This window comes from Lissotriton vulgaris, chromosome 9 (genome assembly GCF_964263255.1).
Source record: "Lissotriton vulgaris chromosome 9, aLisVul1.2, whole genome shotgun sequence".
In the NCBI taxonomy this organism is placed as follows: Eukaryota; Metazoa; Chordata; class Amphibia; order Caudata; family Salamandridae; genus Lissotriton; species Lissotriton vulgaris.
This window is the reverse complement of record NC_141697.1, coordinates 1,101,661,602-1,101,733,690: the sequence shown is the minus strand read 5'-3', so window position 1 is coordinate 1,101,733,690 and position 72,089 is coordinate 1,101,661,602.

Below are 72,089 nucleotides of genomic sequence, written 5' to 3'. Positions count from 1 at the left end.
AATCCTGCCGCCTTTCATTTTTTAAGTAGTGCGCCACGTGTTGCTTCCTCCCCATGCAGTGCAAATATAATCGATTGGTCAATGTTGTATTTAGCACGCTCTCCATCTTTTTTAAAAACGTTAAACTCAATTTGCCCCCTGTTCTAGCTCATTATACAGATGTCTCAACCATGGGACGTATTGGTTGCCACAAGCTGTTTATTCCTGCCCATGCACTATCCCAGGTGGTGGTCAACAACTCGACACACCAGATCCACTAACTGCTCTCCATATGCTATCAGCAGAAAATTGCAATGGACCTAATGGAGTTATCAGGTTTTACTTTGACATTTCATGATAGAAAAGCATTCTGAGATAAGCATTTGTGTATTTAATGTGTTTGCAGACAGATAACTGTGCTGTTGTCATGTTTTGGTAGAATTAGTTGGCATTCTAGTATCGTCAAAACGAAAAAAAGCATGTCCTCATGATTTTATCGGCCAAATATGTCATGTGAAATTGAACAATGTGTGAGTTACAATTTTTCTTGCTTCTATAAATATTTTTATAAAATGTAAATCTCCATTGTGATAGTCTTATAGACTTTTTTTCTGAAACCCATATGTTTCTCATTTAAATGCTCGTTACACATTTTCAGCCTGCACTTGAGATACAAAATGAAAATGTTGTTTTGAATTTTTTTATTTGAAGACATGTCTTTCAATTTTCCTTGATGTTTATTTCTCAATTTCTAGATCATAAAAGTCCAAAAAGGGTTCTATCAGATCAAGGCTAGGAGTTTGAAAATGAAGTAAGAGACCAATGTCGTCCTAAAATTTGTATAATGCAATGCTATTTCCTATTTTGCTTGCCAAATATAATTATACCTATTTTTTTTAGGATAATTGAGAGTTATCCAAGCTTTTACAAATAAAACGTTCTGTAAGTGCAACCTACCACCCACAGACAAATGATTTAGATGAACATACTAATATATAAGCTGTACACCTTCAGAGAAGGAGAGTTAGTACTTCTGACAAATTGCAAGCGAACAACAAGAAAAGGAGGCATTTTGGAGCATAAGTTTACTGGAAGGTACCGTATTGCCGATATGCAAAAAAAGCTTGTAAAAATAGTCAATAATGCTAGCAAACTGCCTTTGCGTACAATTTATAATCTCGGCATGTTGAATGAAAGCGAAATATTTAACATTACCATTTTTATATCTCTAAAAGGTTTTCCTACAGATATTGAAGTGTCCCGAATATGACCAATGGCAGTTAGTGATAGAATCTAACCAAAGATAACAGGACAGCTACAATTGTGGTGTTTTTTGCATGCTGGTAATGATACTTCCAAAAAGATACATTACTTTATGTTCTTACTTTTTCTCTTAAAGGGTTCCAAATTGGGGACGAATATTAGGCTGCGCAGTAGAGGTTGACGGTGTTGCTCCACTGGTACCTGGGCCATCTCATGAAGCAGGAAGAACCTCTCTCAACCTCCTTAACTCTTCCCTTGCAAAGTTGACCGCATGCTCGGTCTGCAAGTGCTTCCACATACTTGCTGTTCCACACCAGTACTTTTATTGGGGTCTCCTCTTGAAAGCAGTCTTGCATATGCGGCAAATAACTTTTTGTGCATTCACCTTTTTTAAGACTTGTGGAAATTAATTTCAAAACATTCAATATTGTCATAACGCACAAAGCCATACAAGAATGAACACTAACTTAAGTGCATTACAGAAAGGTAGCAAGCATAAAATTAGATAATTGGGTATTAGGATGACATACAGAACTCACATATAAAATGGTTTCCCAGCCTTCTTACTTTTTCTCTAGAAGGCTTGATAAGATCTTTCCAAGAGAATTTGAAAGGAGAAAGTAGAAGATCAAGAACAGAGGTAGGACGTTATAGTGCATAAATGGATAAAATGGGTGGACCAAAATCTGCATGTACAATGGCCAGTGGAACCGTTTTGAGGGCGGGTACACCCAAGGTCAAGTGAAGAGTTTTGATTGATAAGGCATAGCAAAGGAGGTGGCAACAACAGGGAAGAAGGTCCGTGGGTGTTGGAGGCTGGGTTTGTAAATCTGCTCCATCTATAACTTTCTCTCTCTCACAGTTTTAATGTTGTTTTTTCTATCTTTCTCTCTGTCACTCTCTCTCACATTGTTTCTCTTTTTCTTTTAAAGATATGGACCCTGCTGTCCACTCTGATGTGTAGAACCAAAGCTAAGTTAAAGTTGTGAACTCTGTTGGTCACAGTGTTTACACAAAGTAAGCAGAGCGGCCTAGATATACAATACCTCCGATTAAATACATTAGAAATTAAAGAGCTTATTTACAAACCACTTGCGCCACTTTTGCGTCACTTTCAACATGAGAAAAGTAACACAAAAGTGGCGCAAGAGTTTTGTAAATAAGCCCTTAAGAATATTGTCCTGCATAATGACTTGATCTCTCACCTAATTCTGTATCATCTCTGAATCATTTTAAAGATCTGTTGATCTGTAATGTAAATATGAAGGAGTAGGAACTTCTATAGAGACACTGCTTTAACGCAAGCCTATAAGACAAGTGAAATGTATCAGGCACACTGCACACGTTAAAAAAAAGGAAATATCGTCAAGCGTTACTTTGACTTGTAATGTTTCACCTCATTTAGTCACATTGGTCTAATTTTAAACACTAATTTTCTTTTTTGTTTTGTAGATTACCTACCATACTTCTATTGGAGTCCATATCACATGTTGTTTATTATAATGTTGTTTATTATATTGTTGTATTAAAGTTATAGTTCTAGTTATTTATTGGATTGTTATCTTTTTGTTATGTTTCCAGTTATTTATTGTTTTAATAAAAGTTAATTAAAAAAAGCCTTTTTTTGTGGGGGTAGCAGTCCACAATAGAAATGATATTTATAATTTGAAGTATAATTCTGAGGCTAACTCTTTACCAGAACTTTACCAGAGTCTATTGCTACAACTAACTGTTCCTATGGAAAACTTTTAAACTACAACACCATTAGCAACTTGTGGGCAGATTAGGATTGCGGTTTTTCCGCATCCTCCGGGCCGGAGGAAGTGTCCGCTGGCCCGGATAACCAATAAGAATCATGCTTTTAAAAAACAGAAACATGTACTCTAGTTTTCAGTGTAGAATGTTGTCAAACAACCAATCATTTCTTTTCTGTTTTTCAACACAGCATCTTATCCACCATTTTAGAAAAATCTTACTTTTCAAACTGCCATTTCATTTACAGAGACCATCTGAGTGCATCGAGAACTCCTTTCAAGATGCTTAGAGTGTGAATTGTGGGACACAACTATATTTTCTTGAGCCAAAGAGACTATAGAATGGGGTCCATTTACCACAACAATCTGCGTTTCAATATGCATGGCATCTATAGGAGAGATGCTGTACATTTTACAGATAATGAACTTTATTGTCTGCATCATGAACTTTATTCTCTGCATCGGTACTTACTTGTAGGTACTAAAATCTCTCAATAAACACAAGGGCTCTTTTTAGAGCCACCCAAGATCTAAACACATGAGCTTGATGTATATCTCAAAAATACGTCCTTTTTTTTCGGCGGCAAAATGCGCGGATCCTATGCACATCCTGTGACTTTAAAAAAATATATATATATTTTCCTACTGTTATTGCCCTATGGGTCCCTATGGGACCCCCTGAGCCGGCCTAGGGGGTTGGGGTGTGTCTACCCTGCCCCTGTTCACGTTTTGCACACATATTTCACAGACTGCTGCACCCTCGCTTCTACCGAGGCACAAAATGGCTGCCAACAGTTCCTGGTTTCGAATGTTTACAACCGCTTGACAACCAATTAGAATTGAGCGTGTGATCAGGACGGTGCACTTATACTACGATGCCAATCCTCGCACAATCCGCGGAAACACCCATAGATATATAAATGACTTTAACCCTAATTTTCTCCGAAACTACTGTACAGATTGACACCATATAGCAAAAGGCACAAGTCGGAACTGAGAACTACCTCTCTGCCATATTTGGTGCAATTCTGTTCAGCTGTTCAGGCTGTAGCCGTGTCTAAAGGTTCTGTGGGAAATTGCATGGGGAAAACATGTTTTGGGACCCTCCTCATTTCTCAGCCCCCTCTTGACCAATCACCCCCAAACTTTCGGGGAAGGGGCGGAACTGAGCTGGACAATCAATCGACGCAAAAGTTATTGCCAATAGAATGTTGCGGATTTCCTATGGATAGTAGGTCCTAGCTATAACTATCTACTGGTGACCGCCAGTAGATAATATATATATATATATATATATATATATATATATATATATATATATATATATATATATATATATATGTGAGAACACTCGATTTCCTCACTCTAGCTCTGCGTATGCGGACACAGCCTCCACGCCAACCACAGGAAGGAAGAGACGAACCACCGAATTGGCAGGCAAATAGTGTTTTTATTTTCTTGCAGTTCGCTCAGCCATACATCAGCGACGCGTTTCGGACACGGATGCCCTTGCTCACGCTGCTATGCAAAGAATAAAACAATCACAAGCCGTTTTTAAATGCATGTCACCTGTGTAGGTTACCACCCCCTGGTGGTAACTTCCTGTACCACGTGAAAGACATAAGTGTAGAAAGACTATCGCTGCTAGGGAGTTATGTATATATATATATTCAATCAAAACAGGTAGCCTTAACAGAAGCTCTGCCACACGAAGATTTTCAATGAGCACAATTATTTGAAACATTGGTTTCAAATTGCAAGGTTGAAGAAGCAGCCCCACTGTGGGTTAAAGGACAGTGTACTACAAAGCCCAGGATGCAGTGCGCCTGAGACACGCCCATAGAGGCAGGTGAGAGCTATTTGAGTAGACACTACCAGAAACTGTTTGATTGACCTTCACGAACATTGCTTCTGAGGAAAGGGTCATCCCTGAAACGTGTCAGGCTTTTATGTTCGAACGAGACTCTGAAATCTGCTGGGAAGCGAGCAGTGAAATGGATTCAAATAAACGTGCTCATTGAAAAACTTCGTGTGGCAGTGCTTCTGTTAAGGCTACCTGTTTTGATTGAATATTTTCGTCTGTTGCCCAGCCGGGAAGCAAGTCCCACCTTGAATGAGGGTCCATGCAGGCTTTTGGTAGGAGCTTGCAGTCATGGAACGAAGGCAGGCGCAGCACCAACGTAGGTGGTGCTGCCTTGGACACGAATTCACTGCTGCAAGTGAGCTTCCAGTCAGGTTCCAGTGCCCTCCTCGCTCCACTGGGAGAACATTGGTTTCAAATTGCAAGGTTGAAGAAGCAGCCCCACTGTGGGTTAAAGGACAGTGTACTACAAAGCCCAGGATGCAGTGCGCCTGAGACACGCCCATAGAGGCAGGTGAGAGCTATTTGAGTAGACACTACCAGAAACTGTTTGATTGACCTTCATGAACATTGCCTCTGAGGAAAGGGTCATCCCTGAAACGCGTCAGGCTTTTATGTTCGAAGGAGACTCTGAAATCTTCTGGGAAGCGAGCAGTGAAATGGATTCAAATAAACGTGCTCATTGAAAAACTTCGTGTGGCAGTGCTTCTGTTAAGGCTACCTGTTTTGATATATATATATATATATATATATATATATATATATATATATATATATATATATATATATATATATATATATATATATATATATATATATATATATATATATATATATATATATATATATATATATATATATATATATATATATATATCTCCTTTCATAAACCTCTCCAGTAAAAAGAAATTAGAGGCCACATCGGGGAAACTTGAAAGACCTTTTAATGGACAGAATTGGGCATGATGTATTTCGGCTGAAAAGCCTTCTTCGGATGCCGCTGCTGACAGGGTGCTGCTCCACCCCCACCTTTGAATATCCTGTGTCTCTCCCATTGGGGGGAGTCAGCTTGGCCCCAAGTCACGTGGTTACATGACTACTGCAGACAGATGGAAACTGCAGTTCCCAGAAGTCACCATTCCCAGGTGAGTGTGTTTGTGGGGAAAGCAGAGAGGCCAAAGTCCGAATGGGCATAGTTGTTGCAGGCAAAGGCGCGGAGTCTCCAAGTGGTTAGTTCCTGTTTGGATGTATGTCCTGAGGCTTCCTTGAGTCCCCTTGACGTCCCAGCCCCATGTACCTGTGCCCGCCGGGCCGTAAGACAAGATTACAATGAACTTATATATATATAAATCATAACTCGTCCTTCATCAAATAAAAAACTTAACTGCCCTCCTCATAGTCCTCAGTCAAGGTTTATTCACATAAATGATTTAAAGTAAAAGCGTCAAGCTCCAGATGGTTGGACTTGGTTCTCAATTCTGGCTTCAACACTAATGTAATGCCTCCACCTACCAGTGGCACATGCTTCTTGCTGTTATTAAATCGAGAATAGAAATGGCTTGATTACTTATAAGTAATCTTTATTACTCCTTGTCCATGTTTTCCTTACACAGCCCTTACAACTGGAGGAGTGTTCCAATGCTGAGACAAGCTATACTTCTATTAATAATGATTAACACTATATAACTATAGGCGAACATCAATATTAATCTCTCACCATTACATTACCCATAAAACCAAGCACTTCCTTTCTAGACAACCTCAGTATACCAACCTCTGAAATAGCTTCATTAGCTTCAATGGTGGTGGAGTAAAGGAGTAAGACTGTGATGTGAAATTCTTGAGTTACGGTTAATGAAGATTACTGGTTAAGTAATCGAGCCATTATTGCCCATATTACCCATTACAGTCCGTGTAGCTTGAGGTATGCCAACCTTCAACCTAACCTACGTACCTAAGTAGGAATCAAGTCTAGAATTAAGTACTTCTGTTTGTTAAATATTTTATGTTTTTTTGTTATCATTGTTTAAGGCACAAGCAAGTACACCTTTCAAAAAGTTATAGGAAGGGTCAGGTACAACATCCAATTTGTTAAGTTTGAGAAAAGTATCCAGAGAAAGCCACGTAGAGTATCTACAAATTTCTACTGGAGAAATTATTCTGGTGTCTGCCCATGATGCTGCCACTCTGCTGGTTGATCTTCCTTGGATACCAAAGGGGACATTCTGACCTACATATTAATAGGCAGAAATGATAACACATTTTATCCATATGCTATTTGTTTAATGAATTGCACCCTCCGGAATAGTCCCCAAATTCATTAGCAATCAACAAGAATACCTAAAAGATTCTGTCCTCTTGATGTAGATCTCAAAAGGGCCGATTACAATGCCTTAGGAAACAGCTCTTACCCTCGGTCAGAGCCGTTCCTACCGCATCATAATCTCCTGTTTGGATTAATTTTCAGCTGACTCATTTTGATGGAGTCAGCCCGACATGAATCCAAACAGTATTTCTGAATGGCTTATGATGGGCTTGGAAAGCCTTTGCCATCCTTCGGAAAGGGACCTCTAATCCCAAGAGCGGCTCTTGCCACCCGAGGGATTACGATGCAGATTCCCACAGCCTTTCTGTGCCAGCATTTCCGACACCGAAAGGCTGTGGGAATCCGAATTTGGGGGCCCCCATGCAGGGCCCCCATGGGTGCCCCCCTGTTGATCCCTGCACCCGGTGGCGAGCATCCTTGAGGTACCTGCTGTTGGGTGCAGGGATGAACTGCACATTTGCTCATTACAATGGGAGCATTCTCATGCGTTCAGAATGCATGCTCCCATTGTAAAGAATAGGATGGCTACAGAACAGTGTTTGGTCACATCCTACTTGCTGGTTTGGGACTGCCGGCAGGAGGTCGGTCGGTCCCAGTTCCAGATCAATGTCGGACAAACTCAGGTCTGTCCGACATCAAAATTGGCCCCTAAGTCTCTCTAAATATTTAACTCATGCTAAGATCTGAGGTTGTTGAAAAAATACTGGTAGAACAATTTCTTGTTTCAATGAAAATGTGATTTAGCCTTAGAAATACAGCCTGATCCATAGAGTTACTTGAGCAGGATTTTATTTTTAAAAAAGGGTCATATATAACTAAAGTTCTTTTTTTCTCAATCTCCCAGATAAAGTTATTGGCAATAAAAATGGAGCCTCGTAAGTTAGGACTGTTAAAGGAATCAAAAGGTGAATTTGTTGGAGCCTTCAAGACTGATGGTAAATTCCATGATGAAACTGGTATATGATATACTGGTTGTCTTTATGTGAAGCATCTCAAGAGACATGAAACACATTCATCAGTAGACATGAAAGAATTAGTGTGATGCCTGAAAGATTCTATAGCTTCCCACTTGTTTTGTAATGCTGATACATATAGTTCAGTCAAAGATAGATCACCAGAAACTCAAAAAACTGACAAGGAAGACAACATACTGGATGTAAACTACTTGAGCCGCACTAAGAGGAAAAATTCCTTAAATACCTAGAAAAGAAGACCCTTGAGACAGAAGGTCTCCCTGCTTGTTGAGAGTGTTGATATTGACTGGAAGAGGAAAATGAGGTACATCTACAAAATTGTAACAAGTGGGGTTCAAGGTCTCATTAGCAAGATGGGAGCAAATAGAGCAACCTGAGTCTTCTCCCTCTGATATTTCCTGAGCGCCCTGTGGTGGAGAGGAACTGGAGGAGGTGAATCAAGAGCCAAAGTCTCCACTCATGGGTGCCTCAAACAGAAGCCTTTAAGCATTGTATTGCCTCTTTTTTCAAAAAGGTCTGTACAAGTCACGCACAAAATCATTGTTATGTTTTTTAAAACATTCAGATTTCATTGCAGATCCACTGAGAAGCAAAGTGACGATTCAGCCAATCTGACACTACATTTTCCTCCCCTTTCAGGTAAGATGTCTTCAGAGACACTAGCTGAACTGCTGCCAATATCACTAAATCTTGAGATGCTTGAGCTACACTGATAAGTCTTGTTCCATCTTACATTTTATATAGGATCTGGTAAACTGATTGCCTGTTTGAACTAACTCGGTTTTAATGGTAGACTCTGGCTGCTAATTCCCCTCTCATGCCAACTTGCCATAAATTGTCTGTGTTCCCAAGACCCCACCCAAGCCTATAACACTGCCATATAGAGTTCTTTCCATTGTATCTGGTGATACCAACAAAGGGCCCCTACTTAAATAATGCTTCATCAATCACCAAGTCAACTTTCCCCTTATGTCCTCTGACAGAGAGATTATAGATGCCATGTCCTGGCTAGCTGGATTCCAGAAGACTCATAAATGCAGAACTAATGGACTTAGAGGCAGCCTGGCTCATGGAACTTTGCTACAGCAGAACAGTTTGTACTTTACTCATTAGAACTGCTCTGCTGTAGCCAAGTCCATGCTTAATTTATGATGCTAAAGAGTCACAATCACTTTCTCCAGTAGGAGGACCTGCTTTTGAAGTTATCTATACAACTGTGTGAGTTAATGAGATGTGCATTTGAAGGGGATTGCTTAGCTCATCTCAAATAGCTAATTTTAGTGGATTTGGATTTAAACAACAACACCTGCTACAATGGTATTATTAAGGGGAATGCTTCTGCTTTCATTTCAGTTTTGCTTCGCTGTTTATTAATCAAGAACCATATCTTAGACTAATACATATTTTGCATTCAGTGAAAACTAATAACAAGTAGTAATATGAAGATGCAAAGATGGTAATATGCAGCTTTTTAGAGTAGTTGAGCATGGTGTGTGTGATGCCCATCCCCTACCTTACCAATGCTGTTTAACGGTCCATAAGTGTTGCATGCAATCCTATCTTTAATGTGTAGTAGCTAGAAAAAAAGGTGATTAAAGAGAAGAAAGACTCAGGTTTTCAAAATCTATCTAGAGAGAAATAATTCAGTGAATACGACTTGAGAGTGTAACCAGTGTTTTCTTCTGTAATGTCACTGTATCATGCATCAGAGTGCAAGTAAGGAAATTAATTAGGCTTTACAATACCAATGACAAAGAATTTGATAAGTGACAATACTAATGAGAAAGAAATCGACAATTGAGCTATTGTGATAAATAACTTTTTTAGGACACATATATTTTTACTGTCATGACACATTTATATAAAAATCACACCTTTGAAGTTTCTTTTTTTCTTCTTTGCAGGTTTATTGAATGCTTAAGTTACAATACAAACATTTCGCAAGCGAGCCATCAACTTTGCTTCATGGGAATCAATGCAAGCAATTTAGAGTGCACAATGTGCCAACGGATATATGAGGCAAATATGTGGCTTTCATCTCTTTTAACACAAAAAAAGAAGCCCTCCCCTCCCTACTCCCTCCCCCTGGCACTATAACAATATGACACAAAGGAACAAAGCGTCCCCCCCCACCTAGGGCTACACATTTATAGAGGTACATTGATGTGAGTCTGATAACATCAGGCATCATCAGAGTATGAGTGCAAATACAGGGTACATTACAAGTAAGTATGACTCAGGAGGTATAATGTCAGTGGGCCCAAAAGTCTTTGGGTCTGGATGATTCAGGCAGTTCTTCTGCACACACCTTTGAAGTTAATGTTGAAATCACACTTTGCAGGAAATCCCATTTTGCTCACTTAATGTCTGATTTATTGTATTGTTTTTTTCTCTTTTTGGAAGGGTGGCAGATGGCATTACATCAGTCACACTTATGTACGTAAAACTGCCATATTTAAATGTCACTGCTGGCCCAGTGGTGGTCTTTGTAGCTTTAGAGGAACTGGTGGTTCCCCTGATAGTACCAAATGTATGGTGGATTGCTGCCCTCAGTCTTCACGGACAACCTATACACTTTCAGCTCTTCAATAGGGGGTCATTAGTCATCCCTAAATAGGGAGGACTGTGCGATATCCCTACTCCATCAGGCAGCATTATGCCAGGCCATCAGACTAGCTTATTATCCACAGAGCCAATGAAGGCACAGCTGACAGAAAGTGTATGGTTCACCTGACTCTAAAAAGAGTGGGAGAACTGACAGTTTAACCAGCAGGGCACTCCATCACAAATGTGATGGAGTATCCTCTCTTCCAAACTCTAAACTAGGCCCTAGCTATCTTTGCCTCTATGTCATGGTACGCTTAAGTAGGCCATATATATGAGAAAAGGGTTCAAATGTTAAAAGAGGGGTGACATTTTGTACTTTTGTAAATATCCTGAATATAGCAATAGGGAAGTATCTCTTCAAAAAATGTAAAAGTGGACCACATTCTATTGACTCAGCTGGCAGTCCCTCATTGGTGCATTTGTGTGACTTGTTAAATTTTAATTCAACCATTCCAGAGATATAAGTAAAACTGTCAGTGTCCAAAGCGCATGCAGCAGAGCTAAAGGCTCTGTAAAAGACCACAATCATCAGTAAAATATGCACAGTACATTGAGTTAATGAAAAGTCAGGTGTATATCATAAGGAAGTGAATTATTAGTTGGGGTGGATGATAGTCCACCACGAGTAACAAAGTCACAAGCCCAAATGTTTTGTGACAAAACCTGAGCTCAACCCATGATAGTTATGGCAAAAAGCAGCCAGGCTAAACTTTGTGAAAAAGTGTAAAGCATTTAGAAGTACCAAAACAGTTTAAACATCAATACAAATCCTACTCCAAGTTATGAAAATATGAAAATGTCATTAGCAAAATGTCATTAGATGACAGAAATCCAATAAGGAGAAGTAGATATATGATTTTGGATAGATTTATGAACAAACAGGCCAAGAAAATGGTACATGGCAATAAGTAGTCCCTGTCCGAAGGTGATCAGACCTAGGCCGGTCAAAGATTGTACCTTAGCACCCCGTCATAATTTCTACACTCTGATTTTGGCACTTTTTTTAGTTCAGGTTCCTCCAGTGGGGCATATTTGCAAGGCTTTACCCAAGAATATTACACTGAAGTCAGTCTTGCCACAAGAGTACAGTATACATTAATCAAGAGAGAAAGGATCACTTGTCCTGTACAACCTATAGGCCTGCAGGAGTTTGTTGGTTTGGCGTCCCAAAGTAAAAGACCCTCATGCACGTGATGGGTATGATGGTGTTCAAGCAGTATATCTTGGTTCTCCGCTGTATACGTCACGTGTGTGCATAATCATAAGGTCATTGAGTTATGCAGCCTCCACCTGGAGGATCTTACCCAAGGTTGTGCCAGTAGTGAGCCAGTGATAGGGAGTCTTAAAATAGGCCCGGAAAACCAGATGAAAGGTATTTATTAGGTCTGGGTTCGGGTCTGAAAAACTCTATAGGTGTGCACCTTTAGATCTGTTATGAGTCGTAGATGCACTCAGAGTTATGAATTAAAAATATTGTGAGGGGGGGAGTAAGGAATGGTCAACATGTTTCTGCCCTCTCTGCCTTGATTAGGGCTTACAGGCATTCGTCAGGACCGTTACGTGAATAAAGTGAGGGAAAAAATTAATAAAGTGCTCTCAAAAAAGTGTTCAGAAAATAGGATTAATTAACCTATTTTCTTTGAGTAAAGGTCTCAATGTACCTGGAATAGAAATAACACAGATGCTTTTAAACATACATGGGGAAGGGGAAACATTTACAAAGGGACACAAATTAAGCAGGTATCTGCTTAGTGAGTCTAACATATTCTTAGACTACATTCACAACAAAAAAATGGCAATACTTCATAAACCAACAGTACATCATGGCAATGTCAACTCTCTCATCTCACACTCCACGCTAGTGCAGTGGGCTGTAGCATGCTCAGAGATGGTGTATCATGCATGTTTTCTCAAATTCACTCATGTTCAAAAATGGGCAAGAAATTACCTAGGAGGTGTTGTGTGTCGGTGGTGCCCACCTGGTAATAGATCGTACACATAACCCACAAATATAGATCTCACGTTGTTAAGTGGGAGTGTCAGGCTTTAGGGTTTGTTTTAGTGCCGGTAGTCGCGTGGTTAACTGTTCGTGATACCAAACGTGATAGAGATAATTCGTTACCTTGCGCGTCTTTTGTGCTCGCTCCTATCGGGTGCAGGGCTCAGGATAGACTAGTATAGAAAAACGGAGTATCGGATTATTGCAAAGTTTGCATGGGGATACTTGCGGTTACGTTGCATCGCGCCAATTCTCCTCGATACCTCTTGTGTCTGTTCCTCGCGTCTACGCTGGAGACGCTGCTCACTGTCACCCGGAAACAGTGAGTCTGTTTCCGGGTAGATCTTATGGGCGTTTTTTAGGGGCGTGATTTAGGCGCAATGATTATGCTCGGTTTCTATGGTAACCTTGGTGATCTCAATTCGCCGAGCAGACGCCGTAATAGTTCTCATTTACATCGGCAGTATTCATTTCTGTTCACGCACTGGTTTAAAAGTAAAGAGGCTATTGTGGTGTTCTAATACCACAATATGTCAACCATTGGTAGTGTTATTAGAGGTGGAATGCTTGATGGCACAAACGCCTAAGTTTATAATAGTATCCTGATATGTTGAAGTATCTCCCATTGATATTGTGCTTGTGTAGGAGATGGAGTACTTTTAGGTACAAACACCTGAAATTATAGTACAATTTATTTTTGTGTGCCGCTAGGTACACGGATAATTATCAATAGTATCTCATGAGCCCCCATTATTTCCTATATTGTCTACAGGAAGCATTAGGGATGTTGTCTATGTGTTGGCTTTTAACAAAAGTAAATGGGTTCTCTCATCTTTTGGATAGACTGAGCCACGGAATGCTGTCGTTCAGTCCCTCGTGGTCAGTTCCCAGTCTGTGCACCCATCTCTGCTCCTTTTCGAAAAGAATTTTCTCAGCATTTTTGTCCTTCCTCGGTAGGGTCTCTAGGATAACCCAATTCAGGTCTTGTATTATGTGGCCCTTTTCTAAAAAATGGGTGGCCATTTTGGTGGTGCTCTTTTTGCACTTTACGTTGCTTCTGTGTTCGCAAAGTCTTTGCTTAGCTTTTCTGCAGGTCATGCCCACGTACCTAAGATGACATGGGCACGTGATCATGTAAATAACATGACTGGTATTGCAATTAGTATGGCTCCGTAGAGTCCAACTGAAATTTGGCAATAGTTGTAGTTCTTTGTATGTTTAGTTAGACTGCACACCCAGCAAGAGCCACATGGGTAATGTCCTGTTACTTGGGGGGTTCCCCACGGATTCGTAGGTTCTCTGGCTATTTTTGGAGCAGGTCTTGTGTGGACCAGAATGTCTTTAAGATTCCGACTCCTTTTGTTTGCGAAGCGAGGTTTAGGCCACATAAGGTTTCCTGATGTTACAATGGACCAGTTCTTATTTATTATTTTCTTAACCTTATTCGTCACAGCATTGTATGTAGTCACACATGTAAGGATGTCTTCTGGTGGAGGTTTTGGTACTGTTTCAAGGAGAGATTCTCTATTCTGATTTCTTGCCCGTTTTTGGCATTTGTTGATGACTCTCCTCGGGTAATCGCGAGCCACCAGTTTTTTATGTAAGTCATTGGCTTGTGTTTTGTATTCTTTGATGTCACTGCAATTCCGCCTTAATCTAAGGAATTGACTGTATGGTAAGTTTTCCCTCAGTGGGCGGGGGTGGTAACTGTTGTACGAGAGGAAGCTATTTTTTGCAGTGGTTTTAAAGAAGGTTCGAGTTTTCAAGGTGTTGTTTTCAGCGTAAATGGTTATATCCAGGAAGTCAATGCTTCTCTGATCTGAGCAGTAGGTGAACGTCAGGTATTCATCTCTTTGATTAAGCCATATGTGGAATTGTGCTAGGCTGTTTTTATCTCCTTTCCAGATGACCAAAATGTCATCTATATACCGTTTCCAGAACAGTATAGGATGACGATAAGGGTTATGGGTCTCATCAAGGATGTGTTTGTCTTCAAAAGTGCTTACATATAGTCCAGCCACACTAGGGGCAAAAGTACTGCCCATGGAAGTACCATGGCGTTGTAAGTACAGGGTATACATATATTGAAAAAAGTTTTCCATGAGTGCAAGCCGGCAACATTCTAGTACAAAGTGTCTTGGAGTTTTGTACGTCCAGGCAGAGTTGAAGAGAATGTTCTCAAGGGTATCCATGGTTTTCTCTTGAGGAAGGCTCGTATAAAAGGCTCTCTACATCAAAACCAGCTAGGAGCATTGTGTCAGGGCAGTATTCAATATTTTGTAGTAAATTAAGGAGGTCTCTGGTGTCCTTTAAATATGTAGGGGTCTTTTGAACCAATGGTCTCAGGTATTGATCTGCGAACTCCGAAAGGGGTTCTGAGACAGACCCTATACCCGACACGATAGGTCGTCCCGGTGGTGGTACTCGGCCTTTGTGTGTCTTTGGTAGGGAGTAGAAGTAAGGGATTCGAGGTGTCATGGTCACAAGATAGTCTCCTTCTTTTTTTGTGTGATCCAATTGTTGGTCTCTCCTTCTTCTACCATCATCATGATGATTCTCTGCAGTCTCAAAGTTGGGTCTACATCCAGGATTTTGTAAAATTTCTCATCAGAGAGTAGGCTCATGCACTGTTGGTCATATCCTTCAGCCGTGAGTAGAACTATTCCTCCGCCTTTGTCGGCTGGTTTTATGACTATACTTTGGTCTGATTTTAGGACATCCAATGCTTGTTGTTCTGCTCTTGTTATGTTCTGGAAAGGTTTCGTGATCCATTTTTTAGGTCATCAATTGCTTTGAAGGTTGCTTGTTCAAAAGTTTGTATTTCAATGGGACCTGAAAATTTAGGGGGCAGAACGAGGACTTGTTTCTGAGACTGGTGTCTCCTTCATTGGTTGGAGGAGATTCCCCTTTGAAGAAGGCTTTCAATTTCAGTTTCCGGCAGAATTCCGCCACTTCACATTTTGTTTTAAACAAGTCTAGTTTTGGTGTAGGAACATATCCTAGTCCCTTGTTTAGTACACTTTCTTCATCCTTTGTAAACATTTTATTTGACAGGTTTACGATGAGGGATTCGTGGTTGTTCCGGATTTGGCTTTCGTCACGCTCCTCGTTTGTACCTGTCTGGTTTGGTCGGACCAAGTTACTCCCCTCCTTCGTGTTCTTTGTGTTGCTGGGCCGTTCCCTAAAAACGGAACTCGCTGTTGAAAATTTTGGCCTCCTTGGTGTTGAATCTGATGGTTCATGATTTGCGGGCCTTGAAAATAGGGTTTCATCCAACCTTGAAATTGAGGGTTGAAAGCTTGAAAGGGTATTCCTTGATTGTTCATTTGGAAAAATGGGGGACGCCAGAAACTCCGTCCTCGTCGATTCCCTCTTCTATTTTGATAATGATTTCTATTGGGATAGTTTTGTTCTTCTGCCCCTTGGTCTGAGCCAGTGCTAGAGGCACCGCTGTTTGATCCATAGCTGGAGGTGTTCTCATCCATCTTGTAGTCCTTACTGCTATAGGGATGTACTTTCTCCAGGGAAAATTTCTTGAGTTCTTTCGCCAACTTCTGTAGTTTTGTTTGTGTTAAATATTCTTGGGTATCGCTCATTTCTTTGTTGATTTCTTCCAATCGGGTTTTATATATTGTGATGTTCACAGTGTTGTTTAGTTTCGTTTCCAAGATTTCAATTTTTACTGTTAATTCGTCAGTTAATCTAGTAGCAGTTTTTATGATCAGGACTAAATAGTCCCTGGTGCATTTCCAAGAAATGGCAGACCAGTCTTTTCTGAAGGGTAGGTCTTTCAAGAAGATCCTTGGTGCGTTCGTAACCCAGAGGCCTCCAGGAGCTGCGTTTACCCTTAGATACTCCGTCATTATGATACCATGTACTGCTGTTCTCACTTGTTCTTTTTTAACTTCACTAAGTTCATCCCACTCTGCAGAGCTGGAGAGGGTCTGAGTGAGGTCACTGTTCATGAATAAAGGTGGTTTAGCCAGTATTGCGTCGATTCTTTCAATGGAGTAGCTTAATCCCAGGTTCTCCGCCATCGTAAGATCTCTTGGGGCGGGCTACTGGTCACAAGTTGGTTTTGTGATCAGCGATGTACCAAATTGATTCAGAGTCCGTTTTTGATTGCTCCCACAGCTGTGCGCTGCTGAATATCTTCTAATCAGAAGGGGGGAGGTGGAAAGGAGGATCCTTTCAGTTTCCAAAAATTGTATACATTAATCAAGAGAGAAAGGATCACTTGTCCTGTACAACCTATAGGCCTGCAGGAGTTTGTTGGTTTGGCGTCCCAAAGTAAAAGACCCTCATGCACGTGATGGGTATGATGGTGTTCAAGCGGTATATCTTGGTTCTCCGCTGTATACGTCACGTGTGTGCATAATCATAAGGTCATTGAGTTATGCAGCCTCCACCTGGAGGATCTTACCCAAGGTTGTGCCAGTAGTGAGCCAGTGATAGGGAGTCTTAAAATAGGCCCGGAAAACCAGATGAAAGGTATTTATTAGGTCTGGGTTCGGGTCTGAAAAACTCTATAGGTGTGCACCTTTAGATCTGTTATGAGTCGTAGATGCACTCAGAGTTATGGATTAAAAATATTGTGAGGGGGGAGTAAGGAATGGTCAACATGTTTCTGCCCTCTCTGCCTTGATTAGGGCTTACAGGCATTCGTCAGGACCGTTACGTGAATAAAGTGAGGGAAAAAATTAATAAAGTGCTCTCAAAAAAGTGATCAGAAAATAGGATTAATTAACCTGTTTTCTTTGAGTAAAGGTCTCAATGTACCTGGATTAGAAATAACACAGATGCTTTTAAACATACATGGGAAGGGGAAACATTTACAAAGGGACACAAATTAAGCAGGTATCTGCTTAGTGAGTCTAACATATTCTTAGACTACATTCACAACTAAAAAATGGCAATACTTCATAAACCAACAGTACATCATGGCAATGTCAACTCTCTCATCTCACACTCCAGACATTTTCGTCATCTGGAAAGGAGATAAAAACAGCCTAGCACAATTCCACATATGGCGTAATCAAAGAGATGAATACCTGACGCTCACCTACTGCTCAGATCAGATAAGCATTGACTTCCTGGATATAACCATTTACGCTGAAAACAACACCTTGAAAACTCGAACCTTCTTTAAAACCACTGCAAAAAATAGCTTCCTCTCGTACAACAGTTACCACCCCCGCCCAGTGAGGGAAAACTTACCATACAGTCAATTCCTTAGATTAAGGCGGAATTGCAGTGACATCAAAGAATACAAAACACAAGCCAATGACTTACATAAAAAACTGGTGGCTCGCGATTACCCGAGGAGAGTCATCAACAAATGCCAAAAACAGGCAAGAAATCAGAATAGAGAATCTCTCCTTGAAACAGTACCAAAACCTCCACCAGAAGACATCCTTACATGTGTCACTACATACAATGCTGTGACTAATAAGGTTAGGAAAATAATAAATAAGAACTGGTCCATTGTAACATCAGGAAACCTTATGTGGCCTAAACCTCGCTTCGCAAACAAAAGGAGTCAGAATCTTAAAGACATTCTGGTCCACACAAGACCTGCTCCAAAAATAGCCAGAGAACCTACGAATCCGTGGGGAACCCCCCAAATGACAGGACATTACCCATGTGGCTCTTGCTCGGTGTGCAGTCTAACTAAACCTACAAAAGAACTACAACTATTGCCAAATTTCAAATGGACTCTACGGAGCCATACTAATTGCAATACCAGTCATGTTATTTACATGATCACGTGCCCATGTCATCTTAGGTACTTGGGCATGACCTGCAGAAGAGCTAAGCAAAGACTTTGCGAACACAGAAGCAACGTAAAGTGCAAAAAGAGCACCACCAAAATGGCCACCCATTTTTTAGAAAAGGGCCACACAATACAAGACCTGAATTGGGTTATCCTAGAGACCCTACCGAGGAAGGACAAAAATGCTGAGAAAATTCTTTTCGAAAAGGAGCAGAGATGGGTGCACAGACTGGGAACTGACTACGAGGGACTGAACGACAGCATTCCGTGGCTCAGTCTATCCAAAAGATGAGAGAACCCATTTACTTTTGTTAAAAGCCAACACATAGACAACATCCCTAATGCTTCCTGTAGACAATATAGGAAATAATGGGGGCTCATGAGATACTATTGATAATTATCCGTGTACCTAGCGGCACACAAAAATAAATTGTACTATAATTTCAGGTGTTTGTACCTAAAAGTACTCCATCTCCTACACAAGCACAATATCAATGGGAGATACTTCAACATATCAGGATACTATTAGAAACTTAGGCGTTTGTGCCATCAAGCATTCCACCTCTAATAACACTACCAATGGTTGACATATTGTGGTATTAGAACACCACAATAGCCTCTTTACTTTTAAACCAGTGCGTGAACAGAAATGAATACTGCCGATGTAAATAAGAACTATTACGGCGTCTGCTCGGCGAATTGAGATCACCAAGGTTACCATAGACACCGAGCATAATCATTGCGCCTAAATCACGCCCCTAAAAAACGCCCATAAGTTCTACCCGGAAACAGACTCACTGTTTCCGGGTGACAGCGAGCAGCGTCTCCAGCGTAGACGCGAGGAACAGAAACAAGAGGTATCGAGGAGAATCGGCGCGATGCAACGTAACCGCAAGTATCCCCATGCAAACTTTGCAATAATCCGATACTCCGTTTTTCTATACTAGTCTATCCCGAGCCCTGCACCCAATAGGAGCGAGCACAATAGACGCGCAAGGTAACAAATTATCTCGATCACGTTTGGTATCACGAACAGTTAACCACGCGACTACCGGCACTAAAACAAACCCTAAAGCCTGACACTCCCACTTAACAACGTGAGACCTATATTTGTGGGATATATGTACGATATATTACCAGGTGGGCACCACCGACACACAACACCTCCTAGGTAATTTCTTGCCCAATTTTGAACATGAGTGAATTTGAGAAAACATGCATGACACACCATCTCTGAGCATGCTACAGCCCACTGCACTAGCGTGGAGTGTGAGATGAGAGAGTTGACATTGCCATGATGTACTGTTGGTTTATGAAGTATTGCCATTTTTTAGTTGTGAATGTAGTCTAAGAATATGTTAGACTCACTAAGCAGATACCTGCTTAATTTGTGTCCCTTTGTAAATGTTTCCCCTTCCCCATGTATGTTTAAAAGCATCTGTGTTATTTCTATTCCAGGTACATTGAGACCTTTACTCAAAGAAAACAGGTTAATTAATCCTATTTTCTGATCACTTTTTTGAGAGCACTTTATTAATTTTTTCCCTCACTTTATTCACGTAACGGTCCTGACGAATGCCTTTAAGCCCTAATCAAGGCAGAGAGGGCAGAAACATGTTGACCATTCCTTACTCCCCCCTCACAATATTTTTAATCCATAACTCTGAGTGCATCCACGACTCATAACAGATCTAAAGGTGCACACCTATAGAGTTTTTCAGACCCGAACCCAGACCTAATAAATACCTTTCATCTGGTTTTCCGGGCCTATTTTAAGACTCCCTATCACTGGCTCACTACTGGCACAACCTTGGGTAAGATCCTCCAGGTGGAGGCTGCATAACTCAATTACCTTATGATTATGCACACACGTGACGTATACAGCGGAGAACCAAGATATACCGCTTGAACACCATCATACCCATCACGTGCATGAGGGTCTTTTACTTTGGGACGCCAAACCAACAAACTCCTGCAGGCCTATAGGTTGTACAGGACAAGTGATCCTTTCTCTCTTGATTAATGTATACAATTTTTGGAAACTGAAAGGATCCTCCTTTCCACCTCCCCCCTTCTGATTAGAAGACAAGAGTACATTAGGCAGGTTTGTCAATCAGCAAAAAGCTCAGAGTGGGACCAACGTGCTCTTCTTGCTCATCATGGTCACACCTTGGGTGGATTGACCTGAGTGGATGGTCCCAGTCCTCATCGGGTATGGAAGTCCAAAGCATTTTCAAGTCCAAACTCTTCAAAGATTTCAGAATAAGCTCCTCTGAAGACCCCTACAGCTGCCAGGGCATCAGGGACAGCACTAAGGAGTAAGGACTAATTTTTTTGCAGAATCCACCATAAGGGTTCAGACGTCTTCCGGTTCTAACTGACCATTCCAGGAAAAAGGCCTCTTTCCCTTTTTCATTTTTCTGAAGCCAAACATAAAATCAGTCAACTGCCCCTTGGAGTCTACTTGTTTGTCCTGGATACAAGTGGGAGCAGGTCCAGCCCTTCAGGTCTCCTGACTTGTCTCAAACAGCAGGGGTAGTCCTTCTTCTGTTCTTCCACATGTCCAGAAATATGGGCGAAATGTTCCCAGATGCATACCTACCCCCTTTTCAGCAGTCACTGAATATCTTACTGCAAATAATCCCACAGTACGCTTTAAAACTATACTCCAAGACAGGGAAACTATTTCTCACTTGTGCAGAGCCTGTGTACCCACCCAGAGGTGTACCCAGGTAAATGAGTAGCCCCTCCTTTCTGGTCACTCAAAACTGGTTCTTGGATAACTTCCCTCTTACTGAGTTTGGAGCCAGGATGATGGTTCACATTTTAAGATAAAAAAAAAAGTGCTGAATGGATATATACCAAACTTGTCGTGAAATGTGAACTTTTCTTTACACACATTTGGAGTGCGAGCCATGATTTGCAAAACTGCTGTGCAAGTTATGTCCTTCAGAGCTACCTGTAATGAGCACATTTTAGTAATTTATTTTTTGTTTTAAATTTTAACCACAACTTAATTTAATTATACATTTTATAAAGGAAGTTTAAATCGGAACTGCATTGTTTTATCACTAGTTCAGAACTGCTGGGTTACCAGTACAATGCATGTCATCCTGGCATATTATTGGATTCCGTTATAATGGTGGAATGTTTTTATTCCTTAATGGAAACATGCATTTTTAAAGCATTTGGAGTTTCGCACACACACCACGCAATAGATTTCAGTATTCAAGGCTAAATGCGCTTAAGACTATAAAAAAAACACCAATATTAATGTCTACTAAATCAGGATGTATAATAGTTGCATCTTATTTTTCTCCTCTATTCTCAATGTTCTTCCTACTTCACTTTTACATACCAGGAGCAGTGTGAGAAATGTGCAAGTGCATTTCAAATATGTCATAAGCTGCAGCGTCTAGAAAAAATAACAACATAACTAATAATACCACAAGCTTCACAAACCATTAGTTTGCAGAAAATGTCAAATTGTTTTCATAACAGTCTTAACCCCAGCAGTTTCCATGGTAACAGGATCAAGTGATGCATCAGCAGCTGGGCAGTTATTGTAACCATGGTTTGTCAGATAGCCACCCAGAGGGGACTTGACTAAAACCAAGGAAACATGTTTTAGAAGCAAAGTACAATGTAATAGAAATGTAAAATAAATATGCCTCTAATTAAAACAATGTCATCCCTAATCTATGACAAATTGCGCAAAATAATTAACGTAGCAGCCGCAGTGACCTGTCTGTTGTGATAATTAAAAGTGACATTTACTCTGTTAGTTACATGCCCTAAAATATTTTGAGCTCTAAACACCATTATTATTATCATGCACGGAATCCTGTTAGCTCCTTCAAAGGTTGCTGTCGACAATTAAATCATGATCCACAAAGAAAATGTATTTTGAGCAGAATAAATAATGTGTCAACTTGTTCCTGAACAGATGAGGTAAATGCATATTGCAGTTAATTCAAAAGCATCCCCATTTGCAACTACAGGATGTGCAGAAAGAAATGCGGTTAAACCGTGGAAATGTGGCAATTTTCTTACAGGCATCCAGCTCATGGCAATGTAATATTGAGCAGATGGATTTCCTTTATCAGTACAATATTTGTATATATATATATATATATATTCAATGAAAAAAACATAGGTTTTAGCCCATATATAGTTAGGGATTAGCATTTTCAAAACCTTATTTTACTCGCATAAAACCATTGAAATTCGCATATATAGTTAGATGCGCTAACTATATATCGCGCACCCGCAATCCACTGCTGATGATGTCACATATTACATCATTCATGACATGCTCAGTGACATCACTGATGACATCACTGATGACATCTCAAATGACATCACTGATGACATCACTGATGACATCTCAAATGACATCACTGATGACATCACTGATGACATCACTGATGACATCACTGAAGACATCTCAAATGACATCACTGATGACATCTCATTTGACATCTCATTTGACATTACTGAGCACATCACTAATGACATCATTCATGTGATAATACGATGAACCTCTTCAGACTCTAATATAACCTTAGATACACTCAGTGTAAACAAAAACTCACAGACTGTCACTCATCCATGGAGTTACTCACACACCTAGCCAGTCATGCAAAGAATCAATCACACCTCCATTTCCTCTACTATACAGTTATACACACCTTACTTATTCAAACATATACTAACACATATTTACTCTCTTATACAATCCCTGATACAAGTTCACAATGATCCATACAGCCACTCACACATTCACTGGCTCTTATGCACAGTTATTTATATATGTCAACTCTCACATGTACTGTGTTTTACATATGTACTTACTTTGACATGTAGCACTGAGATATCCATTCACTCACCAATACACTTATGCACACAGTCAACCGCCCATACAGCTGTTTCCACATGCACTTTTAACCCATACATCTAGTGAATCAACTGCTCACACATCTATTCACAAAGTCATACACCTCCCAGTCACCCACACACACTCAGTCTCCCATACAAATACTTGGGCAACCAATCAATAACCCATATAGTTACTCATATAGCTACCGATCAACACATGCAGCAGTTTACAGAACAACAGACATAATGATGCACAAATAAAGATCGTTTAGTCACTAACCCATTCACTCAGTGAGACACATTTAATCACTCACTCATACAGTCAGTCATGCACCTACTAAATCCTTCATCCAGACACTTATACATCCACTCATTCTTCAATATGTAAGACATATTTTAACTTTACAGAAACATACAGTCACTGGATGTTGTCATCAGTGATGTCATCAGTGATGTCATTTGAGATGTCATCAGTGATGTCATTTGAGATGTCATCAGTGATGTCATCAGTGATGTCACTGAGCATGTCATGAATGATGTAATATGTGACATCATCAGCAGTGGATTGCGGGTGCGCGATATATAGTTAGCGCATCTAACTATATATGCGAATTTCAATGGTTTTATGCGAGTAAAATAAGGTTTTGAAAATGCTAATCCCTAACTATATATGGGCTAAAACCTATGGTTTTTTCATTGAATTTCAATGGTTTTTTAATAACAAATATCAAAAGCTGTCAAATGTCAAGTACGTGATAGGTAAAAACATTTTCGTGTTTATGCACGCTGATGTGCTTTAAACGCTGCCCCCCCCCTCTTTTCTTCTAGAAGTACTCTCTCTTTGCAGATAGTGAAGGGTAGTTAACGCAGGCCTTTGCCCCCGTTGTAATCCGTCGTGCCTGCTTGTCTCTCCATTTGATTGATTGTTATCCAAGCATTTACTATTTTAGAATTTATTCTCTTTGGTTCATTCTCTATTTACTAACAAGCACAAAGCCGCAATACTCTGTTTAGTCTTTGCAGATAGTGAAAAATCGTGTTAAAAAAAAAAATAATCGAGCAAAATCAGTAGGCCACTAATGGGATCTCTTTTTGACCTCGCTAAAATAGAAACATTAGGAACAACCCTTCATGAGAAATACGAAACTAGTGAGATGAACTGAGCTCCACACCATGATGGCTGCAAGACAGCTCGGCTCCGCCACCCACCCCGCCCAAAATAACGATAAACTCTATGCAAAACTTATAAATATATACAACACACCAGCAAAGTAACAGGGTAAAACATTTTATTAAATAACTATTTACATAACTATTTTATACTTTTTGTTGCCTGATCCGGCTAGCTCAATCGATCGAGCATGAAACTCATGCATTCTGATAGCAAGCGTTGCTGCTGATGCTATGCAAACAAAAACTGGTTTTCAGTTTGTACATTCTTCAAGATTTTTCATCCAAGGCTGGTTGAGAGTTTGTAGAACGATGGCTTCAGATTTTCAACATACAGTGTGGTGGCGCGGACTGGGAGGGTGCGCTTGACTTCTGCCCCCTCCCCAAGTCGTGTTGCCCTGGCGTGGCCTAAGATTGCCCCCGACATAGGCGGCCGGCTCCCGGGGTCCGGCGGAACTTTTTGCCTTTTGATGACTCTTCCATTCTGGACCTTATCCCACAATCCGTTTGACCTGAAGACACGCTGTAGTGGGGCGCCCCTTTACCGTTTCAGTTGCCATTCCGCCCGCCTTTGCTACACTGTGCCTCTTCCGCCATTCAGCTGTTTACTGCCCGCTCTTGCGACTACAGCGTCTCGCTCACCATGTAGTTGAGTTGCTCCCGCTCTTGCGATGCAACTATAGGCGGCTGCCACAGGACTCTCAAAATGGCGCCCGCCTCTTCAGATTTGGGCGTGGTCCACTAAAATGGCCATGGGACACCTTGGAACTCGGACGCTTGTCTGCTAGGGCTTGGGCCCCATTCTCGAAAGCGTCCACTGAGCCTTGAAGATTCTACAAAAGTCTTGGGGGCCCCCGACTCCCGAAGGCTTCTGGTGGGTAGCGGCTGCCATGATTGCTCGTGGAATGGCCACGACTGAGATACGAGATGGTGGTGCTCTCATGCTAACGGCAGCTTCAGTCTGAAACATCCAGAAACACTGTAGACTACCAATTCGATCAGTTCCGGTAGCGCCCCAACGTGACCCGGTAGGGAAGAACTTGCCCTCCCCTGTTTGACTGATGGTTCTTGTTGCCTGTCCCTTCTGTTGTCATTTAACAGAACTTTTTAGACTGCTGAAAGGGGTTGTGTTCCGACCACTGGTTGGTGGAGACATTTTGACTATATTATGGACCTACGTTGTCGCGTAATGCGTTATATGACACGCCGCGTTAGCGCACCCGGAAGTACTCCAGTACGCGAAGCGCAGCTTCCCGGAAGGGATCCGGGGCGCGGCGCGCAGCGCGTAACGTAAGCATAACAGGTCATGTGACTTGTTAATAAAACTTTTCATTGGTTCATTTTACTTTTGTTATACTAATGATGAAAGGCTTGGTCATATGACCTAAAAATTACGCTTTTTATTGCTTTCGAACATTATTTTTTCTTAAACATATATGTTATAATGTTCCAGGCTAATGTATTTTCCCGGAAAAGTTACAACTGTCCTGCAAGTAAAATATATTCCTTTTTCTAGCAAAAGGGCGTTTCTTCGTCCCATGACGGAGCCGTTGAGCAAAAGATGCTCGGCTGTCTTAGTCGCCGATACGCCCGTATATCAGATTCTTATCGATCACTTTATGTTGCAGGAGTAAAAAACACAACAGCCCTTGACCATTTATCTTTACTGCGTTCCTGCGTATTATACCTTTTATCCGTCATGTAATTGGACTGCTTTATTTCACTTGCCTTTTACTGATTCGAAAACAGTGACTAAAATTCAAAACTTTACCACTGTAAATACTACTACCATGTTTTGTTTTAAAAACCTTTATTGTGAAAAAGTCAGTATACAAATACGGGCCTATAACCACGTGGGCCGGCCACAGAGCAAACTGGAATCATATATGATGAGGAGACATTTACACTGTAGAGGAACGCAACGAGCGAGCCATTAGGTTGCAAGAACTAAGGGGTCTAACAGTTGCGGAATCGGTGGACGTACATTTTGTAATTAAAATACGACAGGGCCACTTACAATAATATTATCTAGATATACATTTGCGGGCAAGTACCATGGGTGACGTTAATTCGAACTTTCAATAGTACAGTAATCAATAACACATCAGAACTTAATATCAATAGGGATGTCGAAATATTCAATCAATTCTCATTCCCGCCCGCCATGTGCTTCAAAACTGCATACGTATCTCGTGATATCAAGGTTGTGCAACCAGTACACAACAAGGAGGTACGAGTCCCATTTATACCGGCGCCATTTTGGGCGAGGCCGGGCAGGTCCAGGATATAGTCAAAATATCTCCACCAACCAGCGGTCGGACCAGAACCCCTTTCGGCAGTCAAAAAAGGTTCAGTTAAATGACAACAGAAGACATAGGCAACAAGACCAACAGTCAAAAGAGGGGAGGGCAAGATCTAAAGCCATTGTTCTACAAACTCTTAAGCAGACTTGGATGGAAAAATCCTGAAGAATGTACAAACTGAAAACCATTTTTTGTCTGTATAGCATCACCAGCAACGCTTGAGTCAGCTTTGTGTGAAGCCGCCATTTTGATTCAATCAATAGCGTCCCCCTGCACACATTCAGGGACCTGGTCGTGTCTAAAGGTTAAACGGATTGTGGGACAAGATGCAGAAAGGAAAAGGAAAAAAGTTCCGCCGGACCATGGAACTTTCGGCGCAGCATTGTAGGATGGCCACACCAGTGCGGCAACTTGCTAGACACCACCTCGGTGCCATCCAGATCTCGGCGCGTTGTGCTTCCTTCGGCCTACTGTAGCCGCAAGTGCGGGCTCAACTCAGCTGGATAGCGAGTGAAACACCAAGGGGCGCCCCACTGCAGCCGAGGAGCCTCCATCTTGGGGGCGACGCACAGCATCACATTGCTTTCTCAAACAGCCCCCACTGACTGACGCGACCTCACAGGCCAAAGGGGCGCCCCACGCCGAATTTCGGCGCAGCATTGTAGGATGGCCACACCAGTGCGGCAATTTGTTGGACACCACCTCGGTGCCATCCGGATCTTGGCGCGTTGTGCTGCCTTCGGCCTACTGTAGCAGCAAGTGCGGGCGCAACTCTGCTGGACGGCGAGTGAAAAGATAAGGGGCGCCGCACTGCACATCAGGTGCCTCCTCCTGGGGAGGCGAGAGAGGCCAGTTTGGCCACCTCCCCCCCCCCAGGCACACCACGCCGACTTTCGGCGCAGCATTGTAGGATGGCCACACCAGTGCAACTTGCTGGACACCACCTCGGTGCCATCCGGATCTCGGCACGTTGTGCTGCCTTCGGCCTATTCGCACATTGGTCCGCTACTGACGCCGCCTCACGTGCCAACGGATTTTCTACGCTTTTTATAGCAGCGCGTAACGTAAGCATAACAGGTCATGTGACTTCTTTATAAAACTTTTCATTGGTTCATTTTACTTTTGGTTTCCTAATGATGGAAGGCTTGATCATATGACCTAAAAATATCACTTTTCATTGGATTAAAACATTTTTTTTTCCCAAACGATGAAAGCCCCACCTTGTTTCTAGATGTTTCAGACTAAAGCTGGCGTCAGCCTGAGAGCACCACCATCTCGTGGCTCCGTCGTGGTCATTCCGCGAGCAATCATGGCAGCCGCTCCCCACCGGAAGCCTGCAGGAGTCGGGAGCCCCCAAGACTTTTGTAAAATCTTCAAGGCTCAGGGGACGTCCGAGTTCCAAGGTGTCCCAGGGCCATGTTAGTGGACCAGGCCCAAATCCGAAGAGCCGTCCGCCATTTTAAGAGTCCTGTCGCAGCCGCCTATCGCTGCACCGCAAGAGTGGGCGCAACTCAACTACATGGTGAGCGAGACGCTGTAGCCGCAAGAGCGGGCGATAAACAGCTGAATGGCGGATGAGGCACAGTGTAGCAAAAGCGGGCGGAATGGCAACTGAAACGGTAAAGGGGCGCCCCAGTACAGCCGACGAGCCTCCACCTGGGGAGACCCGTTCACGCCGCCTCCCGTCCCCCCCGGGGCGCCCCACGCCGTTTTTCGGAGCAGCATTGTAGGATGCCAAAACCAGTGCGACAACTTACTGGACATTACCTGGGTGCCATCCACATCTCAGCGCGTTCTGCTGCCTTGGGACTATTCGCACAACAGACCGCTACTGACGAGGCCTCCCTGCGCACCCCCCGGGACGCCCCACGCCGTTTTTCGGAGCTGCATTGTAGGATACCAAAAACCAGTGCACCACCCAGGTAACATCACCTGGGTGCCCTCCAGAACTCAGCACATTGTGCTGCCTTGGGACTATTCGCACAAAACACAGCTACTGACCATTGTTGCTTCTTTTTTCAAAAAAATGTTTAAATGTATTTACTGTTTTTGTTGCATTCTATATATTTAAAAGTTATTAAAGTGTTATAATCCTACTTTGTTGGAGTACTATATATTTATAATGTGACACATAATTGTAAAAACTTTGATGTACAAAGAGGCATCCCTGGAATCTTCCGCTTCAGGCTCGGTCCCACACACCCTCACAGTGAGAATCCCCGCCCCAAGCACAATACAGGATGGTTATCAGATAGTAGGAACGCGTGTGGTGTGACAGATCTACTGTAACTCCTTTGAAGAGGGGTGATTCTCTACAGCTGGGGCCATAAACTACATCTGCAGGGCTAGGTGATAGCCTGGGACCGGCCTGAACAATCGGACACAGAGGAAGAAGAGTGTCAGAGGGTGCGGTAGTGAATAGGGTGAAAGGGTGGTGTCGGGCGGGCACAGGGTGTGATTCTCAGGGAAGAGCAGCGCACATGGGAGGAGGTTTCTGGCCCATGCATGAGAGAGAGAGCGGGGGTGACCAGTGCGTGGGGGAGATGCTTGCGAGGGTGAGGAGCCATGCTGAGGATCGGCGGCGTGCAGAGAGTGGGTCTGGTCAAGGCATCTAAAATGGCTGCCGTGCTCAACAAAAGTGTGGCATTGCAAAAAAGACAAGATGGCGCAGACAATGTTTATCAATAAGGATTAATTTATAACAATTATTTAAAACAAAATATTTACTCGCAGTGACAAAATGGCGGTCAACACTTCCTGATTTCCATCAAATCTACCTAGCCCCCTTTCATTAAATTCCCCCTTCGTTTTTCTCCTCCTCTTGTCTCTCGATCCTACCGACAGACAAGATGGCGGCCGCACCGGACTGTTTAAAATGTTGACAGACACCGGAAAGCCAATCAGCTTCTCTACGCAAAGCTCCGTTACGCGAAAAGTACGCGATCTGGGACGCTGTCACAGATATACCTGTTTTTTAAACGTTAATTTCTCAAAATCCACTGGAGCACATATATTGAGACCCAGCAAAGGCACATCGGGCTAACAGTCCCTATAATTTTGCCAAGTTTCGTGCAAATCCATTCAGCCATTAATTTGCGAACCGAGAAGCGCTTCTACCGTGAAAAATCACATTTTTTAAATTTTCCCCACGGGACCCTTTAATAACCCCAACATCGTTCCTAGGGGGTCAAGAGGGGTCTACCTTGCCCCCTTTCATTAAATTCCCCCTTCGTTTTTCACCTCTTCTTATCTCTCGATCCCACCGAGAGACAAGATGGCGGCCGCTCCGGACTGTTTAGAATGTTGACAGACACCGGAGAGCCAATCAGCATCGCTTCGCAAAGCTCCGTGACGCGAAAAGTACGCGATCTGGAGCGCTATCTGGGACGCTGTCATAGATATATAAATTTTTTAAAACGTTAATTTCTCAAAATCCACTGGAGCACATATATTGAGACCCAGCAAAGGCACATCGGGCTAACAGTCCCTACAATTTTGCCAAGTTTCGTGCAAATCCATTCAGCCGTTCGAGCTAAAAGTGAGGCCAAACGCCCTATGGAAATTAACATGGGAAAAACGCGTTTTGGGACCCCCCTTTTTTCTTGGCCCCCCCTTGACAAACCCCCCCCCCCCCAAATTTTCAGGGGCTGCTCAGAAACAAAATGTGCCATTTTCCTGAAAATTTCAGCCGATTCCGTCCACAAACGCCAAAGTTATTAGACATAGGATTTTCAAAAGTTCCATAGACAAATAATCCTAACTATATATACCTACTGGCTATCGCCAGTAGGTAATATATATATATATATATATATATATATATATATATATATATATATATATATATATATATATATATATGTATATATTCACTGAAAAAACCATAGGTTATAGACCATATATAGTTAGGAATTCGCATTTACAAAACCTTATTTTACTCACACAAAACCATTGAAATTCCATATATAGTTAGTTGCACTAACTATATATCGCGCACCCGCAATCCACTGCTGATGATGTCACATATTACATCATTCATGACATGGTCAGGGACATCACTGATGACATCACTGATGACATCTCAAATGACATCACTGATGACATCTCAAATGACATCACTGATGACATCACTGATGACATCTCATTTGACATTACTGATCACATCACTGATGATATCATTCATGTGATAATACGATGAACCTCTTCAGACTCTAATATAACCTTAGATACAATCAGTGTAAACAGACACTCACAGACTGTCACTCATCCATGGAGTTACTCACACACCTAGTCAGTCATGCAAAGAATCAATCACACCTCCATTTCCTCAACTATACAGTTATACAAACTTTACTTATTCAAACATATACTAACACATATTTACTCTCTTATACAATCCCTGATACAAGTTCACAATGATCCATACAGCCACTCACACATTCACTGGCTCTTATGCACAGTTATTTATATATGTCAACTCTCGCATGTACTGTGTTTTACATATGTACTTACTTTGACATGTAGCACTGAGATATCCATTCACTCACCAATACACTCATGCACACAGTCAACCGCCCATACAGCTGTTTCCACATGCACTTTTGAAACCATACATCTAGTGAATCAACTGCTCACACATCTATGCACAGAGTCATACACCTCCCACCCACCCACACACACACTCAGTCTCCCATACAAATACTTGGGCAACCAATCAATAACCCATATAGTTACTCATATAGCTACTTATCAACACATGCAACAGTTTACAGAACAACAGACATAATGATGCACAAATTAAGACAGTTTAGTCACTAACCCATGCACTCAGTGAGACACATTTAATCACTCACTCATACAGTCAGTCATGCACCTACTAAATCCTTCATCCAGACACTTATACATCCACTCATTCTTCAATATGTAAGACATATTTTAACTTTACAGAAACATACAGTCACTGGATGTTGTCATCAGTGATGTCATCAGTGATGTCATTTGAGATGTCATCAGTGATGTCATCAGTGATGTCACTGACCATGTCATGAATGATGTAATATGTGACATCATCAGCAGTGGATTGCGGGTGCGCGATATATAGTTAGTGCAACTAACTATATATGGAATTTCAATGGTTTTGTGTGAGTAAAATAAGGTTTTGTAAATGCGAATTCCTAACTATATATGGTCTATAACCTATGGTTTTTTCAGTGAATTTTCAAGGTTTTGTAAATGCTAATTCCTAACTATATATGGTCTATAACCTATGGTTTTTTCAGTGAATTTTCAAGGTTTTGTAAATGCTAATTCCTAACTATATATGGTCTATAACCTATGTTTTTTTCAGTGAATATATATATATACATACATATATAAACATATATCATCTGTATATCTATATAAATACAAACATAAATGCATGCATACAAATACTTATATGCATACAGATGCATGTTATTTACATGAAAGTTGAAAAAACACTAATAAAAGCAAAGCTAAAAAGCCACCTCATTACAAAAAGAATGGCTTTAACTTAAACTAGGGCGAGATCTATTGCATTTTCAATGCTTGTTTACTTTGGTTCCATCAAGAAGGCATTCAGATGTGTCACACATTTGCCATAAATTCTGAATGTTAGCACTCTAGTTGCACATTAGATCACTGTAGTAAAGCTACTGCTCACCAGGGACGTCTGCTGCTGGTATTCAAAGTGCATGTTTCAGTCTGCATGTCAGAATTTTTTTAATGAAATAGAAGAGGATTTGAGAAGTCACTCAAAATGATCCCTAATTTTTCTTTCTGAAGCACTAATCATACTTTCTATGGCAAAATTAACCCCCTCATGTTGTTCCTTTTTAAATTGAGTGTTTTCAGACTTACCACTTCATTCCAATCAAGATGGCTTCTGGTGTGCCATACTTTTGTCATAAGTAAGACTGTTACGCTCTAGTTGTTCTTTAGAACACTCTGGGACATTCTGTCATTGGGCTATACTTGGGGTACATCTGGGTGATATTTGGGCTACATTTAGGCTCTTTTGTCTCTGGTGGCCATCTTGGGAGACTGTATGTCAGAATTTTTTAATGAAATTGAAGAGGGTTTGAGAAGTCACTCAAAATGTGCCCTAATTTTTCTTTCTGCAGCACTAATCATAATTCATATGGCAAAATATACCCCCTCATTTTGTTCCTTTTTAAATTAAATGTTTTAAGAGTTACCACTTTATTCCAATCAAGATGGCTTCAGGTGTGCCATACCTTTGTAATAAGTAGAACTGTTAGCGCTCTAGTTGTTCTTTAGAACACTCTGGGACATTCTGTCATTGGGCTATACTTGGGCTACATCTGGGTGATATTTGGGCTACATTTGGGCTCTTTTGTCTCTGGTGGCCATTTTGGGAGACTGCATGTCAGAATTTTTTAATGAAATAGAAGAGGATTTGAAAAGTCACTCAAAATGTGCCCTAATTTTTCTTTCTGCAGCACTAATAATACCTTCTATTGCATAATATACCCCTCATTTTGTTCCTTTTTAAATTAAATGTTTTAAGAGTTACCACTTTATTCCCATCACAATGGCTCCAGGTATGCTATACCTTTGTAATAAGTAGGACTGTTAGCGCTCTAGTTGTTCTTTAGAACACTCTGGGACATTCTGTCATTGGGCTATACTTGGGCTACATCTGGGTGATATTTGGGCTACATTTGGGCTCTTTTGTCTCTGGTGGCCATTTTGGGAGACTGCATGTCAGAATGTTTTAATGAAATAGAAAAGGATTTGAGAAGTCACTCAAAATGTGCCCTAATTTTTCATTCTGCAGCACTAATCATACTTTCTATGGCAAAATATACCACCTCATGTTGTTTCTTTTTAAATTAAATGTTTTAAGAGTTACCACTTTATTCCAATCAAGATGGCTTCAGGTGTGCCATACCTTTGTAATAAGTAGGACTGTTAGCGCTCTAGTTGTTCTTTAGAACACTCTGGGACATTCTGTCATTGGGCTATACTTGGGCTACATCTGGGTGATATTTGGGCTACATTTGGGCTCTTTTGTCTCTGGTGGCCATTTTGGGAGACTGCATGTCAGAATGTTTTAATGAAATAGAAAAGGATTTGAGAAGTCACTCAAAATGTGCCCTAATTTTTCATTCTGCAGCACTAATCATACTTTCTATGGCAAAATATACCCCCTCATGTTGTTTCTTTTTAAATTAAATGTTTTAAGAGTTACCACTTTATTTCAATCAAGATGGCTTCAGGTGTGCCATACCTTTGTAATAAGTAGGACTGTTAGCGCTCTAGTTGTTCTTTAGAACACTCTAGGAGGCTGCAGTAGAACACAAAGGAATCAACTGACAGTCTCTGTCCTTGTTGGATGTACATGTTTTACTGAGAATGTCAGACTGCATTTTCACATGACTGAGAAAGATAATGTGAATTTACAGAAAATATGCTTTCAGTTTAGCTTATAGATCCCCTTCCAAACCACTGTGGGAAAATCATGAGATATTAGTTTTCTTTCAAACAATATTAATGATATCACAGCAGAAGGTTTTTTCACATGGTAAAATCACCTTAGAACCCACCACAATTCCTAAAACGAGTATGGTACCATCAACAAATGATTTATAATGTAACTAAAGTCCTAAAACCCTCTATTAACTACAATGCTTTTTAATGAGGTGCTATCATGTATATTGGTCCCAAGATGGCTGCCAACACTTCTTGGATGAAGTGCTGACAGCCAATCAGATCAGATGTGTGGTTAGGCTCCGCCCAGATATATATCTTTTTTTGAACCTAAATTACTCAGAATCCACTGGAGCACATATATTGAGACCGAGCAAAGGCACATCGGGCTAACAGTCCCTACAATTTTGCCAAGTTTCGTGCAAATCCATTCAGCCGTTCGAGCTAAAAGTGAGGCCAACCGACCAATATACATGATAGCACCTCATTAAAAAGCATTGCAGTTAATAGAAGGTTTTAAGACTTTAGTTACATTATAAATCATTTGTTGATGGTACCATACTCATTTTCGGAATTATGATGTGTTTCTAAGGTGATTTTACCATGTCAAAAAGTCTTCTGCTGGGATATCATGAATCATGTTTGATAGAAAACTATGTTCTCATGCTTTTCCACAGAGGTTTGGAAGGTGATCTATAAGCTAAACTGAGGGCATATTTTCTGTAAGTTCACATTATCTTACTCAGTCATGTGAGAATGAAGTTTGACATTCTCAGTAAAACATGTCTCTGCCCAACTGTCTACTGCAGCTTCCCGGAGTGTTCTAATGAACAACTAGAGTGCTAACGGCCTTACTTATGACAAACGTATTGCACACCTGAAGTCAACTTGAATGGAATAAAGTGGTAACTCCTAAAACATTTAATTTAAAAAGGACCATAATGAGGGGGTTCATTTTGCCATAGGAAGTATGATTAGTGCTGAAGAAAGAAAAACTTAGGGCTCATTGTGAGTGACTCCTCAAATCCTCTTCTATTTAATTAAAAATAATTCTGACATACAGACTGAAAAATGTACTTTCAATATCCAGCAGCAGACTCCCCTGGTGAGCAGTAGCTTAATTACAGTGATCAAATGAGCAACTAGAGTGCTAACATTCAGAATTTATGGCAAATGTGTGACACATCTGGATGCCTTCTTAATGGAAGCAAAGTAAAAAACTGAAAGTATTTCCTACTGAGGAGACTGTGGTAAATGAGGAAATTAGGAAACTTCATAACAAATAAGTCTCCCAAGATGGCCGCCAGAGACAAAAGAGCCAAAACGTACACAAATAAGTATAGTCCAATGGCAGAATTCCCCAGAGTGTTCTAAAGAACAACTAGAGCGTTAACAGTCTTACTTATAACAAAAGTATGGAACAGCTGAAGCCATCTTGATTGGAATGAAGTGGTAACACTTAATACATTTAATTTTCAAAGGAACAAAACGAGGGGCTTCATTTTGCCACAGAAAATATGATTAGTGCCGCAGAAAGAACAATTAGTGCACATTTTGACTTCTCAAATCCTCTTCTATTTCATAAAACAATTCTAATATGCAGACGGAAACATGCACTTTGAATACCAGCAGCAGATGTCCCTGGTGAGCAGTAGTTTTACTACAGTAATCTAATGAGCAACTAGAGAGCTAACATTCAGAATTTATGCCAAATGTGTGACACATCTGAATGGATTCTTGATGCAACCAAAGTAAAAAACTGAAAGTATTTCCTACACAGGAGACTGTAGTAAATGAGGAAATTAGGAAACTTCATAACAAATAAGTCTCCCAAGATGGCCACCAGAGACAAAAGAGCCAAAATGTAGCACAAATATCACCCAGATGTAGCCCAAGTATAGCCCAGTGACAGAATGTCCCAGAGTGTTCCAAAGAACAACTAGAGCACTAACAGTCTTACTTATGTCAAAAGTATGGAACACCTATAGCCATCTTGATTGGAATAAGGTGGTAACACTTACAACATTTCATTTACAAAGGAACAAAATGAGGGGCTTCATTTTGCCATAGAAATTATGATTAGTGCTGCAGAAAGAAAAATTAGGGCACATTTTGACTTCTTAAATCCTCTTCCATTACATTAAAAATTCTAACATGCAGACTGAAACATGCACTTTGAATACCACTATATATTTGTAAACGCTATAATTGAGGTCAATATTTTCTAAATACATATTACTTATCTTAAAATAAATATTCTTGTCTACGATATTCTTGCAGACAATAATTCTATTCCACGATATTTTAGACACAATATTTTGGTATGATGATATTTTGTCTTCAATATTTTGACGGAATGCTGGAAAATAATAAAGAGATATAAAGTTGTATATATAAAGTCCCATATGTACATGGATGGATAAATAGTCAGAGCCTTATTATGAGTTTGGTGGTTTCGGAGCTAGACCGCCATGCTGACGCTCTGGTTTGATACTGGCAAAGCCATTAAAGACCGCCTCCCAGAGTACGACTTATTTTTACTATGGCGGGCAGTTCTTTGGAGATCCCACTGCGTACCTTTGGAAAAGGCACTGCAATGGGATCATTAAAGGCAGTTCCTGCAGGAACTGGGGGTGCACGCACACACGGGGGCACAACATGTGCCTCCAAGCATGGACCCCATGGCGCAGCTGCAACAGGGTGCACCCCCATGAACAGTGTGGCGGCAAAGAAACTCCTAATATACTTAGCAGTGCAGCAATGGCACCACCAGTATATTTGGGGCCTCAAACCGTTGTGTGGAGGCAGCAGAAGTCCTGTGGAGGTCCAACCGCTACAGTCCTAATGCAACAGGTGTGCCACCAAACTCATAATAAGGGCGTCCGAAACTCAGACTTTCAACTGTTACTATATATAAAGTTCATTTTGTGTGTATGCATATAAAAAAAAAATTTGAGGGGGGGAATTTTATGCCTTTGGTATATTTATATTTGTTAAATTTTATGTTATATTTTCCCCAATATTTCAATAGTGAAGCACTTACAGATAATGATAGGATCGTATTTACACATTGTGATAGATAAACCATCATTTATAAACAATATTTTCTTGCGTGCATAATGACAATCTTATGTCGCAATATGACAATTCCACATGATTTTTACATCCACCCAATGCATTTCGGGTCAAAAACCAAGACCCTTCGACAGGGGTCTGAAAACAAAAGGTAATACAGGACCAAATTAGTTACTCCGACAATTATGGCTATTTGTCATGTTAAGTACTTTTTTTCTTAGTGCTGAATTGAGTAAATAGCAGCCCAGCTTTGCTGTTGATGAGGCGCCTGTAAGTAAATGTCAGGAGGGCCCTATGAGGCCCCGGGGCCGTACTTTGAATACCAAAGGTCTCAACTCTTGCACAATAAACTTGTGCACAGCCCTGGGCAGATGGGGCCTGCGCTATGGATGTTTGTCCTTTTGGAGGGGGCTCACAAATCCAGAATTCTGGGGGGAGGAGGATTTGCACTAGAGGAGAGTCCAAGGTGTTGTCTGACTGCCAAAGGGAGGAAAAAGAACTTTGTGGACTTTTCTTACAACTTGTGCAAAGATCTCCAAGGGCTTGGAAGAGAGCTTGCCCCCTGATGAAAGTCACAGGACCAGTGGACTTCACCAGCCTTTGTGAATTGCTGCTGGAAACAAGTGGCTACAGAGGCAGGGAGCTGTGACCGACTCTCACAACCGGCCCTGTGTCCTTTAGGCACCGCATCAAGCAACGTCCGCCTCAAACAACGCAAGCTCTGCGCTCACCGACTCCTTCCTGACGCCATCACCGAGCCGTAGCCTGCACTGCGACTGGTAGATACCGTAACGTGCAACGCCTCGTTACACCAAATCAAACTGGTCTGACCCATGCGGTCACTGCTGCTGACTTCGAGTCCTGTGACCGCACCGGAGTTAGGCACCACCTCGTATGCTTAGCGACGCATCTCCAGATTCACACTACTGTCCGGACTGATCAATGCCAGCTCTCGAACTCCGGCTCATTCGCCGCACCGCAAGCTGCCAGGACCGCATCAAAGTCTCGCCCTGCAACACAAGCCTTGGATCCACCGACTCTGTCAACAGGCCGCTGCCTGCACCGCACCGAGGGACAACGAGTCCTGCAACGCTTCCTTTCTGCACCGCGACGATCACCGGAACCGGCTCGCACATTGGTGCCGGCCGCCCCAAGTAAAAGGTACTGTGACTGAGTCTGTCGACATTTGACTCTGCTATTTTCAACAACGCTGTAGCCCTTCCAGGCTACTGACTCGCACAGAACCTTGATTTAAGCCTTTTTAACAAGAACTCTTGATAGCTAATAGTAATGTGGATTCTTTTTTCATTTATTGGTCTTGTGGTAACTCTATATAAAATATACTTATTTTTTAAATCAAACTTTCTGTGGTGTTCATATGTAGTGTTGTCACTGGGTTACTCTATGTGGTCACAAATGCTTAACGTACACCGCCTCTGAAATAAGTCTTGAATGCTCGAGACACGCTACCTAGAGGGTGAGCAGTTTTTTTTAGGAGTGTAATCCCCCTTACTCTGACTAGAAGAGAGGGTCCTTATTTGTCACAAGTACCTACCTGTGCCAACTAGAGACCCCCAATTCTAACAACACGCAATCCCCAGAGAGACCATCCATAGTCAGGAGCAGTGGCTCAACCAATCCCCTCATCCAGTAAAGTCTGGGCTCCAGCTCTAGAGCCTCTCCTCCCTGCAAGCTTAGCTCCACCAGTCCTTTCACCCTGATGCTGTGTGCTCTGCTCTAGCAGTCTCTCCACCAGACCCGTACCCCTGTAGGCTCCCATGATTCTGGGCTCATAGATCGTCCCCTGCCAGCAGCTCCAGTCCTTTCGTAGTTCTACCAAGCTCTGTCTCAGTTCACGTCCCATGCTCCCACCTCTTACTTCAAGGTCCACACACTCTGCATCCTCAGGTACCTGCTCTCACAGTACCCACCTCCTCAAGCCGGTTGCTCTTTCCCTAAAGTCCCCAAAGGGGTCGGTAGATTGGCAATGGCTTTTTTCACAGCACTACATGTGCAAAACAAAGTCTCCTTTTTAACTACTAAGCTAGTGGTGGATGGCAGTGCCGGTAAAACTCCAACTTGTGGCAGAGGTGGAGCTTTTGCTGAACTCCATGTGGCAAAACTTCACAAACTCTGCTGGTGGACACGGTTTACCACCCACCCCTAATTCTATCTCCTTCTGGACAAAATCCTGTTTGAAAGTCAGAAATGATGGAGTTGTCTTCAATGAGTTGTCAACAATCAAAAACAAATACCAATGCTGCAAATAATTTCCAAGTAAATTTCATCATTCTCAGTTTTTCCTTTTTCAAAACAGTATATCAAAATACATTATACAAAATAATCACAGTTATTATACAATAATTTAAGAAAAACGAATAAAGCAATTTATCCTAACAATCACACCATTCTCACCCTTTCATTCATTCACCTTTCATCCTTCCATGTTCATCCCAAATATTCCCAATACATTCACATACACAAAGACCAAAACATAATGCTAAAACCACTTTTTGTACTAAAAATAGTGAAATTATTATACATTTTTCTTTTTAGTTGTCACAATTGTTTTTAGAGAAAATCATGGTTATATACACATTATTTACAAAAAGTAATATGTTTGGTACTCCACTGGTCACTGTTTTGACCCAATCAGTAGAATATTTAGGATGAATAGATAACCGGATCTTCATCAAGATACACTTTTGGTTAAAAGTGCTGTGATTGAATCAGACACAGGACGTAATCAGGAATGACTTCGCTTCAAAGAATATGTATTAGATTACAGCTCACTTGGCACATAGATGGTGGTCGGCAACTGTGGGCATCTGTGGGCATCATACGGTGTGCAATAATAATGATGCACTCAAGATTGTCCTTTACACATACATAGTTCCTCTTGGGGAAATATCATAGTGCCAAATAAAATACTGTCGCACAACACACACTCTGTGGAAGAAAATGAGCTGTGTTATGGGGAGGCTTGACTGGTTTTACCAAAGGGATTTTTAGACAACTATTGAAGAGCTGCAGGTTAAAAATCAATCCTTCCATTGCGTGTTGAGGGTTAGTATCTAGCCTCTCCTATAAATGTGGATACATTTTCAGTGTAGACCTAGTCAAGAAGAGATATGGGCTCTGATGGGGGAAGCACACAAAACAGTATAGTTCACTTCTAGTGGGATTGAGGATCTGGATACCACTAATGAAAATAATACATGGTTAGCCAGAAAAGACTAAATATGTCCGGATGGCAGAGTGGTCTGCCCAACACATTCCCCACAGCGACACTTGTGATAGATTCTTGCTGAGGTACTGAGCAATTGTTGAATAAGAGGTTGATGAAAATAAAAGGATGAAAACTGGTGGTCCAACTATTTACCACATAACCCCCTTTCATCTTACTTTGATATTTCCACTGCCTTGAATTTGCCATAAATCTCAGATTCTTCAGGAAACATACAGGTCAGGTCTGTCACTGGCACTTGTGCTCAGCAGGCTCTACACATGAGGCATCACACATTTAGGACACTTCACTAAGTGCCTTTTGAGGGGGAGTCAAGGCACTCATGGTCTCCTGGGCCTGTGCACTTCCACTAACCATGGAAAAGGGCCCAAATAATAAGTATATGCCCAAACATGTTGGAATTCCAGAGGGGAACCCATAAGCCTACAGAAGGGTGTGGGGTGGTCTAAGGGTACCCACCCACATGGTGCCTTTTGTGCCCCCTGAAGGGTAGTGGAGCCATGTGCACAAACAGTGAAAGCCTATGCAGTGTAATCATATGTGCAGTTACTAGTCTTTTAAGCTCTTATTTTGTTCATGAACCACACACACATGGGGCCATATTTACTAACATATGTGCTGCATTCTACGGCCCGCATTAAAAGAGGAAAATTCATTGAGGGATTGTTTTTGTGCAGAAAGGTATCTCTTCCAGCACAAAACCAATCTTGCCACAACCACAGTGCAAGTGTGCCTGATATGGGAGAGCAGATGTGTGCAATATCTTAATACAAAGTCCAAGATATCCGGGGATCAGGGTTGAAACAAACAATCACTAGAGCATAGAGCAGAATAAATGTCACTGAAATGCAGAAACAACTGGTGTCCACTACCCCTCCGATTCCAAGGGATCTAGACGAGGCCACTTTGGCATACACTACCTGGCTAGGAGGAGCAACTAATAGGCTAGCGCCTATGAAAACCGTTTGCAGCAACAGGGAACGACCTAGTGCACCATGGTACTCACAGAACCTAAGGAAAAGCAAACTCCTCTGTAAACATCAAGAAACGGTGTGGAGGAGGGAGGACAATGCCGAGGAAAAAACCAAATATAAATCTTGTCTATCAGATTACAAGAAATTACTTCATAAAACTTCATAAAACTTCATAAAACAAAACAAGAATTCTTTGTAAAGAAAATACAGTCGGCAAAAAACTCCACTGAAGAATTATTTAAAACAGTCACAGCCCTAACCCATCCACCATCAAATCCTGTGGCCGCTAGTCAAGAACTGTGCGATAAGATAGCCAACTTCTTCCTTAAAAAAGTGGATGATATCTACAGCACTTTTACAGTAGATACTAACTATACTCATCAACTAAAGGTGGCCAAGGAGGAAGAGCCGGGGAATACTATATCGCAGTTATGCCAGTTTACACCTACTACAGAGGTGGACGTACATGCCATTCTGACAAAAATCAAATCAGGATCCCCAACAGACCCCTGTCCACCCACAGTACTGAAATTGGTATCAGAAGCAGTTATATCTACCCTGACATAAATCATCAATATATCTCTCTCAGAGGTCTACTTTCCGAAAGCATGGAAAACTGCATTGATGTTGTTTCTGCTTAAGAAGCCAAAACTTGACACCCATGGATGTCAATAACTGTGGCCAATCTCTAAACTGCCACTTCCCGCAACATTTATTGAAAAACTTATAAATACCCAACTTAGTAAATTTTAGGAGGAGGGTCATAAACTGGACCCTACTCTGTACGGCTTTAGAGGGAGTCACAGTACTGAATCGGCTCTCATTAAATCAACGGAAGAAATAAGAGCCACTCTCGATCAAGGAGGTAATGGAGCCCTGATTATGTTGGACCTCTCTGCGGTGTTTGACATGGTCCATCACAATCTATTGATGGACCGGCTCCAGGAGATCGGTGTTTCAGGCATGGCTTGGAAACTGATCAAATCTTTTTTAACCGATAGAGAGCAGACAGTCTCGCTTGGCAACTTTTTTGTTAAGCCCTTCTCTCTTCCCTGCGGAGTACCGCAGGGGTCATCTATGAGCCCTACTCTTTTTAATGTTTATGTTTCCCAGCTCGCACCCCTTTTTGGCTCATTTGGACTCAAGCTGGCCTCATATGCTGATGATACTCAGATAGTGGTCTCCGTGCTTCCGAAGGAAACTCAGGAGCAAGGAAGGCGTTTTCATGACTGTATAACAGCTGTAGGTGGATGGCCCAAAATTGCCTAAAACTTAATTCGGCTAAAACGGAGGTGATCCTTTTCGGAAATAATCCTCAATTTTGGACACCAGGCTGGTGGCCAGATTCGCTGGGCCTTCTTCCAACACCAGTTAGGAAGGTGAGAAATTTAGGGTTCATTATGGACCACAAACTAACCCACAAAGACCAAGTCAACTCAGTTATTGCTACAACCTCTAACATCCTAAAATCATGTAAAAAAGTACTGGACTATCTCCCCATAGCAAGTCGGAAAATGGTTGTCACAGCTTTAGCGATTCTAGGCTAGACTATTGTAATGGCCTATATGTCAAACGTACAGGAAGGTCTCCTTAGGAAACTGCAACTTTTACAAAATGCAGCTGCCAGACTGCTATCGGGCACCTCAAAATTACAAATTTATCTCGGCAGAAATCAAAAAGCTGCACTGGCTGCCTGTTAGGAAATGAGTTCTGTTTAAGGCTCTGTGCATAACCTACAAAGCACTACAATGTATTGGTCCAAAACACCTGATCCAAAATACAAAGTGGCAAGTCCCGCCCAGGTCTCTGCGCTCCTCAGGAGCCAAACTGATTTGCATTCCATTGGCAAGAAAGCCAATTGGGGTGGTAGAAGCTTCTTTGTGGGCACGGCCAAAGCATGAAATGCCCTCCCACTTTCTCTTAGAGACACAACAGAGCTGTTCGTCTTCAGAAAAGCCCTAAAAACCTGGCTGCTCAATGCATAAAGCTCTAAGTATTTCCATCTCCACCTTTAGGGGACCGTCACTTCTGGCGCCAGGACACCCTTGGGCAACATGGCGCTTTACAAATATCTTTAACATTAACAATAGATAGAGCAAACTTCAGCTTTCTCCCTTTCACGCAATGCAGTACAGCAATTTATTTTGCAGCACCATGTTGAGTGAGAGATTAGTAAGTCTGGCAACAAGTTTGGTGTGGCACACTAGGATGAGGCACAACCAGGTGCAAAACAAGGCTTTGTAAGCCTTTGCCCTTGTAAAAATGATTCAAGAGCATATTTTCTTTATACCGATCAAAAACATTAATTCAGAATGAATCAGTATCAAGCAAGGCACTTCTATTCTTAGAACTCCTCATGTATACCATGCTTGGTGTTGATCCGATAATGTTTTAGCAACATTTGCACAGCTGCAATGCAACCATGTTTGGTGTGCAACATATTCAGGCAGTCTTTTTTTTAGCAGCATTTAAATTTCATTAGTATTTAGACCCATACCAACGATGTTAAAAGCAAAACTACATGTTCAACCATGCTATTTGATATGAATAGGACACTTTACCCTGCACACTTTTTCCCCTCTGTGCCATAACCCGCATTTTTACACCGCAAAATCTTTTCCAATGCGGGGCTTTACAAGGCAATCCATTACAATGCATCCCTTATTACAACGCAATGTACAATTCTAACGTCACTGGGGCATTACTTTGGGGAATGCGTTGTAATAGTTTGCGGAGTAAAGCCCTGCTTTGTAAAATATTTTGCGGTGTAAAAACTGCAAGGTAATGGCACGCGGAGTAACGCATGCGAGGTAAAGGATGTTTCCCATTTGACATCAGCTCAAAAAGTGGACTTTACGAATTCATGACACGCAAACTGTGGCCACTTGGCAGCTATGAAGAAGAAATTTTTGATAACCAAATGGTAAATGGAAACCAAGAACTAGGAAAGTTAAACATGAATGTTTATTCCTAAAGTGGGATCATAACGGAGAATGTGTGCAATAACTGGGTACAGATCTCCTTGAGGAAACTCCATTAGTACTTTCAAAACCATTATCCATTTATCTTTGCAAAGATCCAGAAACATTGGTTTACCTTTTTGTTCTGTCCCCTCTTCTTCAACAATTAGACCATGATTAAGAGCTTCCCAATCAAATGTGGTAGGGATACCCTCCCAGATGAGTTGTGCGCCTCATAAATACATATAACAATGGCACAAATGTGAGTTTTGTGATAAATATCGAGATGTCGAACCTGCGATATATTATTTGCTGTTCAGATACGGTCATACCTTTACAAAATCATCATCTTTTCTTCTGATTAGCTTTCCAGGTATTATTGGATCCAATTAATGTGCAAATACATTTAGCAATATTGACAGAAATGAAATTAAATGAAAGAACCTTATAAATCGCATAGCTACTTTAACAGAAGCGTCCCAGCCCCAGTAGGACATTCTCCCAAGAGCGGTCACAGAAGCTCAAGAAAAAAAGGGCAGCCTACCTAAATAGCCGGGTTTTTACATTTTTCGGGGACAGAAATTTGGTCTTTGATTGCCAGAAGCAGCAGAGACTTCCAAAACTTGGGTGCAAAAAAGCTAAAGTAGCTTCCACATGTGCAGACTTTCTTCACTCCGGGGACCTGAGCTAACAAGGCCCCGAAAGACCTAAGGCACCTCGAGGGAGTGTATGATTTAATAATTGGTTTCAAATAGCCCACACTTGTCTTCCTGAAGACGCTGTAAGAGTAGCAAAGGGCTTTGAAGGAAAGGCATTTCTTGAAAGATAGTCAATGCACTTTGTGGATTGCTGGGTCCATGCAAGCCCGCTTAGTAAGATTTAACAGGAGCCGGGCTGCAAAATTCTAAACACGCTGGAGCTGAGACCGAGAGACTCTCATGTATAAGATGTTACAGTAATCCAGCCATGAAATAACGAATGCTTGGAACGCTGTTTTCTGGACAAATACAGGTGAAAGACTGATGATATTTTTGAGAGATTTTAAAAACCCAAATACTTGCCTGCCAAGGACAATTTCATCGAACCAAATGCCTAGGTTTTAAACCCTAGGTTTTGGTGAATGGAAAGGAACAAAATTGAAGGCTGCCTGCCCTGAATAAGGACCTCAGGCGGGCTGCATCGCATTTTGCAATGCAGGGCGAGCTACGAAATTCGTTTTATTTATTAAATTGTTTACTTATCTCCAATTATCTATATTTCGGTTTTTAGCACCACCCACCCTGCCCCTTCCCCGCCCGCCTTTCTGCCCCACCGCAACTCCCTCCACGAGCCGTGGCTGACTCCTAGTAAAGCGGATTCAGTGCTATGCTCATCTGTGAATCCAGACTGGGAAGGGTGGGGGAAATTCTGCTCTACTACAAATAAAGTGAGCTAGGTGTTTGCATGCTTCGCTAGTATTTTGGGGTGAATGGGCATCAGAGAGATGGGTCTAAAATTGGAACAGATGGATGGGTCCAAGTGTTTGTCTTTAATTCCATTTGGAATATTTGCCACATCAACTTAATTACTGAGTCTGTAATCAAAAAATATTCATGGGAGGGGTCAGATTGGTTTTAGACCCAATAACAATCCTTGTGATTATATAAAGATGCTAATGGTTATTGCCAGCTGGTTTCTATGGGCTTTCAATTATTAAATGTGTATATTGCTTTTCATGATTCATTAACAGTAATCTATGAAACAAGTGGGGAAACGGTCATTACATTAAATAGTTTGTATACCGATGAACTGCATTAGTGACTAACTACTAATCTATAACCTATTTCCAAAGGTATTTTGAAGTACATAAAGTAGCACTCTTGCAGTCAGCAGTAACATTCATTTAAACTTAGTACAAATAAAAAAGACTATGTCCTCTTTGGATTTTTACCAGTAGAAAGTTGGACTTTTTGGACCGATTCCCAAATGCAAGTAAAAGTTTGTAAAGTGCAAAGTGCTCTGATGCGGCCATTTTGGCGATATGCTTTATACAACTTGTTACATGAATAAATACATAATTAAAGAATCTACCTAACAGATTAGAATGATGCAAACTGCTTCTACAACTAAGATGTGATACAATATCGCTAACATCTATTATATGTTTCAATGTTAAGAATACCATACAAACAACATAACATTTCCTTTAGGAAAGACAGCCCCTCCAGATATTGATTGCGTGGAAACAAATTTCATTTACATAATCTTGGTTTATTTCTTGGGAATGTTATCCCATACATATCTCAGCTTATGGAACAAATGTAGAATAATAGAAAACTAATCTCTTTCTAGCAACAAATCGCTCCTGACACAGAGGACACTATGACCCACATATCAGTATTCAGGAAAACCCCTCAAGGTCAACATTTTCTCTCTAAGCATTTTATACAGAAAGCAAATAAGTGGCAGCTGATCCTCTCCAATGTATGTTTTTTCAGGCATAAACGTGTTTTCTTTATAATGAATAGAAAAAAACACTTGTCTCCTTCTTTTCCACTACAGTTTGATAAAACAAAATAATCCAGTGTGACAAGTTTATTTTGGGAATGGAATAGTTCCTGGGTATATAAGGTTGAGGTTGAGAATGGGACACGCCAATGATCATGCACATGTATATTACTGCTTCAAAATCTTCCAAAATTGGCTTTACAATTTCAGCAGCAATGTTTGTGTGAGCCAAGGGCGGCAATATGTCAAGTATTTTAACCCCTTCGCTGTGGCCGCGATTTTACCGCTGTGCGGTAAACAAAAGAACAGGGCGGGCCGTGACGAACCCCAGCCGTCATCGGCACACGCCCACCGCGGGGCGTGACGGCTGGGGTTCGTCACCAGCATGGGAGGGGTTAATGTTCAGCTCCAAAAAGAGTAAATAGGAAAGATTGTGATGCTACTACAGCAGCATGTGGGGAAATATGGGTTTTCTACATGGTCACCCCCGATTATTCCACCTTTATCTGCACATTATGTTATCTGGTATTAGGACGGTGTGCCTCGTGATACTGTTATTCGGTGCTAGTGTCTTTATGTTCTTGCTCTCAAATGCTGTTGGTAAATTTGGTTTCACCCGATTGGTCTTTTTAACTTTCTTGAAAGGTCTTAGATAATGGCACAGAAAATGCATGGAAGTTAAACATCATATGTGAATAGCAGTGTGAATTTACACCACCCACATATATAATAGAAATATATGGCTTCCAAGAGTACAGCTGTGCCCTGGCTGGACTGCAGCTTACGGGCACTGCAGTGGAAAGTGTCATTGCTTTATAAGAAAACCTACCTTTATATATTAATAATTCACCTCTAAAGTGGCTCTTGTAAGCCCACAATGCAGAGTGTCTATTATATAAAAACAAAGAGGTGCCCTTGCAGTCACTAATAGCCTAAATGCTTTTTTCACTATAAGGTTCATTCGACAAGCCTTGACGTGAATAAAACATTGTACATCTTTGCTTGGGAACAGGCTATAGAAGTAACTTCTGGTTATTTTCATCTTAGTTTAATAAAGACGTATATAATGGTGAAATCATATTTTTGATTAAATCAGTGGAAAAGTACGTTTATGGAAAGGTACTTTGGTCTGCCTGAGAGAAAACTAGCCTAAAATCACATGTATCACACCGCCAGAGGCCAAGACACATTGTTGGCTGGAGTTGATGGATTTCGAAGGACAATAGCCTGGTCCCCTAACTCCTGAAGGGAGACGTATTGTCAGCAATTGTCAACTTTGCAGAATTAGCAGTCTCTGAGAGGTACAGGACAGCTAGAAGATCAAAGGACTCCCTTAACATTTCTTTTCTTGACATGCTGACCCCAAGTGGGCCTGACATTATCTGCTCCTACTTATCCCAAGAGGCCTTGTAGACTCTTTAGTTTCAACCCCAGCAGGAAAGAGAAGCCAAATCTGATCATGACAGAAGGAGGCTGCCTGGAACTCCTCTAGCTTGAAAAATTGACAAATATGGTACTCTTGGAAATGTTTACGCTAAAGCAAAAAAGAAGTGTTGTTAAAGGAGGTGGGAATATGGTGAGAAAGTAGACCGAAGTGGGTTTGGAAAATTCTCCAATCAGTAACTAGTGCACACGCTAAGTCTGGCATCTCGCCAATATCTCCTCATAATGTTTCTGGCCCTGAGAAAAATGTACATTAAGTAGATTGCCCTTCTTGAAGTTAGGAGACTTCTGACACCTGCTGGAAGAAGATAATTCAAGAAGTTCTGGCTCTTACTGCCATCGAAAGGCTGGAACTGTTGTCCCAAGGGCAAGAAACTCATATCCTGTTTACCTGTTCTAGGGACACCAATGAATGACTTTTGACTGTCTGGAGAGAGAGCTAGTGCATAGATGCCTAACTTGAGGACCTAGAGGCTGCAGCTTGGACCAGAAAAGATCTTTATAACAGGTGGAGAAAAGTGGGACTTAGGGCCCGATTTAATTATAGGCGCTAATCATACTCCATCGCAACGGCAACAGAGTATCTTTACTATCATGAATGTGGTCTGACTGCCAAATTTAGATGAGGATGGACCTTTGCTTTAATCCACTTTATCTTCACCAGGTGTAAACCCCTTTGATGGCCCTGTGGGTAAGGACCATCGGAAGCAGACCTGTAATTCTTACAACCGATTGGATGGGGAGAATTAGAGGTTTAGTCACCACCAGGAAAACCCTTACAGTAGAGGAAGTGAAAACTGCTAACTGCTCCTCTAACCATAGGAATCCTCTGTATTTTCTTTTGGGTTTTCAGAAAGTAAAACCTGCTTCTGTATTTTCTTTTTGAAAATATAAAAGAAAACAGTTTGATGCTCAGCTCCATCATGTTAACAGAGCAGTGCACCAAAATTCACAAAGCATTGACAGGAACTGTTGTGACGGCGGTTCCTGCTAATGCTTTAAGAAATTACTGCTTGCTTGGCGGTCATTTCTTAATTTGTCAGGCAACACCTCTATCATGGTGATGGATTAATTTACTCCTTCTCCGTGATGGAGAGTCGGTCAATGCGTCAATATCAAAATCAGGCTGTTAGTCAATTTTTCCATTTCCGGAGGACCTAAACAAAGTGGTGGTGGGGAGGCTTGCTCAGTGAGGTTTAACCAAAGGCAGGTAAGAAAGCACTGACTGTACAGCAAGGAACTTTTTGCTATCCAGCAAAAGGGTTTAGCAGGACCTCTTGGAGAAGGTGTGAGCCTTGTGGAACCAAGCATAGCCTTACCCAATAGCAGGCGTTTGATAACTGAAAATGTGACGAAGGTCCAGTTGTAAAGTTTGGCGAAGAGAGTGCAGTACGTCAGTCTGGTGGAGGACATTACATCCACAACCCAATGGACTACTGTCTGACACATGTAGAGATTACTTCTGGCCCAGTGGTAATCTCTGTACCTTGATAGGAACCACCATCATGGTGGTTTCTGTCAAGATAAGAAAAACTTTGTGGACAGTCACTAATGGTTTTGAGTGACATTCACCAAACTTTAGCCAAGTTTCTGTTTTTCGAAAACAAACTCCCAAAGTTGGAGGCCATTATTGAGAAATAAATAACTAATGACCCAGATTTCAGAGAATTGTTTCCTGGGTGTAGGGGAGAGGTCATTATTTTGTTCTGTTACTCACTATGTACTTTAAATAGGGCAGTGCTGTAATGCCCTTCCTCCAGTGGTCCCTACTCTGTTGCACCTTTAATGGAAGCATTACATCAACAGAGCCTCAAGGGGCCCTACCGGTAGAAAGCTGATGGTTTACCTGACTCTAAATGAAGCAGGCGGCCGGGAGTTTGCCTGACAGGTTACTTCATCACGTTTATGCTACCTGTCCATCAATCTCTAAATCTTTCCCTAAATTTAATGATAAAACTTTGAATTCAAATGCGGTGACAAATGCATTCCAGTAATGAAGGAATCTCAGGCTATAAAAAATACAGCTTTGACCCCATTAGAACTGTAGGCGCTAAAACCAACCACTTCAGCAGGAGCTCAGTGATGATGTATCTAACTTTTTAGGAACCCTAAAAGGATCTTGACATGCTCATGGATTTTGGCATCCATTTCTGAGACTAAGTAGCAGCTTTGGAGTTAGGCAGGTATGGCACTTTGTTGGAAATGTTATGTTATGTTATGTTATGCAATTTTATTAGGCGCACAGATGCTCCAGCAAAGGAGCGTCCTGGCGCCCGACAAGGTAGCAGCACAACACAACGAAAACAACCAACAGGGAAATTTAAAACTAAGGGAATAAAAAGGTTTTCACCGCACGGCGAAAGGAAAGCAGATCCTCAAGGGCGCGAATCGCCGGGGGAAGGGAGTTCCAAAGCACCGCCGCACGGACTTGAAAAGAGAGTCCGCCAGCCCTGCTCCGCTTAAAACGAGGAACAACAGCCAGTTCTAGGTCAGCAGATCTTAAAGCTCGCGCTGGGATGTAATGCACCAGGAGTTTGGAAAGAATCATGGCTGGAGACCCCTTGAGTATTTTATAGGCAACACAGAGGACCTTAAACTGAATCCGCTGAGCCACCGGGAGCCAGTGCAACGAGCGCAGGGTACTGGAAGTGGGGCACGATCTAGGTAATCCTACCACCGATCTCGCTGCGGCATTTTGGATCCGCTGCAGGCGTCCAATTTCAGCCTGGTTCAGGCCTGCCAATAGGGAGCTCGCGTAATCCAGCCTAGAGATGACAGTGGCTTGGATCACGAGCTGCCTAGTGGCCGCATCAAAAAACTTAAGCACAGGACGGAGCCCCCGTAGGATGCCGAAGCAGCAGGCCGCCGTACGTTTGGTATGACATACAAACGTAAGGGAAGGGTCCAGCCAGACCCCGAGGTTTTTAAGCTCAGGGACTGGGGTGGGTGTAAGACCCAAATCCCCTGGCCACCATCTCTCTCCCCAAAGTTCCGGTTGTCTGCCAAAGATCATGACCTCGGTCTTACTAGCGTTCAGCTGGAGACAGTTGGACGTCATCCAGCCGGCGACCGCCCGCAGTCCTTGTTGGAATCTGGGTGCATCCACATCGGCATCCCCGCTGATCGTGACCGCTAGCTGGGTATCATCGGCGTATGACACCATTGTCATACCCCATTGCCGGACAACCTCAGCCAGCAGCCTTACGTATAGGTTAAACAACGTAGGACTCAGCGAGGAGCCTTGGGGGACCCCCAGACCCAACGGATGGTATTTGGACTGAAACGGTGGGACGGTCATGCTAAAGGCCCGATTGGCTAAAAAAGACCGGAACCATTGGAGAGCGATGCCGGTGACACCAGCCTCCTCTAAGCGACGCAGAAGGATGGGGTGCGATACGGTGTCAAAGGCGGCGCTCAGATCTAATAACACCAGAGCCGCCGTTTGACCCGCATCGAGCACGGAGTGCAAATGCTCCACCATATATAGTAGAGCCGTCTCCGTGCTATGACCGGCCCAAAACCCATTCTGCGTCATATCAAGGATATCAGCTTGGTGTAGATGTTCCGAGAGGACCGCGTTGACATGCGCCTCAGTCACCTTGGCAGGCCACGGCAGGAGTGAAATACGCCGATAACTTTCGGGCTTGCTACCATCCAAGTTAGGTTTCTTGAGAATAGGCTGAACCATGGCCTGTTTCCACTTATGTGGAACTACGCAGGATGTAAGCGACGTATTGATCAAAGAGTGAAAGAAACAGGAGTATAACCCATAGACCAAAATGGGACTGGGTACGTTAATTGTAATAAGAAACAATGTCCCACTAGGTATCATTGAAGAAGGCAGTTCAAAATTATGCATACAATACGTATTACAAGAAAGGGACACCAGGGAGTCTCAGTACATTTTGTGATAGGGTTATTAATTACCAATTGCATCAAACACGGGAAGCACAGTTAAAGGCAGCACTGTACATGAAAAAACATCATGAAGCAACCCAAAGAACACTTGGTGAAAATGTGATGACGTAGTGATAGTGACGACGCAAGTGAAAGTGAGAAAAACAGCGTGGTCGGCGCAAAGTGATAAAAACAATCAATTAAAGGCTTTCACATTAGGTATATACAATTTAGACAAGTTGAATTTGAGGTAGTGATAAGCCTATTGGTAGTGCGCCGTGAAATTGCGCTGTTGTAGTCGACGGCGTTTCGATCCTCTGTAAATCGGGATCCTCTTCAGGACAGGGTTGGCGTTGAATTAAGGTGCTGAATCGCTGGAGGCAGAGCGTTGTCGGTTAGAAATCAGGCGATAACGCTGGGCGATTTGGAAACTCTATTCGGTCTGCGGAGCCTGGATGAGTCAGGCAGCGGTAGCCGATTTGATCAAGGCAGTGTCGTCCCGTGCGAACTGCCCGCTGTCGCACGGGACGACACTGCCTTGATCAAATCGGCTACCGCTGCCTGACTCATCCAGGCTCCGCAGACCGAATAGAGTTTCCAAATCGCCCAGCGTTATCGCCTGATTTCTAACCGACAACGCTCTGCCTCCAGCGATTCAGCACCTTAATTCAACGCCAACCCTGTCCTGAAGAGGATCCCGATTTACAGAGGATCGAAACGCCGTCGACTACAACAGCGCAATTTCACGGCGCACTACCAATAGGCTTATCACTACCTCAAATTCAACTTGTCTAAATTGTATATACCTAATGTGAAAGCCTTTAATTGATTGTTTTTATCACTTTGCGCCGACCACGCTGTTTTTCTCACTTTCACTTGCGTCGTCACTATCACTACGTCATCACATTTTCACCAAGTGTTCTTTGGGTTGCTTCATGATGTTTTTTCATGTACAGTGCTGCCTTTAACTGTGCTTCCCGTGTTTGATGCAATTGGTAATTAATAACCCTATCACAAAATGTACTGAGACTCCCTGGTGTCCCTTTCTTGTAATACGTATTGTATGCATAATTTTGAACTGCCTTCTTCAATGATACCTAGTGGGACATTGTTTCTTATTACAAGTATTGATCAAAGAGCATAGCGGTGAGATGTCATGCACAGCCAAGTCTTTAAACACAGCCGAACAAAGCGGATCCGCTGGGGACCCCGACTTCACTTGGTGAGCCAGTTTACCAAGGCTTTCAGATGTTAAGTTCGGAAATGAATGCAGCTCCTCAGATGTCAAAGATTTAATAAGGACATCTGCAGATGGAATAGCCGATGGAAAGGCCCGATAAATCCCATTGACCTTTTCCAAGAAGGAAGGTCAACACAAACCTTTAGTAAATCTGCAAGCACTTCATAAATCAGCACTTTAGAGTTGTCGTCACAAAGAGGATAAATGCGATCTGTATTTGTTAATTCAGTCAAATAGAGATGGAAGGGAAAAAAGGGTAGGGACCTGATTATGACTGTGGCAGTGCGGGAGCATGGTGGGCCATCAACACCCAGCACCGCGAAACTCGACCTCCGGCCACGCGCCAGATTATGAGTTTCCTCGTTGTCTGGCGGGCCGTCCTTTGGCGTTCCCATGGCAATGGGAATGTCAAAGCAAGTTAAGTCTAAGCCAGCACAAACTGGTTGTGCATGCCAACAGGGGGGGCACACTATGTGCCCCCCTGCATGCATTCTCATGGCCTGAGGCACCAGGGGGCCCCTTAATTTATTTACCACCAGCAGCTTCATGGCATGAACACTGCCATGAGACCGCTGGCAGTGGGGAAACGCATAATATGCTTGGTGGGGCTGTAGCGGCCCTGCCAAACACTTTGCAGCCTCACACTGCAGCACTACCACCAGGGATTCCGGATACCTGGTGTTTGCAGAGGTGACATGGAGGTCTGATCGCCGTAGTTGTAATAGGGCAGTCGGACCATTGGTGCAGCAGTTCCAGCCGTTTCCCCACCTACACCATGGGTAGGGGGGTTTGTTGGCCCGATGAACCCGTAATCAGGTGCAGGAATTGCAATTGCAACCACTGGAAATTAAACAGTTGATACATTTGTTTGTCTAAATGAAGTTTCTGTATGAATTTGATATTTAGATTGCTTGCCCACTTGAATGTGGGGAAACATGAAACAAATTAAACAGACCTTTGGGTGTGGAGGGAAGAAAGAAGGAAATAATACCCATGCTATGCCAAACAAAATCCTGCATGCAACTTAGGACTCCCTTTCATTAGTCACATTGTTGTAAATTGTTACAATCCTTGTTTATGGGAAAAGCCTATATATCGTAAAGCAAGGGGATGTTAGCTCATATATAAGTGGTTCTACACTGTGAATGAGTGATGTGATAAAAAACAAACTTGTTTAACAAGCCACTTTCAAATATATGTTGATGGATACCTTTGAAAGCATTCAAAATATGAATTATTCATAATTAAAGGGTCCTTTTATAATAACTAAAGAAAAGAGTACGGTATGAACACAAATTTTAATGATGTTACACTAGCAATTTTAATCATTTATTTTCACATTTTGATGCATTCAAACTATGGTGGGTAACTATTATAAATGACTATGGGGAATGTCATTCTCGTTCACATTTCAAACAATATTGGGCTATTTTCATATTACTAAAATAAAACACAAAATACAAATTCAAGACACCTTTCTCTGTGTTTTATGCCACAACTGCAACAATTCCAAGAATATGCTGAAACTACAGCAAAGACCATATGTTTTCGAGGTGATAAGCTTTGTATTTGCTAAGAGACATCTGAAATAGAGCATACAAAGATGAATTTCCCCCAGAGACCTTGGACTTCTTTAACACATTTTCCGCATTTTGATGCCATAATTCGTACAATGCGTTTTTCCTCTTGTTCATGAATTTGTCAGCATGATCCAAACGTTTAAAGAACTGATGTGACATAGTAATCAAACCACATTCCAGGCAGTTCCCCTTCAAAAGAATATAATTTGAAATTGTTACATACATTAAGAATCAAAACACCACATTTATTTATGTATTCATTTATTTATGTATTTATATTTTTTATTCAATCAAATTTAAATATGAATAAAACCTAGCTATGATTTGTTGTGAAAAAGGATTTATTTAATTAATGAATTAATAAATGTAATTAATCAGGGTCTGTCAGGCTCTCTCCGGTAAAAGGGCCTGTTGGGCTATTTAGTGTTTGGAACTCTTAGGCCCTCTCTAGTGTACATTTTAGGTCTCTTATGCTTTTTGTCTATGGTTCTTTCTGGTAACAGGTCTCAGGTTCTCTCTGGTGTGAAGGACTCTCATGCTCCCTCTGGTAGAAGTCACGCTCTTTCTGGTACAAGGGTCTGTCCAGCTCACGCTGGCTATATAGTCTGTGACAGGTGGCAGGGTCACATAGGCTTTCATGGCTGTTACTCTCATGCACTCTCGGTCTCGATTAGGCTGCCTCTAGTAACAAGCTCTATCTCGCTCTCTTGTTTACAGGCCCTGCCAAGCTCCCTCTGGTGCCTGGCTCTGAGAGGTCATATATGATGATACGATCTATATGGATATCTCTGCTAACAGCCCCACTAACCTTTTCTCTGTCAAAATAGGGTATTTCTGAAGTATGAATTTTAGTTCAAGATCCGGAGGCCAATATTCTGCAATAATCCTTTATTTCTGCCACACATAACGGCTCCTTTAAAAAACATCGAACACAGAAAAACAATCCAAAGCTAATAAAAGCAACCATCTTCCTACTGTCATTACTGCTGTTCACACAGATAGGTCACTGTTTGGTTAATTAATTATTGTATTTATTATTTCAAAACTTGGGAGCTATTTGTTAGAGATTTTGTTTAAGTGCTTGTGCTTGTCATCAAGATAACGTGTGACAGTATGGGCTGACTGTTATTAATACTTTAGGTAAGTTCTATGTGGGTTATATTATTTTGATTTTATGAGACGTGAGGCCATATGTATCAAGCCTCTTTCCTGTTTGCAAATGGGCCGATTCTCAGAATCGTCTCTTTTGCGAATTGGAAAAAGCCTTTTTGGATGTTTCATCCAAAAAAGCCATCACAAAGTTGCTAAATTTGCGATTCTCTGTTTTGTGAATGCAATTAAGGAATTGCAAATTGCGATTCCTTAAATGCAATTCTGGAAGCACCAGAAATTTGCTATTTGGCCTTAAGGAATTGCAAATTACCACCAACTTCAAGTTGGTGGTATTTTGCGATTTTCCTTAAAAAAGCACATTTTTGATTTTTTTAAAGTGCCATATGTCACACATACATGCCCTTAAGCAAGTATGTGCGCAAAATGTGCCCACATGCATATTTCAGGGGTGCAACAGGGTGTCCTTTTGGCACCCTTGCAACCTTGAAATTGCATTCTCAATTTGTGATTCTCTAATTGGTAATCGCAAATTGAGAATGTCTTACAATAATTCCAATGGACCTCCCAGCCCATCGGAATGAATGGGAAGGTATTCCTTAATAGCGAATCTCAATTTGCAATTTGCTATTAAGGAATATTTAGGATTCACAAAATTATTAGTAAATCCTACATACATTGCATTTTGTGATTCTCTAGTTGCGATTCGCTAAAAACCGCAATTTGAGAATCGCAACACTCTTTTTTGATACGTATATTTCGACTCGTTTTAATTGTGAATCTCTTGCTATGTCTTTTGAGCGGGATTTTCTCCAGTGTGAATCGCATTATGACTTTCCATTGGAGGCAGACTTGAATATTTGAGTCCTTAGTAACAGTGTACACAATCTGTTTTCCCTTGTATGGTTAACAGAGGAAGGTTTGATCTCGCGGAGGGATGCCGTAGGAGAGCAGCATAGTTTGGAAGTGAGGCATGGCTTTCCAGTACAGTGTTGCGTGCGAGAGTGTCATCACACTAGCTCTCTGAGCATGAGCATTGTTTCAGGAGCCGTTTTGAAGATGATTGAGTATACCAGTACCCATTTTGCAGGGAAGGGGAGAAATACGTTTGATTTTATGGTTAAGGTATTTTGACATTTTGGGATGAAGTACACACTTCAGAACTTTCTGACATAACGCAATCTAGTGATGAGGTGTTTGTTGGTCTTGAGGTACGGAGGTTTTTGCATCAGCAGATCTGGATGTTTAAATTAAATAAAGCATTGGATAGAATTTCATTAGAAATTTTAAATAAAATGGAAAGGAAATTCGAGTCGATTTTATTAAGTAGAGAAATTCATTAGGAGGAGGAACATCTTTGGTCTACAAATAAAGTAAGAAATAAAAAAAAGTCAGAGGGTAAAGTTATCAGTAGGGGAAGAGCATTGAACATAGTTCACATCAGGCAAAAAGAAGGAACTCTTCATGGGCAGAATAGAATTTCTTCACACAGGATGGGATGAAGAAAGGCCAAGAGAGCGATGCACTTGATAAGGAGAAAGTACGCAAGCATAAGAGCTGTTTGTGATGACTCATCATGTAGTGCTGAGATAGAGATTAGTTGTTCCTCAGATTTTGATTCAGATGATCAAGAGCCCACTGTGCAGAGGAAAAATGTTAACGGAATAAAATATATTGAAATAGTTTAGAAGCATTATCGGATCCTTTGGCTCATTGTATATTTGATCCTTTACTTTTCCTCTTTAACCAGAATGGGCCCCTTCTAAATATGTGAGCACTGGTTTACGAAGGAAATTCCTAAGGATGTTAGAGAACGTTTGTGATCAGAGTGTCTAAGACCAGCTTTGCTAGATGCAAGGATTTTGACTTTCATAGGCAAAGGTGGACAGGATCAACGTAAGGGTTTAGATAGAGGTCTCCGCACTTGTCAGGACAGGTTTTCGAAAGTAATTGGCCCTTTAATAAAGATGTTTGATATGACAGAAGAAGCCTATGTTACGCATAAGATGACTGATGTAGAAGAGTTGCATCAGTGGATGCAACATGCTGTTTGGTTATTGTGGGATGCTAAAACAGCATTATCTATTGAGTGTTGCAAGAGTATTTCTCTACAAATTGACCTGAAGCTGATGGATCTAAATACTAAGGAAAAGGGACCAGCAGCCACGTTTTTCTTGTTAATTGCTGATGCATTTATAAAGGATTTATCTAAATTTGTGACAGTATTTTGTTCCTAATAAATATCACAAAGAGATATTGAAATGGCCTTCAATGATCATGCTTTTGTTAAGGCCGGGAGAACAAGAGGTGAATTTTCTAGATGAGGTCAAGGCACCACAAGAAGCTCTTTTTCCTGTCGATATAGGCCCTATCAAGGACAGCATCCTTACCAAAGTGAGAAAAAAAATTCACAAAGACAATGAGCTCTTTGGAGAGGTACTCTCGAGGAAAGGCATAGCTGAAGTTCCTTAAGTAAGTGTAGGGCTTTTTGCTATCCCCTTGAAATTGGGTGGCAGACTTGCTCAATTTTATTGGAGCTGGATTCACATAAGAAAATATTCTTGTGCCCTGGAAACAGTGCAACAGTTTCAAATGGAGTTTGTGGAGAAACGGATTCAAGTTCAGTTACCAAGAAAGTTATGTTTAAACAATGAAGAGGAGAAGTTAGTGGATCTAGAAGTTCAGGATTTGATAGCAAAGAAATATATAACTCATGAAGAAGAGAAATCAAAGGGCATAATATTAGCCCCCATGTCTTTTATAAATCCATATTTCCTGCTCACTAGGCTGTGGAAAATCTACATGTTCTCAGCCAAGCTGGAGTTTTGCAGTTGAGACATGTAGGTATTTGTAGTAGGGCACATATGAACTTTGGTGACGATAGCTTAGAAAGTAAACAGTGGGTGATTTTTTGTCTTGCAGCATGATTTTTTGTTCTGGTCTGTAACATGTCTACAGGTTACAAGATACTTTGAGAAAACAACATTTACTACCCATATGGTTTGAAAGGATTGACCACATCCTTCCTACTTTAACTTTGCTACACTGGCTGAGCATCAAGTAATGGGCTGCCTTCAAAAAGCCGGGTCTGGTGCACAAATAATTGCATGGCACAACCAGGACCACATACCTAATGTCAACTTCCCTAAATATTCTCACTTTGCTCCTGTCTAAGCTGAAACAGTGTTTGGGAAACATCTGCACTTTCAATATCTTCTGGTAATCTCTTTCAGTTCATGTTTGCAACAAACCCAACATTATATCCTATTAAAAGAACCCGAAGACTTGCTCCAAGTACTTATTTCTGAATGACAGTATTACTAAAGCCATTTAGCTTACTTGCCTCTCCTATTCCCATGATACCTCTAGTCCTCTCCAGCATACTTGTTCACATGTAGGCTCTTCATCACCTGAGTGCACTCAAAAAATTTTGAAGAAATAATTCAATATCACTGCTGAAAGTATTGAGACTGTGACAGCATCTTTGAATCACAGCCTTGCTTTGAGTTGAAGGTTCTTCATTTTAAGGACAGAGATGTGATCTAAGTTGTTATGTTCCAGAGCTAATAATTAGGAGATATGAATTCTATCCCTTCTTAACTACTTGAACAAAACAGTGTGATCGAAGGCAAAGTTGTTGTCTTGTGCTTCAAAGTTAGGGGTTAGAAATAACAAATATGATCACATTAGTTTCACCCTTGACAAAAGACTATGTCAGTTACAGTGACAAATTTACCCATGTCAGGACACAGTACGCAGCTCAACCACTATCTACTTTCCTTCTCTTTCCATTCTGCAACCTTTAGGAATGTATTTGTACCTGGGAGAAACCAAACCTACAAATGCCAGAATATGAATATAAAATCAATCCTGGATGGACTTGTGCCTTCTATTGAACAACAATCGGAGGACGGAGTGACTTTATCAGCTGTGAGCTAAAGTACATTTTCCTGGGATATTTACTCTAGCATAAAAAATATTTTTTGCAATTAAAGCCCATTCTATATATCTTCATAGTAAGACAGTAGCAGTCAAGTACTAAAGATGATTTGGAAGCTCATCCTTTACCGAATCCTGTCTTGCCTTAATGGTGCCTTTTTTGTGGTCGCTTAGCTGGTTAAAAGATCTGTAATTCACATATATATCCTTCATCTATATCACTTTATATTGATGCCTTTTTCAAGGTGGTTAACAGTAATTTCTGAGCTAGCCTCTCAATTATATCTGCTGCTATTTTTTCCTCCCTCTCCTCCTGTGTCTCTTCTGTTAACAGGAAGTTGGACACTTTTAGGATGGTCATCTTAGCTTGGCTTTAAATCCATCTATCAATGTGGGGTAAAGGAGAGGTATTCATCACTCTATGTGAAGAGTGCCTCAACTGGGCTCCATTGTTACTGCACGTACCATAACAATCATCAACTGATTCTGGGTGGGCCTGTAGGCATTGTACATGGTGGTTGCTAGAGATAGACTTTGATAGATACCAATGCTCACTGGTTGGTATGTGGATTCAAAGGTAAAGAGGCTAAACATTGTCATTCAAGATGACTGATGTTCCATGATGGATTGCTGTGGGTGATCCAAAATGTGAACTGCACACTCCATAAAGCATTCCCTGTCGAAGGGTGACCCATTGTTCCCCTATAAGAATTATATCCTGTATACTCTTTCAGAAAACAATGGCTAATGATCTAAAGCCGCTCTATTTGTACATCTATAATATTAATAATCAATAAAACAATATCTAATCAACATCTAAAAGGTGCATCCGACCCTTTGACTGAAATAACCTGCTTTGGAGGTTCTGTGTGCCTAGTGGTGAGGCCATTTGTGGTTGATTCCATGAGTATGAGGAAGCCAGTATTTGGCTATGTATATAAGTTAAATTATCATCCTGTCTACTAGAAGCCAAGAAGAGGGATATTACTTACTTTGTACACCATGCTATTAAGCCTCATCACAAGTCAACAGTCCTGTTAGATGTCCAACGTGTCTATGATGCTTCTGATAAAGTGGGACTTATTTCTAAACAATTTAATGCATACAAGCAGGCCATATTCTATTGACATTTCAGAATGTACACTTGTAACATTCCTACTTGTTCTCTTTACAGAAAAGTCAGTGATGATTGTAGCATGATCTCAGCACCAGCAGAGCATTAAGTGAATTAATTTCACGTCACCATTCTCTTGAGTTAGTGCTTTATTTTCAGAATGTACAACCAGTAAACAGCGAGCAAGGTTTGCCTTTTTCTGGTTCCGAGTTGCCATATCTGAAAACAGAGGACTAACACACAGAAGAAACTGGTTAGATTAAATATATTTATGTTCTGCAGGTGTATAAAGCTTGTGCTCGGCTCTATGCTGTACCAGAAAAGCCCATGTGCTCAGCTCTGTGCTGTACCAGAAAAGGCCATCACAATATTGCCCTTGTACTCTAATGGGGTCAGGTTTTCAAATTCGTACTCCAACATTAGCCACATTGTGGAAACTGTTTTCTATAAATAGGCAACATTTACTATTCCCACCCAAAGCTGTCCACGTTGACGAAAGGGTTGGACTCTAAAGGGGTAATATTTACTATTCCCACTCCAACCTTATCTACATTGAGGAAAGTGTTAGATTTTAAAGGGGTCAGATTTGCTATTCTAATAACAACCTTAGCTACATTGAGTACATTATTGGACTCTAAAGTTAGGGCATTTAACAACAAATACAATTGTTTAAAAAGAAAACACGTAATATTATTTATCAAATTACTAAAATATAGAACCAATTTAAACAATAAACATTTACACATTAAATTACAGTAGCAAATAAGTAAAATAAATTGTGAACACAACTCCCACACAAATAACCTATCAAATAATTTTTTCCCAAAAAATCAAAAATAATTTAAAAGATTAATAAAAATTGAAATAAATTAAGAAAAATAAATAAAGAAGTGTAAACAATTACAAAATTTAGTAATTAAATTAGTAACTAAACTAATTATTTAATAACATTAACAGCCAATACATTAAAGTAAATTAACACATTAGTTAAGTAATTAATTGACATACTAAAATCATTAACAAGTCATATATATTAAAACAATATAAAATGTAAAAACAGCTTCACACCCTACTTCCTTTTGAACACAATAGCCCACCAACAAAATATCATATTAATAATGAAATATCAAATAACATCAATAAAATAATGCATTGTTAAAACATATACTTAACAATTCAAGTATTTTTTAATTATGAATAAAAATGTGTTTGAATGTTACTTACATTATATTAATTACATTGAAACCAATTAACAAATACAACAAAAAGATATATATTTAAAAATACTTCCGCTCTGCTCTCGGCAAACCCAACAACCCACCAAAATAAATTCATAATAAAAATCTGTATAATCAAAAACTATTAACATAAATAACACAAATAAATTATACAATAAAGAAAAAGGTAAAACAAAAACATACAAGAAACACAGATTTTCTGTATACTGACATTAAAGTAATCAATAATATTTACATCAATGTGCTCTACTACATCAGAAAAAACAACATTCTCATGACTGATAAAGTTGAACGATATTCTTGACATCACATGAATTTTTCCTCCATATGATAGACCAACAGTATTGTTGAGTTGATATTAAGATGGAATTTTCCCAGGTGGCTCTGCCTGTGCAAATTACATCTTGTCGAGGCCTCTGCGCTGCTGTGAAACATGCTGCTGCCCCTGGTGATGCGCCTATCCCATTTGAAGAGGGGGATAGAGCTAAGACCCAGAGGTGAGATTGAGGGTGTCTATAGTGGTCACTTGCTACGTGGCTAGCTCTCGTTGGTTGCTGTTGAGACTTTCTGCTGACATTGTAGGCAATCACAATGGGGAAAAATGAACTCAAGAAAGCAAATCTCTCTTTTAACTGTGAACGAACTCTAAAATGTCAAACAGGATTGAAGAATAATGAGATGCACATGTAGAGGAACACAATTTGCACATGAAGATAGACATTGACAACACGTATGGTCAATTTGAAGGAGCGAATTTAAAACAAGTGTATTGTAGAGATATGAGTAAGGGATTAGTTTGGACATGGGCACCACTGCTGGTCGGAAAAGCTCATCAGAGCAGATAACGTTTTAGAAGTGATCCACGCAAGAAAAAAAAACTTTGAGACACAATTATTTAAAAATAACACACACACCAGGCTTGTTGGAGCCTTCTATTACAGGCAGAATAAAAACATATGTGGAGAAACTCATCACTGATATTTTGAATATGTTTAATATGTCTTCTCTGTTTGATTTGGAGCGAACACACTCCTCTTATGCCCCTAGAATAGCCCCCTGGACCCCCCCAAGATAGATTACTACTCTTATCTTGAATTATAGAGACATACATTTCAAAGTATATCTAAGAAAATCTTTTCAAACTTTACAATCAGTGTCGAGGAGGCTGGAGGGCCCTTCACAATGATACTAGAGGTTTGCTGCATGGTAAGCTATCCGTGGTTGGGCTGAGTAGTACACACTCTTAGGGCACTCATTCAGAGTGGTTATTTTTTATTACATTTTTGCACGGTGGTGTAAATTCACTGAAAGCTGGGGCACACAGTGTGGGGGGGTTGTATTTGGGAGAGTAGAAACATGAATTCCATACAATGGGGGAAAAGCATGATGGCCTTTGGATACAATGGATGTGTGGGTTGTATGCATCAATACTGAACATGACTGAGGTGCATCTATTAGTGTTTGAAATATACAAACTTGATTCATGTGCTCTCATCAAATATTACAGGACTCAAGTAAGGAAGGCCAGATGAGTGCTGGTGTACCTGACCTAAAAGAAGATAGATATAGCTTTCTTATGAGAGACCCAACTGACTTCATGAATGAAGGGTGCGTTCACTAGAGGTTGTGGGTAGCACTGTTATTTTTCCTCATGTAATACTTAAAAGCAGGGGAATTTGATTAGACAAGGTGTACAGTTTCAACAAATTTTCACAGCCTTTGATACCAATGGTGGATATTACAGTTACAAAATACTGAGAGACAACCATATAACTTCACTGAACTGATATGGCCCAGTTGTCAACTGTATAGCCTTTTTTGATGACATTGTAGGTACTTGTGGGAGAATGGACCCCCTTTTTTAATATGGAGTCAAGAGTCTGAAGTTTTTCTTAATTTTATTCCTAATGTTACTGCAGATACATTCACAATTAGTAATAGACTGCTCTCACCTGATGTGCAAACTCTAGATCATTATGTGCCAAAATGCCCTGGTTGACATATGGTGTCACAGGAATCTAAATATGAGTGAATATACATACTTTCCATTATCCATGATGCAGAATCTTGGATTGCCTACCAGCTTTTGTCACAAGATGTGTGCACCTGGGTTTCTGAAGCAGAAATCCATCCACAAAACTTTTAGGACCATTCAATCGTGATGCTAACAATTGAATAAATAAAAAGAGGAAGAGAGGTCAAGGTCCAGCACATGCACCCCCAGAAATGTAAGTTTACAGAGAGGTGTGCAGTTCCTATAGTGAGAAGGTTGGGGGAACCTGAGAGATGAAGTCAGGGATCTGATCCTTCAGGAGCAAGAGCCCTCACACACCCCAATGCTTCATCATAGGGTACCTCCTCGTTGGGCCAGCGCTGCAAGTTATTTTGAGCTGCCGCAGTGAAGTGTGAGGTGCTATGTGAAGGTGTAGTGAGTGAGTAGGATGGTGGGTTATAAATAACTTGAGGTGCTAATAAGGCAAACATTTCATGTATGGAACCCTTGGTTATACTAAAACCAAATGTAGGCCAGAGTGGATATAATTGTCCACATTGGCCCTAAATACAAGTGTTGGTCACTCTTGCCAAAAATGTCACAAAGGATAAAGGTAATTCATCAGGACCGTGAAAAGTGAAAAACAAAACTACTTATAGGGAGAACGGTCAGAAATAAATGTGTTACCTAAAGACATACCAGTCCCAGTACATTAGAGTATGTAATATACCTTGGTGTAATCAATAGGTAAACCCACTGCTAATAATGCTGGGCTAAGGCTCCATGATCAATGGTGAAGACGTACTATGAGAGCATGATGCCATGGTTAAAGATCGCTGCGGAAAGCGTGCGACCTACCCCTAGCTCGGCTACTGCTCGTCTGCTAACAATTGCCCCTCAAAAACTGGATGATAAGTAACAACACTGGAAATTCCAGTTACGTTCACTGTTGGACACCAGGTTTAGGAAGGAAGTGAGATATGCTGTTAAATATATCACTCTTAATGTGGGATCCATATCAAACCTTTGCATTATACTGGCGGTGTTCAAGACCTTAATTCAGGGTGTTGTATTTTAAAGCAAGTGAAGGTATTGAGTCAAATCAAAACTCTTTTTTTTTATTAATTAACACCCTAATAATGTTATTTATAAAATGTACAAATTGTTAATACATTGAATTACATACATAGTGAGTATCATACCACTGTTCGCAGTGTCACTTACTATAAAAGCACACCAGTTGCTTTGTTCTCATTCGAGTGTCTCAAATCATTAAATGAGACTATTAGATAAAGGTAGATTACTTTGGGCTCTCTTAATCCATGAGTCAAATAATTAGTTGATCAATAGTGGTCATCTTTATAAAATGCAACAAATCAGGTCTGTTAATAGGAATTAAAACCAGCAACAATTTAGATTTGATAATAGACAATAAATGCAACTAATAATGTGCAATAGTGCTAACATCATGCTACCATTTGATTAGTGCAAATACTAATCAAGGAGTTCTAACTTAAGTTCACCCCAATGAGTGACAGGATAGCCAAGGTTAACACTCTTATACTCTAGTCTAGAGCACAGTTCAATGTTCATTTTACAGATCGATCTATGGCAGTTGACTACTAACCAGGGTTCATTGGGGTCATTCTAATTTAAAGTGTACTGCCTTTTCCTGTGGCTGGGGGTGAATGTTTGCATTGTCAACCTTTGGTCCATCATGTGTTCCTTTTGCTTTTGTCTCCCCAATTGGGAAGGGAATGCCCAGACTTTGGTCCCATGCTCACTGCGCCACTGGATTCAAACCAGCCTGGCTGATGAGGGTTGATGCCCAGAAACCGGTCCCAGGATGCATGTTTCTGTCCAGGGAGGACATGGCTTGGCAGTCAAGACTGATTGCCATAAGGCTGGGTCCAAACTGGGGTGGCATAGTGAGAGAAAGAACAATCGACTAAACCCAGATCTTTGTGACTGGGGGTGAATGTTTACATTGATCAGCTTCTGTCCATCATGTGTTCCTTTTGATTTTCATGTAATGATAAATATTTATTCAGCTTGTAATTCAATTTTTGGGTCAGTAGAATCAAGACTTGTCATTTTGGCAGCCCTACATTACTAATGCCCCCAGAGTTAAAGCTCTTTTTTAATAGAGTGACACATGCCTTTTGTAAGAAGGGACATATACAAATCAGATGTATAAAGTCCTCCTTCTCAGATACACAAAGTCTCCATGATGTAGGGCTATTATATTTCCAAGATGGTTGGTCACCCAGCGATGGTAATCGGCCAAATTGAACCAGCATCATCTCTTTATGTCCCCTGAGAATGGAAGACTTAAGTAAGGGGCTGGTTTAAGCCTATCATGGTATTTATTTTTGAATTCTTCTAACTCCTGCATCAGTTTATTACTCATCGCATGGTAGTGACATTGCTGTTGGCCATAGAAAAAAGTGTTTGACTCATTGGAATGGCCATGCAAGTTTATGGTGCTAAGAAGACCAAGCTTGCAAGAGAGCATTATGGGCCAATTATCCCTTCTTTTCTCTGAACCTTCAAGCTAGGGGTTGAATGAATGGCTGCTTATCGACACCGCAGCTGAAAATAATTAGATGTACCCCATTATTATTTGCCATTGGAATGGTCTTCCTGGCATGTACCTTTGGGAACACTATGCCTGAAAGGGGCTCAGAATATAGACCAGGAAAAATGTTGTATCCAAAATTTTGTATCCTTAAACACCAATGATATTATATTTTTTATAGAAGACCTGGCAAGTAATGTTATTCCGTTGCTGAGGAATTTGTGAGATTTTTATTTATATATGGACTGCAGATAAAATGGAGAAAATTGGAGCTGTTCTCCATATACTGTTTTTACTTTCCCTTGGAGTGAAGGCTAAATTGTGTGTGATATTTAAACGTTGGGATCTACCAAGATGTTGTTGTAATACTTTGGGTAAAACAATTCTCAGTGGTCGCTATAATGCAAGACGCTGTTGTTATATATAGGTCCCTCCATAGGCCATGGCTCATATGATAGCAATCTATGAGATGCTCTTTAACAGATTGCTATGCTTAATATATAATAATTCCATAATTTATATAAAATTATTTTTTAAAACCTGGCGAATGGTACCTTTTTATTGAAAGACAAATTACCTTACTTGAATTTGGGAACTAATGACCGTGCTACATGATGGAGGAGAATGGGTTCTCAATTTTAAATTTTGAGCAATATTTCTGAGTGATGAAAGAAACATTACCTGGGTACCACATAGCGTATCAGCTGCAGCAGTGGCGGTAGGTGAATGTTCTGCTTGCTAAACATATGCCAAAGCCTTTGTTTCAGATTAACACGTTGGCTTATATGATGCTGGCCAGCACAAATTGACTACAAGTACTGGTATGAATTTGACTTACTTTTCAGGGGTTTCCATTAGTAGATAATCCCTGTCTAGAGGCTACCGCAGAAGGGAAAGAAGTGTTACAGATAAGCCTTTTAAGCCTGTCTAAATAGGGTGATCAGTTCCTGGATGACTTTGTCTTTGGATAGCTGTAATGAGCTGTGTGACATAAACCCATTGGATTCCCTTCTGTACTTCAGACTCAGCCATTCTTTCTATGTCTCCCTTCGTGGCATTGCTTTGATTAAGCATGGGAATACCAGCTACATCTAGGCGATTGTCAGTTGAGGTGCTCCTATTAGCAAAAAAGGGAGCAGCAATTTGCTCGTACAAAGGCCTGATGACAACAATAAAAGACTAAATGACATTTAGCATACCCTAATGATAAGACAGACAAGTGAGAATTACAATCTATTTCCACCCATGCACTATATATATTTGTCCAATAGCGGCTCAGAGTGGTCTGGAAATGGGTATCATTTGTAAAGATAATTCACACTTGATTGAGTTATGGCTTTTACCTGAAGGAAAAGATGATTCTCGGATTCCCCTGGTGGAACATAAGTCAACTATGCTCATGGTTATATGTGACCTGTTGCAGGTCCATCGAAGGGACATGGGTTCCTAGGCAGAAACATTTTACATTTGCTGGATTGCATGGAGAAGACTTCATGCACACCAGTAACATTATAATTTTGCTCTGCAGAATGAACCCTCCACTTTAAAGACAGCATTGAGTAGAACAACAATAAATACCAATTGGGCCAAATTAACATGACAGCCTGCTTAGCATTCAGTTATGCCTTGAGGGCATGCTTGGCACCATTGCATGCACGTCTTTGTCAGGCAGAATGGGATCTCAGGATATAGTGGGCCATCCTCTGCCATGTCGTCGAAGGCCATTAGTTTGGTTTGTTGGTTTGCCCATTTTCAATGTCAAAATGAGATTTGGTGTTTCCCACAGTGTATGTAAAGAATGACAGAGATAAAATTGGTAAACTATAACATTCAAGGACCATGACCCTCTATTAGACAATGACATACAGCCTTTGCCCACCCACCAATAAACACCACTGACCTGTTGGACTACGATCAGCATGTTTCGAGATCTCCTTCATCCTGGCACAGAGGATTATGCCTTCAGAGAAGCTCCCGTGATGGTAGATCCTCCGAAGGCACTGAATGCTTGCTTGCCGGCTACCATGTTTCAAGTAGTCACTCAGCAAACATTTTATTTTGCAAAACAAACATCCAAAGTAGGGATTTATTTCTTTGAAAAAAAAAAACAATAAAACTCTGACACTCTGGGCATTGTTTCACAGGGTGTGGCCGTCATTTTCTTCTTCTTCTCTTTGGGACCGCTTTCATATCAGCCATTGACTCTAACTAGGGAGGACTGTATGATGGACTTACACTGAAGGCCCCATGCCCATCAGGCCATCGGTGTAAGCCTTCCACTGGCTTAACCAGTGAGATCACCACCGTTGGAAACATAGCGCTCTGTCTTATTCTGTATAGAATGGGTCGTTTTCAGTGGGCAGGCTACTGAGCCACATTTGTGGGGGAATACTGTGACAGACTCCACATCTGATCCTATGCTCGCTAAAGCACTTCTTCATTTTTTCTAATGACCTAGTGAAGGTTCAATACTATAAACAATATTTTTTGTTGTGGTTATGCCAGTGAATTAAATCTCCTATGCCATGAAGGGGTTATTTTCGCAACTGTACAAACTTAGCAGTAATAAAACATAAAAACAAGGGATCAATAGTGATCCCCTAGAGAATGATGTAATGATTGTCCTATGAAAAATGTTTTGGTCGTTTTAATTATAGACAAGACTTGTATAATGGCAACATTCACCTGAAATACAACTTAACAAAATGCGATAACCATGTTGACTCAAATTTGCCTCAATGTCTTGTGTGTAAATGTGTATTGGCTGTATATAATTGCTAAAGTCTGTTTGTAAAGGCTATATGCAATTCAAATATTTAGAAAATGAAAGCTCAGAAACAACATTTTAGGCTATGCATGAGGAACAGAAGACTACCATTTCTGTTATGACTTTTTGTAAGCCAACGGTTGTAAACTATTAAGTGAGTCTCATATTTTTAAGACTCTATTTGTGTTGTCATTAGTAATTAGAGGTTGTAACCATTGGACTGGTGGCATTCCTCATTATGCAATTGACAGATAGATACCACTTAAAGTGATTTCTATTTTGAATTTTATGTTCTGGCACATTGCCAATCATAGTTTTTGGTATTGTCCTAACTGGCACCATGGAGTTTTTTTTTTTAAATCGCAGGAAGCAAGGGATTCTGCTGAAAGGATCTTTGTAATCAGAGAGCACCTGGTAGCTCTTGACCTCATTTTGTAGATATGTCCACCTTTACAGAATACTGGGTAAATAGTTCAAGTTATGGACTGGTTTCTATAAAGTATTTATCATGTTTCTGAATCTGAACCTTCATTCAACATATATTCAGTGACAAAATAAAATAAATTCATATTATCTGCCCCTTGCACATCCACCATGCCTCCCATATTTACCTCTCAATCACTTCTCCCTGTTGTCTTCCATTCATTGTCTCTCAACCATTGTCCCCCTAATGCCTGGTCTTCTCTTCAATGCCTGTTCTCCTAATACTCTTATTCCATGTATTTTTCCCACTCATTTTCCCTTTTCAACTGCTCTATTCCTTGTCTCATGTGCTCTCTTCTTCTCTCTTGCTAAATTTAATACATTTTTCTAACTTCCTATACATACCCATGTGTTACTCCTAGTCATTTTCAGCTCTAAAATGGCCCTCAAATGTAACTTCTTTCCACTCATTTTCTCATACCAAACCTTCACTTGCCTTCTACTTTTTTTTAGATGTTCGTCACTCTCCCTATTGTTGTACCAACTCCACCTTTCTTTCTTCTTCTCTCCTATCTCTAGCTCGCTTTCTCTTTCACTCATGGTAAAGAGTCACCTGGAAAGTAGAGGGAGGAGAGTGGCAAAAGATTTTTTACACAGTTTTGGCTATGCTCCAAAAACATCCTGGCAAGACAATCTTCATAGAAGCATCTAAAGGGTGTCTGTAATGTATTAATTGCTCTCGAGAGTGAGCTGAGCTACTATTCTAACTGAAGGTATGAAGAATATAGAAGATAATACATTTGAGAGAATAAAGAAAGACAAGTTCAAACCAAAGATGCGTAAATATAGTGAAATTGTATGAACTCGTCACCTTTAAAACATTAGAAAAAATTCATACAGCATTGAGTGAAGAAAAAATAACTAGCATTAAAGTATGCAGAGTCATCCATTTTATGGCCAATTGATGAATAGGTATTTGTAGATGTATCTTTGAGTCAGAGAATGGTGTCAGAGGAGTTCCCAGAGTACAGTGCCCTACTGCAAGAATACGCATGTTCCTCATATCTTTCTGAAGCAAAATGGTTGAAGATGGGTCTAATTTCAGGCTGAAAAATCAGATTAGCAAAAGGATAGAGGAGCTGGAACAGAGCGGGCGAGATTAATATATTTTTAAAAGTTGGCTGAAATGATTTCAAGATAGTGCACTTCCTTGTGGCAGATAAAGAAAAATTTAAAAAGAATACAACTGGTTACTGAAACCTGCTGGCGGGATCTGAGATGACGTGATATGATCTTGCTATGGGAGCTCAAGAACTAAGTGGGCAGCCATGTTTTGAATGCTCTGAAGAAAACATATACTTTTTGGGGTATTCCATGGTAAACTATATTCCCATAGTCTACTCTCAAAGAGATAAATGCCTGAGTGATAGTTTCCTTGCAGGGAGAAGTAGTACTGGAAGAATTATTTTCAAAGTCCTACCAGCTAGGAGACTATTGGAAACCACTTTCCTCGTTTGGGAATTGAAAGACACAGAATTGTCAAAGGTGATTCCAAGGTTCCTTACTTGTCGCACCAGAGTTGTTGGTGAGTTCATGGAAGCCAGCCGCCTGAGGTCTCACCTACTTGAAGTTAACGGACCAAAATGAAGGGCCTTGCTTTGCTT